Source organism: Nicotiana tomentosiformis, chromosome 2 (genome assembly GCF_000390325.3).
Source record: "Nicotiana tomentosiformis chromosome 2, ASM39032v3, whole genome shotgun sequence".
Classification (NCBI taxonomy): domain Eukaryota; kingdom Viridiplantae; phylum Streptophyta; class Magnoliopsida; order Solanales; family Solanaceae; genus Nicotiana; species Nicotiana tomentosiformis.
In genome coordinates this window covers 148,456,345-148,528,433 of record NC_090813.1, presented here as the reverse complement: position 1 = coordinate 148,528,433, position 72,089 = coordinate 148,456,345, and the positions used below count along the sequence as shown (strand labels likewise).

Genomic DNA, 72,089 nt, shown 5'->3' with positions numbered 1-72,089 from the left:
CGTGAACTAGCTATGATCTCTTAGTGGGAGGTGATTAATTTTATTTATAGAATTTCTTTCGATTACTTCTGACGTGATTAATTAATTCTGCATTTTCAGGTTGGCATTATTGACCCCAAAAAGCCCTCTGGAAGAGCTAAACCAATACAATACCTAAATGCAGCAAAGCTTGCTTGCAAGACCTCAGTGAAAGACATAAAATCAGTATTTCCTAACATCGGTGAGAGAAATGTACCATATATCTGCATGGACTTGGTATACGAGTACGCTTTGCTAGTTAATGGATTTGGTAAGTTAATTCTTAATTAGATCATTAATTAATTATGAAATAACAGTTAATGTTCTTGAAGTTAAAATTCTTAAGTCCATTATTTTAATTCTTTTAACTAAAATTGGCAGGCCTGCATCCCAAACAAGAGATCACAGTGGTGCATGATGTTAAATACAGGAATTACATTGTTGGAGCAGCTTGGCCACTGGGTTGTGCCATTGATGTTGTTTCGTCTTCCTCCTGATCATTGAACATTATATTGTCATCTTGGAATTTTATCAATATCTGACGTTGTAATTCTTAGGAAACTTTGTATGAGGAAGTCATTATTTCGTGTTCGTTAACGAAAAAAATCCATCAAAGGGAAAATGACTTCCTTAACTTATACACGGTAGTCATTTTTCTTACAACAATCCTTACTTAACTTCCTGTTATTTACTGGAACTAACACCTAGACATAATTAAAGCAGTCCACATGGCAATAATATTAAGCACTCCATGGTTTAACAAGAATTGAAATGGGAAACATTACTCCCATTCAGAGACTGCTGAGTGAAACCAGCAAAAGAATTTTGCTGCTTCAGCCATTGCATTGAAGATTGAACCCTACGCTTCACAGGACTTTGGTTCAATGACATGAGCAACACATTATGTGAGGATTAGACACATGTCACAAGCTCGAATCTCTACAGCGAAAAACAATCTAATATTTAAGTGGAGAAGAAAAGAAGATTGAGCCCATTAGCCACCCATTTTCAGACCATGCGCCAGCTGGCCCTCGGAGACGAACTGTTCCTTGATGGGATATTTAAGTTCATAACCTGCTTGCCAGGAACATAACCTTGTGACAATAGCCGTATTACAGTACGCAGGCTGAGGTAAGAGAGGTTTTCAAGAAAGCATTACACGCTACTGAATTGTCAAAATATTAAAAGAAGACGGTGTAAGTGCTTATTTGGTCGGGGAGAATGAACTTCTGAACCCAAGCCTACGCTCGTTTTTTCAGTGAGTTTCAAGCCGATCTGGTATGCTAATTGTATTGGTAAAAAATAAATATTACACGTGAAATTATAAGAGGATGACAGGGCAAGATATGTGGATTACTAAGAAGATGACAACTGGGGTGTCGCATTAAAAGAGTCGCAATTTACAACAGGTTCGAGCAAATCACTCACGAGACGAAAAGGTACGGTTTCCTGAGCCTAAATTATTCAGTGAAGAGACACATGCAGGATGAATCAAGACAGTAAAGAGGAAAGATTCATGAACCTCAAATTAATGTGGAAGAAGAATCAAAACCGTTACAAAATCTTCATGAACAGTTACGGTTGCCAATTATAACGTTTCATTAATGTCATTAATGCTCATAATGATTCTGTCATAAAAGGGAACGAAGAGTTAAAATTACGATTCTGAGCGAAAGAAATACCCACGGTCAGGTATCGTTCAATTACGATTTTTATTTTGTACAGTTAAAATTATACTAACAATTTTAGATGATAGGCAAAAAGCTAGCACACACCAAATGATGATATTAGATCTGAAGGACACACGGAAGCAACATTATTCCCGGTCTAAGGTTGCAACCTTTCTAATAGAAATATAAAGGGTTAAGCAGTCATCATCTAAATTATATATACCTCCGAGTCCCGTATGTTTTTCCTTTTCAGAAAACAGACCACATGGAAGGAATAATCAAGTGCTCGAGATTTCATACTTCAAAGCTCAAATACTTGGGGGACTATATATATATATATATATATAAGGAAGGCAAAGAAGGCTGAAAAAGTCAGAATTCAAGTGAAGTCTATGATCTACCCAACAAATCGAAAGTTAAGAGCAAAATCAAGAGCCAAAAACGCAAGCCTGATTCAAAAACCTATGAAGAATACACTCATGGATGTAAATTCCAAAATCTTACGAATGTTTAGGTTAAAGAAAATATTTAGTCATGGGTTGCAAGATATACCCTTGAATTTTATAAAATCTTTTGTAAAGAAAACAGTTACGAAAGAGTTATAGATGATACTTAAATACGTGTAAAGTATTATACAATTTGAAAGTTTGAATGATACAAAACTTCCTCAAAGTTATTCAAAGAAGCGTGTGTGTTCCTATTTCTTCTTTCGTATGTTTACACCATTATGAAGTTGAGACGTCTTCTTCATTAAGTGTCGTTTATAAAAGGGCCCTCTTTTATAATTCATGCTTGTTCAAGAAGCCACGGAGTATTGAAGCATTATTAAATGCAGAGTAGAACAGAAACTCAAAATAAAATATTATAAGAGTAAAACAAAAATTCAAAATAAAATATTATATAAACCCGGTTAAAACTAAGTGTAAACTTAGTTCAAACCAAAGTATTTGATATTAAACCCCAAAATATATCAGGGGTAAAGCTTGCCAACCATTCCACAAATAAAAAACAAACACAATAAACTTTTCAGACACAAGTTCACTATGGGGCAGATTCTAAAGTAGTACTATCAGCAGCGGGAGAAGTCAAGATGGCATCATCATCAGCAGCAGAAGGTTCGACTTGAGCAGGAGAGATTTGAACACTAACTTCACCAGAAGTAAGTTCTTCACCCCCGGGAATACCGACCTCAGGTGAAGAAAAGTTTTGACTCTGCTGAGTTTTTTCAATGGTTTTCTTAGTTTTTGCAATCTCAACAGTCAAGTCGAAACTATCCTGGTTAGCCTCAATCAAAGTCTCGAGGCGCATGTTCAAGAAAGCCCAGCTTACATCAAGAATTGATTTATCCTCAAGGGCCTCATAATCCCTCTTCCATTGCTCAATTTCGGCCTCCAACTCTGCGTTTTCAGTCAAAGCAGCATCATAAAAAGTTTGTAAAGGGGCGAGTGATCTCTCTAAGATCTGGATCTTGTTAGAAGATGCACGGAGGTCTTCTTGAGCCTGAGTGAGCGTTTGAACAAGCTCCTCGGCATAGACTTTCTTCTGATTAAGCAGTTCTTTTAGACCCCTAATTTTCTCAGTAGCTTTAGAAAGTTGCTCGGCAAATAAAGATTCAAGTAGGTTTTAATCCTTGCCCACTTGACTAAGAGGCTTTTTCAAACGCCAATTCTGCTGCCATCATTTTCACTTGTTGTTCCAAAGCACACTTTTCCTCATCTAAAACTTCTTTTTCTAACTGAAGGCCTTCAAATTATTCTTTCCAGTTGTCCACTTCCGTATGATAGTCGTTGACTAACTGCTCAGTATTGAAAATTCTCTTCATCAGCTCTGTGCCTATCAGGTTGATCTACAAAAGAAAGGGAAGAAGTGATTATCAAACAAAGATAAAGAAATCACATGTAAAATAAAAAGCTAAGGCTTATACCTTTAAAGATGAATGGACAATGTCATTCATCCATGTCAAAGAGCCATGGTTTTCCAATTTAGACTTCTCAATTGGGCCAATCAGCGGTTTTAGCCATACATCAGCTTGGCCAGACTTTTTCAAAAGATTACCATCCTCGGGGACTTTAATGGTAACTTTTTTCAGCATCCTACTGCTACTGGGAGAACCAACTTCAACATGAGAAGTGGTAGCAATAGGGATAGTTGAGAAAGTAAAATTAGCCATGGGAGGAGCAGTGGCAGCAACAACAGGTGCGGGAAACTGAGAACCAATAGGAACAGACACTGGAAAGGAGGCAAGGGGTGCTTCATCAGAAACTAAGCCAAAATCTTCGCTATCAAACCCATGGGAAAACAACTGCTCTGTAGAGTTACGAGGTGCAGCAATCATCTCTTCATCAGAGCTCACCAAAGTGGCACTTTCAGGCTCATTCACAGGAACTGAACTTGGAGGAGGAGTGGCTTCATCATCCGAAATAACACGTCTCTTAGCTCGAGGCTTACGCACTAAAGAGCCCTCCTCTCGTTCCTCTTCACCCTCAGAAACATGAGCTCTCTCTGCTTTTCTCTTTGATGAAGAACTCAAAATCATCTCTTGAGCCATGGACAAAGAAAGTCTTGATAAAGTAATAGACGCAGCACTAACACCCCGTATGGGAAACCCTAGCAGAAGAAGAAGTTAGTAAATCTCCAAATAAATATGAAAGAAAGGTAGAAAGTTAAAGGGGAGCATACCATGAGTTTTAACTTTCCAACCAAACCTATGAGAAAGGTATTTCCAAGACCTTCCTTCCATAGGAGCAACCGACAATAATTTTTCTACCCAAGCACGGAAGTCTGGTATTTCTTCAACAACTTATATGGTTGCTAAAAAGAAAAAAAAAACAGCCACGGGATCGTAAGTTTCTTCTTCCTTCATAAAAGAGAAGAAAGATATCTAAAAAAAAAACTTACATGCAAAGTTTTATTTTTCTGGAAAAGGCATGTTCTCTTCACCCACTAAATCACTTGTGGGAGCAGCAACAAAACGGGCATACCAGCCACGATCTTTATCATCTTCAGGGCTAACCAAAACCCTTTTACTCCTAGCCACGAGAGTAAACACCCCTAAACGAAATAACTTAGGGGAATAAAAATGAAGCAAGTGTTGAAAGGTGAAGGGTAAAGAGGCTGAATTAGCCAGGTATCTTAAACATGCAACAGCTCTCCATACAATAGGATCAATCTGTCCTAAGCAAACGTTAGAGAAACGGCAAAATTCTATGATAGTTGGGTCAATAGGTGGTCTAAAACCTAACGTTAAAGGATATGTGTAAACGAAAGAGTAACCAGCTTGAAACGAAGTAATCCTTTGGTTTGGACCAGGAACTAAAATTGGAAAGTCAAATTTCCAATGGCATTCTCTTCGCACAAGAGAAATCAAACCCTCAGTAATCTGGGAAGGATAAACATCGGCACGATCATGGGAAGTCATAGAAGTAACTTAAATTTCTAATTGATTCACGATCAGTAGAGAAAGAAAATTTTGCAGGAATAATTTCATCAACAGTTGGTTCTTGAATAGGTTCACTCGAATCCCTATTTCTAGCAGAAGATCAATGAGTTGAAGAAGCCCTAGTTCTAGAAGAAGAAGGGGTGGCAACGTTAGTTTGAGAAGTAAAACCACGAATGGATATAGATCCTAAACTACGTAATCTACCGCCTCTTCTACTCCTAACATGAGCAGTTGAAAGAGGAAGTTCATCTACACTTACTACTCTGCGAGGATCGGGGTTTGATGAAGACATGGTTATACAAGAAAATAATGCATGTTAAAGAACAAGAACGATTAAAGAAGAAGAACACCGTAGATTGAAGGTTTTTTTGAAACTAAAAGTGAATGATGCAGCCGTAAGAAAGCCTTAAAACCCGCTGAAGCATCGTAGACCCAATCGACGAAGGCCACGTAGCACATACATTAAATGGAAGTGACATGCGAAGCGATGGTTTTGAAGAATATGCAATGATATATGGGAAACGGCGGTTAATAATTCCCGCCATAAATACGTGCCACTTCCCAAAAAATTCCATTGCAGAATATTCGGCAAGTGGGGGGACTATCTGTATTGGTAAAAAATAAATATTACACGTGAAATTATATGAGGATGACAGGGCAAGATACGTGGATTACTAAGAAGATGACAACTGGAGTGTCGCATTAAAAGAATCGCGAACGAGACGAAAAGGTACGGTTGCCCGAGCCTAAATTATTCAGTGAAGAGACACAGGCAGGATGAATCAAGACAGTAAAGAGGGAAGATTCATGAACCTCAAATTAATGTGAAAGAAGAATCGAAACCGTTACAGAATCTTCATGAACAGTTACGGTTGCCAATTATAACGTTTCATTAATGTCATTAATGCTCATAATAATTCTGTCATAAAAGGGAAGAAACGTTATATTTGTAAATTCCTATATAAAGGAAGGAAATTTTACTTGTGAGGACTTGGAATATAATTATTTTCTTGTGCTTTCTATTGATTACTTTGCCATTTCTGATTCCGATTTCCTTTCTTATATTTGAGAGAATATTAAATTTCTTGATTATCAGTAACCCGAGTACTTCTAAAAATAGGCTTTGACTGAGAATCTAATTCTTTGGTTAAACATTAATTCCACAAAATTCTGTAGCTTAAGAGTTAGAAATGAACCTCTTTTTTCATTTGACTATAAAACTGTAAGCCCCTTATCAAATATGTCATGAATGCTTTCAAGCAGCAAAATCGAAGGAAGCCTGACCTCAACAATCAGTTTCTAAAACAAAATAAGCAAAAGGCTAAAAGCATGAACTCAGACGTGCATCTAGGCCACACCAATATCATCAAAGTGCAGCATAAAGTTGATCACTAGCAAGTTGCAAACAGCAATCCATTTCTTTCAAAAGACAATATGGCAGCTCAAAATCGAAAAGAAGTGGACACCAAAAATCTTGCCGCGGAAAATTACCATCATATCATATGCCCCCTCAGATTTGTCATGATCACATAACAGTAGCAGTTGCAACATAAGCAACATCCAGCTAATGTTTAAGCAAAACTAGTTGCCTTTATCAATTGCACAAGCTAAAGCACCAAAAATGTGATAGAAATTAATTAGATAGTCTCATATATTATACATAGATACAATACATGCATGCACATACACATGCATATATATATATATATATATATATATCAAAGTGCAGCATATATATATATGTATATTCAAATCTGAATACACCTTCATATCTAATGTTTTCGAAAATCAACTCCATAAGGTATTCTCCATTAACAAAACCAAAATTGTGTGCCAATCCAATTGTCTCCTAACCTAGAAGTGAGTACTCGTTATAACAACACCAACTACTACACCTCAACCCCAAGTAAGTCAGGGTCGACTATATGAATCATCACTATTCATGTCCCTGAATTTAAACTCATCTCAATCTAATATTATATAGGACAAAAAGTAAAAAAATAAAAAGCACTAGAAGTTCTTTCTACTGTTTACGACATATAAGCCTGACTAAAAGACTCCTAGCAAGCAAAGGATAAAAATCCAGGTTATCTAGCAAGCAAAGGATACAAATCTGCATTACCTTCTTCTTAACGGCATCTATCCTAAGTTCCTTACATCTAGTTCGATGCAAAAGAAGTTAACTTAATGCTACACATAATGGAATTGGGTGTTTGTTAGAGTTTTTAAGAGGACATCTGAAAATTAACTATTGTATCACCATCAAGAAAGACACTCCATCAGCCCAAAATCTGCGAAGCACAATTGTTATGTCACACTATCCTAAGCACTTTAGGAGTGAAGTCAACTCATATCTTGGCTAGTTTTTATTTGCTCCCACTTATTTAAACACCAATTAAGTCACTTCTGAGTTTGTTTTCCTCACACCTGACTCAATCTTGTTGAATTTAAAACGCACAAGAAAGCTTTCAGAAAGAAAAAAGAAAAAAGGAGACCACAATATTCAATACCTAAAACATATATTCAAGACTTTCAAGGTAAAAGGCTCAAGTGCTTAACGTTCCTATAGTACAATGGGTACAGCATCATACACGGAATTACTACTGCATGCAAAAAGATGAGCATGTAAGCACTGGAACTCACATTAGGAAAACTCTCAATTGCAACTACAAGCAAGAACAAAATATCGGATATGACTCTAATATCCAGAGAAAAGAAAAGATGATTTTTGATACTATAACGGCACTTCAACCATGTTTATTAGTTTCTACAGCAGCAATATAGAGGAATCCAAAAGATAAAGCCTAAACTAAATCATCAGAATTACGTCTAAAGCTTCACAGTTCAATTGCATTACCAAGCACGAATGAGAACACTTCACAAAGTGGAGGATACTCGACAAGTGCAATATCCGTTGCATACCCAGCAACAGGCAATTTCAAATCCCTCAGAACTGTGAATGCCTCGCCCATACGAGTTGTTGGCACTTCTTCAGCTACCGCACAATAAGGAATCCATGTGTCAGGACGATACTGCTCCCCCATTTCAATTCCCTCCTTTTTCATTGCATCAAACAACTGCAAATGGAACTGAAGGAGAGACAAAGTTGGAGTTGGAGCAAGAAACAGAGTATCACTGTCACTAGGGAGGCTTCCAATTGAACCAAAGGACAATGGCAGAGGTTCTTGCTTGGCAGCAAAATTCTTTACAATGTTCTCAAGTTTTAGAGGATCAAAAAGCGAACTGGAGAAGAGAGTTATGTGAGGCCTAGACTCAATCTCAATAAGCTGAGTGCTAATCTGGCGCCGAGCCAATACATTCCATGCCTTCAGGACCTGGTTTTCCAGCGCAGGGTCAAAGTACAACTCAATGGCGTAGCCTTGTGACATTGCCCCTAAATCAAGGTTTAAACAAACAGAAAGTAAACAAAGAACTTACTGATCAGAAAAAAGAAGTAAATCAATCACTCCCTCCATCCAATTTATGTGGCGGTGTTTGACCGAGCATGACGTTTAACAAAGAAAGAAAGAAATCATCTCAGTAAGGGTAAAATGGTAAGTTTAAAGTTAATTGTTCTTAAATAAAGAAAGGTGTTGTTCTTTTTTTTGGACAAACCAAAAAGGAAAAATGTACCACATAAAATGAGACAGAGGGAGTATTTCAAGAACTAATTCGGGTCTACTTTGATTTCTCAGAGACAGTAGTGCCATTAGTTTCTCTTGATTCATAATACAGTCTGGGATCGGCTATATGACTCCTTAATAACTATTACCACTTAGTTTAGGCCATATTCATTCCGAATGGCGCAGAATGGTTATTGAAGATTGGCTAATTACATAAACAGCCCCTTAAACTTGGCATTAATTTTTATTTAGACACTTCAACTAAGACTTGTTCCTATTGGGCACCTTAACTCTATATAAAATGTGTCTATTTAACACATTTTGCTGACATGTAAAAGCACGTGTATGTCACATCTTATAGGCGTGTGAAGAGTGTACCCTGTAAGTTGCTCGACGGAAAATTCAATGTTTTTGCCGGCAAATTAATTTTCAGCTAAACTAATAAAGACTGAACTCTTAATCCTTACGATAATACTTCTGGTGGAAGTTCATGCAGCATATATCAACGAACTAAGGTCCCAATTTCCTTCATGTTCCTTCTATATTTAAAGAGTTTCACTACTTTTTTCAGATTTGGCCGGCGATCACCATAGTCACCACCTCTTCCTCCTTCAGAATCGGCTGCTGCCATCACCGCCACCTCCTCCTCCTTTAAATCCGACCACTAACATCACCACTGACTCCCTCTCCCTTTTTCAGATCCGGCTGGTCACCACCATCTTCTTTAGACATTAGATTCGGCCAATGCCACCACACAATCACCGCCACTTTCTCCTCCTTCAGATCCGACCACCACCACCATTACCTCCTCCTGTTTCTTCAGGTCTGCCTGCCATACTGCAACCACCATCTCCCCTTTTTCTTATTCTAGTTTGGTCATCACCTCCGATCACCATGTCCTTCTGTCTTTCTTATTTCTGGGTCAGATTATTTTTAAAAAAAAATTGGTTGTTTGGTTTGCTGACATGTAACTTTTTTATTGGTCTAGTGTCACCTCAAAGGAAGGTGAAGTTCACGCAGCAATGTTGGTTTGGAGTTGTCAAATTTGTGTTTAATAGACACATTTTATATAGAGTTAAGGTGCCCAATAGGAGAAAGTCTTAGTTGAGGCGTCTAAATGAAAAATAGTGTCAAGTTTAAGGGGCTATCTATGTATTTGGCCTTGAAGATTCGTATAGTTGACACCAACTAGTTTGAGATTGAGTCATAGCTATTGTTGTAAGAAATCAAGAGATCCAATGAAACTATCACCCTAAGATAGTGACAGCAGAATAAAAAATTCACACCAATTATAATCAATGTAGAACACCAAATGCTAAAGCCCACTAATAACAATTGGAATCTCAGTAAAAAAAAAAAATAAGCAAAAAATGAACAGAAAAATCAAAGAGAACCAGCAAAGAATGAAGACACCCAAAAGAGAATTTAATAAATACAGTTTAAAAATTGAATCTTTAAAGATAACAAAAGAATTAGCTAAAAGTAGAACATACCCAGTTGCGATGCGAGCAAGATAAAGGGGGTAGAAGAATTTCAATTTGGGGAAATAGTGAAAAAATGAACTGCCCCAAAACAGAACTGAAACTAAGAGTTAAAGTGGAGGGGAAAGGGTTAGTAAAAACAAAGGGCAGAGATAGAGAAGGGAATGAAGATGGAAATAGATCAAGTTGAGTGAAGAAGCATGTGGATTTTTTGTAAAAGGGCTAAAAATTCGGAAGGAACAGTGGGAATAAAGAGAGAGACGCAAACAAATGATTTTTGAAAAGTGATTTCTTGACAACTAATTTCTTGGCAATACTCCACAATAGGAGACCCAAAAATGGAAAGCGATTGAAATACTGTTCTCATCTCCTAGTATATTCCTAATCTCTAGATAGAAGGTCATAGTGATTTTGTTTTTTTGTCACAGTGCGTACAGCTTGTTTGAACGTTTGTTATGTATTGTATGGTATGATATTGTATATTATTGTATTATATTTTTTGATGTATATAATATTAAGATAAAATATATTATTAGTTTTCGTTTACGATATTATCTACTAATAAAATAAAGAATAAACTTATAATATTATAAAATAATTTAGGTACGAGATAAAATTATTATGTGAAAAGGTAAGTGTAGACAATAAATTACGTCGAGAAAATAAGATCGAGACCGAAAAATATTGCAACAATCGTAGTATTCGATTTCAAGTAATTTGAGTTTACAATCTCTATGAATCCTCTAATTCTTCTTTTCAACAGTAAATAAAAGAGCCTTAGAGCTTAATTTTGAATTTTAATTTATTTTAATCCAAGTGCTTGAGGCCTAATCTTGATCTTGACGTATTTTTAATCCAAAGGCTTGCAGCTTGTTCTTGAATCCTCGCCTTGATCTTTTAATCCTTAGAACACTTGAATGCTTGTAGCTTTTAGAGAAATCTACAGCGTTTGATCCACGAGCTCCCTCTTGCTTCTTGTTATAACTTCTGGTGTCTTTTCTGGGTTATGAAGACCTCTATTTATAGTTGTAGGAGAGAAGAGTTATGATAAGAACAAACTCTTTCCGACCAATCAAATTGAAGTATGACAAGGCCGCATTTGATTGGCCAGAACATATCACTTGCACACGTGGCGCGATTTTATTGACCTTTTAATGTGATTTGGCATGCCTTGTCATTTTGACACGTGGCATGATACTATTGGCTCTTCCGTTTGATTTGGCGCGCAACGTCATTTTACACGTGGCACCAAACTGGGCCTCCGTGAGGATGACATTTTGGGCTTAATGAAGTGGGCTCATCACTTTAGCCCAATTAAATGGGTTAGCCCAATGGATTAAGACTTATTTATTTAATTCATTTATGTTGGACTTATACAATTAATTCAATTATATTAGCCCATATATTTATTTGGACCAATATATCTTGAATTTAAAATATAGTCCAAAATATTTCATGGATTTCATTTTAATAAAATTTATATGCCTACAAATGCCTCCTACTTCAAATCTTGTCGGAATATGAAATCACTTACCCCATGACGAGTTTTGAAGTATAACATACATAAAACACACATATCCTTTATGTGCGTATATAATACACTGGGAATATACATTTGTCCAACAGTAGTGATTAGGCTAGGATAAGTTGAATTCACATGGTTTCATTCATGTGTCCACGTCATTTAGGCTAGGATAAGTTGAATTCACATGGTTTCATTCATGTGTCCACGTCATTCAATTTGCAATTCATTTACATTGCTTTAGACTCAAACATAGTTATATTAGGATCTTTTTCCATGATTTATTATGGAATCTCAGTTTTGAAACTTATTCTGCCAGTGACGACGTAATCCATGTATATTCCATTCCTATTTGAAGATGGACACCGAGTCCGTGTTGAACACAGTTTGTTCCAGCCGCCTTAAGTTGATAATCCCACATCGGGACTTTATTCTCAATTGCTGCCTTGAGAAATCTATATAAAGGGTGCGTACTCTCCAACTTGTGAGCATCAGTTCTAAGTATTTGCAAGCAACTTTTATTTTTGTGGACTCGGAATTATTAACGCGAAGGTAATTTTTTGTGCTTTTTCCTCCCTTTTTTCTTTTACTTTGTTGTCTTCTCTTCTTTTTTTAGTAGTAATTTTGTCGAACTACAAATTACTTTAAAAGTTTGAAACGAAAACCTTTAAAATTTGCGGAGAAGGCTTATAAAAGTTCGCGTGAAGATCCTTAAAAGCTCGTGGTCAAGACCTTTAAAAGTTCGCGGCGAAGACCTTTAAAAGTTCGCGGTGGAGACCTTTAAAAGTTCGTGATAAAGACCTTAAAATTTGTAGCGACTCATGGTCGAGATCTCTAAAAGTTCATAATGAAGACCTTTAAAAGTTCGCGGTAAAGACCTTTAAAAGTTTGTGGTGAAGACCTTTAAAATTTCAATACGAGCACCTTTAAACGTTCGAAACATACGCCTTTTAAAAGTTCGGAACGAAAACCTTAAAAATCCGAATACCTTTAAAAGTTCGAGACGAACACCTTTAGAAGTTCGCAACAAATACTTTTAAAAATTCGAATGCCTTTAAAAGTTCGAGACGAACACCTTTAAAAGTTCGCAGCGAAAACCTTTAAAAAAAGTCCGTCACAAACATCCTTTTTTTTTCTTTTTTCTTGTTTTTTTGTCTGAGGCAATTTTTTTTTTGTTTTTATCCATGCTCTCTTTCAAGATTGTGATTGTTACTCTTCCTTTTTGACTTAGGTACTAACAATTATTTTTTTCTTTTCTTTTTTTATGCAACTTGAACATGGTTTACTTTAGAGACTCAGCATCCTCTTCCTCCACGTCCAAGTATCTTATAATTTCATAGCACAAAGATAGTAAGACGGAGACCAGATTACTAGTTGATACACCACTGACCGGCTTATATGCAACTTCGTGGCCATCCTTGCAAAATCCATTTCGTTTAGTAGATTGGACCTTTGAAAATACCAAACGTAAATTCAAGACATGGACTCTTCGTTCCCATAATCACAAAGTTAAAAATGTGGCAAATTCCCTCCCATGCTTAGGACGACGAATCCTCAAAGGAGAAGTATACTGGAGTGATTCCTTAACTTTTGGTGGCGATTTTCATTATATCCCCGGTTATTGGGAGTGGAGCGAAGATATTCTTAGTAGGAACCATCGAGCATTGAGGGCCACCAATATTTACGATGTTGTCTATGCCTCATTATTTACTTATGATCATTGTACAAGTATCATGCAAGCCTTTTGTGAGGCTTGGTGTCCTCTTACAAATATGTTGCTTACCTCAGTTAGAGATTTATCCATATCCCTGAGAGATTTGTGTACTATTGGGGGTCTGCCTTTAATGGGGTCTCCTTATGAGGAAGTTATTCCAAATACTCGAGAACTTACAGGTGCTTACGACAAGGATAAAATGTTCCTTCCACAAGCCTGTCAGCAATTATTTGATGCATATCACCAACTCCGAGAGGGAAACGCTAAAAATCATAACGTCCCTGTAAGAAGATGGATCGAGTTTTGGAGCAAAAAGGTTTTAAAGTATAAACAACCTCCGGCGAGAAAAGAAAAGAAGTCAGCTCGTCCCAAATCAACACACAACCCTACTGGAGCCATAGGTAAAATGGTCAATTGGTCGGAAGTTGAAGATGCACTATTTGTTAAACTTGGCGTCGAAGTGACAAGAAAGACGAAGTATACTTGGCTATTTTTTTATCATGCTGGTTATGTGTCTTTCTTCTCCCTACAAAAGAAGGCAACTTTATTGGGCCCGAGACTTTCAAGATTGCAGACCTTCTAGCGTGTGGGCAAAGAATTAACCTCGCCGTTCCAGTTTTAGCTAGCATTTACAGGGGATTAAACACAATTTCAAACGGCTCACCACGCGATCCTTCTAGAGTTGGCCTGTTACTTCAAGACTTATTTTTCTCTAACAAATAGGCTGGCTACTCCTCTGATGGCCATATACTCAGGTGAGGGAACAACTAGATACTTTGGGAATGAAGACGCGAGAAAACGTATTCTTGGAGGAGAAAGTGTCGCATGGACTTCCACAATGCCAAGTAATTCTCAACCGTATTATTATCGTGATGATGGCAATGAGCAAGAATCCGAGTCAAATTATTTTATGAGTATTTGCTCGAATTACCTTCCTTTGAGAAATGGATCGACCTTCATCATGGAGCCTTATAGCCCTCATCGCTTCAGTCGTCAATTCAGTTTTTATCAAGTCATCCCCGATTTCTTGGATCAAGAATTTTGTGAGTGCTCTTTAGACAAAGGATTGGAACTTTTACGAATTTGTGTTTTTTCTAAAAGTAGGTCAAAGGCCACATTTTCCCCTATTATGCCCAAGATGAAGAAGTATGTCTCGTCCGATTATAAGTCTTGTTGGGAAAGAGTGCATGGGAACTTCCTTGAAAACCACTTGCAATATTTGGTGAATACCGCTCGGCCAGTTACTGCTACGCCTTTAGAGATCACGCCTCAAGAGCATAACAGGGAGGACAAGCCTCCTACTTTAAAATCCAAAGTGGTTGTATCATTCGAGGTCAGGGGACCTCCATATAAAGAAGTTCAAAAGAAGAAATGACCTGTTCAGGCTTATCAAGCCAATAGGGGTTCCTTTCCATTAGGCACCATTGTTCCTACCTCCAACAAACGTCCGCCCCAAAATGAGAGCGATAGTCATGAAGATCAAAACTTCAAACGAGTGAAGCCATATTCAAACAAACAAGGAGATGCTAATTTGGGTATAGTCGAGATTACTGATAGCATCGGCAATGCTTCAAGGACTTTGACGGCTATCAAAGAGGTAACGATTAAAACTTTCATATTATTTTATAATATCCAAGTAAACTTAACTAACTGTATCTCATTTTCTATGCAGCCAAATGGTGTTCACATTTCAATGGCGTCACACCAAAACAAGCCACAAGGTAGTAGCGAATCTGTGGTGGAGCCAGAATTGAGGAAATCACTTCCAATACCTAAGTCAGACCTAGAGGCGACTTCCATTCCTAGTCTTGGAGCAAAATTGGGGCCTAATTTTCACCAACGATCAGTACCAACGATGTCTATCTTTGATGGAAGAAATATTGTCTTGACTCTTCGCAAGGATTTCATTTTGAATGCATGGGCTAAAATTCATGCCAAACTCAAGGACCTTACCGCAGATAATGCTTCTTCTTTTCAATTCGAGATCCAAGTGATTCTCGAGGAGATGGACGGAAAGCGTGTGGATATTTCTCCTCTAAAAGACCTATCAACGTCTTTCTTTGAGCTTGCCACTTCATATCACCGGGCACGGTCAACTCTTTCTGACAAGTTTGTGGATGTTGAAAATCAGAGTCATTTTTAAACGCCAAGGAACATCTTGATCTTGTCTTGATTGAGAAAGGGAAGAAGGTCGAAAAATTGTCTGCCACCAGTCAGTCTCTCAAAGAGGCCAAGGAGAAGGTGAAACAGTTAAGAGCTCTTCGAGGTATTGCCAATAAAGAGGTTAAAGAGATTGAATCTAGAGTCCCATCTACTGAAGAGGAGTATCGTAGATATTCTGATGTTTCCTTGGCAACTGCTGATGACTTGGCCGACGTGGAGATGAAGAAACAACACTTAGAGGTAACCCTTAAAGACTTGGTCAATTACAATTTGTGTTTAGATTAGTCTATACAAAGTATTTTATTTGCCTCCTTTTTTTTTTGCATTTGATTAACTAGTAGTTATTCTTAGAAATGAAAACTCTATCCATTTTACTTTATATCACGTTTTTTCATCAATGTCCCCTTTTTTCCTTTGCGGTTTAATATCAATAGTTCTTTACTTATCATGATGTATTGATGTCCCCATGATAGAACTTGGTTTTCTTTTAAACTTCGTTGGCGTTCATGTCTCGAAGTTCTTTGTATTTGGAGGTACATCCTCCCTTTTCTTTGAGAATAATATTGTTCATCATCTTTGTAACTTTTGTGGTAGGAGATATATATCTCAATGTGAGAATGTCAAAAATATGAGCCATTTGATTTTTTAAAAATTAAACTTTAAAATCTAAGACATATCCAAAATTCGGAATCAAACACCTTCAGAATCGCCGCAGGTAATATTTTGAAACCAACTTTAGATTCCACCACGTTAAAAATTTCAGATTTGCACAGTGTTACCAAAAAATTCATATCTTGGCATAGAAACGTTGAAATTATGAACCGTTTGATTTATTGAAAACTTGACTTCAAAATCTAAAAATTTCCAAAACGTGGGATTTAATACCTTAAGTATAGTTTCATATAATATTTCGAAGTCAACTTAAAATTCCGACACGCTGATGATTTCAAACTTGCGCGACTTTACCAAAACTCTTATATCTTGATGTAAAAACGTTAAAATCACAAACCGTTTGATTTCTTGAAAACAACACTTCAAAATATAATCCAAAATGTAGGATTTAATACCTTAAGGATAGTTTCAGATAATGTTTCGAAGTCAACATTAGATTTTGATATACCGACAGTTTCGAATTGGCGCGACTTCGCCAAAACTTTTATGTTTTGGTATGGAAGCCTCGGAATCACAAGGCGTTTTTCTTGCTATAAATATAAATTCAAGATCTCCATTCTCAAAAATATATTGGGTTCAAGACTCACCGAATTTGAAACGTTGTGCCAAGTAACCTTCCTTCTTATACTTGTATTCCCTTTTGATGCCTCTCTTCTCTTCCCTTTTTTCTTAGGGTAGAGAGCGGATATGAAGACCAACAAACTTGAAGGTCATATGAACATGAAGACATAGCGAATCCCCAGACTTCAATGCAAATACTTTGTAGCCTCCTAAAAGACTAAAATCATTCCATTGAAGATACCAATTTACCACAGAGGCTTGCCCCCTTTAAATCAAATGAGATCCAAAGTTTAACAGAAAAATGGTATCTCAGCTCGATTTTCAAGTGCTGATTGAATGGATTACATTCCATCGTACTTCATTTGGACAACGATTGGGGGATTATGTATCTTTTGAACTTATGCGACTGAACTCAGAATGAAAGTCTAAGCTGCCTACGTACCTCTATGGAGAGGATCAAGTCATACCGTAGTTCAGAATGGGTGGATTTTTTTTTATGTCCTAACTTTTGCCTAGGCCGCCTCTTTCGAGGTTTTCAACCTAGAGGATTTTTTTTTATGTCCTAACTTTTGCCTAGGCCGACTCTTTCGAGGTTTTCAACCTAGCAGACTCTTTTTTTTGTGTCCTAACTTTTGCCTAGGCCGCCTCTTTCGAGGTTTTCAACCTAGCAGACTCTTTTTTTTTGTGGGCCGTACACAGTTTAGACTCATGCGGGCCAAAAGTGTAGGAACATGCAGTTGCAACTTCAAGGATAATACTTCTTTAAAAACTTGCCATTGATAGGGCTGATTCTCATGCCATCTGCATCAACCAGCTTATAAGCCCCACTTGAGTAAGCTTCTTGTACGATATATGGCCCATCCCATTTTGAAGTGAACTTCCCTACAGGTTTATGAGAAGTAATAATGGGTCTTCGTATGGCATGGACTTAATCTCCTACCTGAAAGGATCTCGGGCGAACTCTTTTATTAAAGGCGCGAGACAATCGAGCTTGATAACATTCAAGACTCTGTTGAGCTTCCAACCTCTTCTCATCAAGAGCCTCCAACTCTGCTAATCGAAGTCGAGCATTTTCTTCATCAGTGATCCCTTATTGAATATCCAATCGTAATGAAGGTATTTGACGCTCGAGTGGCAAGATGGCTTCGGCTCCATAAACGAGTGAATAAGGAGTCGCTTGTGTTGACGTGCGGTGAGTCATCCTATATGCCCATAGAGCTTCTTCCATATGGTCATTCCAATCTCGTTTGAATTTGGAGACGAGTTTCTTTAACAAGTTGCATAAAGTTTTGTTGAATGCCTCAGCTAGACCATTGGCAGCAGCATTGTACATCCAAGAGTTATGTTGTTTGAAGCCAAAGAGATCACAAATCTTGTTCATCTGCCTATTATCGAATGGCTTTTCATTATCCGTTATTATGTAACTAGGAATGCCAAAGCGATAAATTATCTTTACTCGGATGAAACTTGCAACATTTTTCTTCTTTACCTCCTTAAGAGCAGCAGCTTCAACCCATTTTGAGAAGTAGTCAGTTGCAGCCAAGATGTATAGGTTCCCACCAGAGGACTTTAGCAGTGGTCCAACAACATCCAATCCCCAAGCGTCAAACGGCCAGGATGCTACAGTCGGGTGCAACACTTCAGGAGGTTGATGAATAAAATTCACATGGAATTGACAAGCCTTGCATCTTCGAGCGTAGTCCAAGCAATCTTTTACCATCGTTGGCCAATAATATCCCATCCTTTTTATATGAAAGTGGAGCTTTGCTCCGTACTGGTGTGACCCACATACCCCAGAATGTGCCTCTTTCAAAGCTTGGAGTGCTTCTTCTTCCCTTAAGCATCGCAAGAGTACTCCCTCGAATGACCTTCTGTATAGAGTATCTTTCTAGTAAAGGAAGCGAGGTACACGACGACGGATTTTAGTCCTTCTCCTCGGATTTTTTGGAAGTATCCCATAGCATAAGTAGTCGATAATGGGTTATCGCCATTCTTCTTTCTCAACTTTAAAAATAGCGACAAGATGCTTGAGTTCATTTTCTTCACCTTCAGCCTTATTTGGCGGCGGTACTACCCATTTTTGGCAGACAGTAACTTGCGCTTGATCAGGCAGGGTTAACGGCGAAGCTAGGGTAGCTAAAGCATCAACCTTCTTATTTTCTTTCCTTGGCACATGCTGAATAGTCACATCACCGAGCCACCCCATTAATTTTTTAGCGTAATCATGATATGGGCATAGTTCAGGCTTCTTGACCTCGTAACTATCTAGAAGCTGATTGACCACTAACTGAGAGTCACCAAAGACTTGAAATTGCAACCGCTTCATTTCGACAGCCATTTCGAGCCCAAGTATTAGGCTTGATACTCAGCAACATTGTTAGAGCAGAGTCGCGTCAACATAAAAGAGTAGGGCAGAACTTCACCTTGAGAAGTGACAAATACTACACCAGCACCAACTCCTCCGCGATGTGCATCACTATCAAAGTACATCTTCCATGGAGGCTGAACTTCAATAACCATTGCGTCCTCATCAGGTAGTTCATCAGTTAGATCCCAATCATCAGGTATAAGGTGATCTGCCAAAAATTTCGCTAACGCTTGTCCTTTTATAGCCTTTTGAGGGATGTACACGATTTCAAATTGTTGAAACTGGAGGTACCACCTTGCTAGTCGATCACTAAGGACACGTTTTGACATCACGAACTTGGTGGGATTTGCTTTATAAACAAGACGAACAACATGAGCTTAAAAGTAGTGCTTCAACTTTTGAATTGAGAAAACTAGCGCCAAACACAACTTTTCAATTGGCGAATAATTCAGCTCGTTTGGTATCATCATCCTGCTCAAGTAGTAAAGAGAATTTTTTTTCCCTCACTATTTTCTTGGGCCAACAACTCTCCAACAAACCTTTCTTGTGCTGAAATATATAGTATCGGCGGTTTTCCAAGTATAGGGGCTGCTAAAACCGGAGGTTTCATCAAGTAGGATTTAATGCTCTCAAAGGCATTACTACACGCTTGGTCCCATTTGAAAGGGACACCTTTCTTCATAAGGCGACTGAATGGTTGTCACCTCCCAGCTAGGTTTGAGATGAATCTCCTAAGGTACGCTAACTTTCCTTGCAGACTTTTCAATTCGTGAATATCCCGAGGCTCAGGCATTTTCAAGATTGCATCTACTTTATCTTGATCAATTTCAATCCCTCGATGTCGAATAATAAAACCAAGGAACTTTTCGGAAGTAACTCCAAAGGCGCATTTCAATGGATTCATCCTAAGTTGGTACCTCCGAAGCAACTCAAACGCCATTCTTAAGTCTTTTAAATGGTCGCCCTTCTCTCTTGATTTTACCATTAAGTCGTCAACATAGCATTCGACATTCTTGTGGAGAAGATCGTCAAAAATATGATGCATAGTCCTTTGGAAAGTAGCATCAGCTTTCTTCAAGATAAAAGGCATTACCTTGTAGCAATAAATACCCTTTGGGGTGCGGAATGCAGTAAGCTCTTCATCTTTTGGTGCCATGCGAATTTTGTTATAGCCCGACGAACCGTCCATGAAAGATATTGCCTCGTAACCAGTAGTAGCATCAATCATTAGCTCTGGAATAGGGAGCGAAAATTCATCTTTGGGACACGCTTTGTTGAGATCCGTGAAGTCAACGTATACTCGAATCTGGCCATTCTTCTTCCTTACATGGACAATACTTGAAACCCATGTTGGGTATTTAACTTTCCGAATAAATTAAGCTTCAATGAGTTTGTTTACTTCTGTTTCGATCAGGGGAACCAAGTCCGGCCTAAAGCGCCTTTGAGCTTTCTTAACAGGACGAGCGTCATTCTTGACTGCAAGGTGATGAACTGATACTTTAGGGTCCAAGCCAGGCATTTCTTTGTAACTCCAAGCAAAGACATCCCTAAACTCCTTGAGTAACTCAATATAAGTGCTTTCTTCATTAACTTCTAGTAAAGCACTTAGGTAGGTGGGTCTTAGTTCTTCATCAGTGCCAAGGTTAACTTCTTTTAAGGCATCAATCATTGCCTTCACCCCTGCTTCAAGTTCTGGCAGAGCATCTTTTGCATCTTCATATTCTTGAGGGTCCCCATCGTTTAAGGATATGTGATAACATGGTGAAACATCCTCCAATTCTGCATTATCCTCCATTGAAGGTGGAACACCATTCTCGTCTTGTACAGTAACATGATACGAAGAACCCACACTTTCTTCATCTTTGTCACGTTCCTTAGTGTAGACGATAATATATGGCTTTACTTTCAGTACTTCTTTACATGAAACCACAAGTTTTGTTTGTCGCCTCATTCTAGAAGGAACCAAACTTTGGAAATCCTTAGAGATCTTCTGAATTTTGGGCGAAGCGGGTGTTCTTATGCTTTGAAAAATTCTCTGGAACTTATTCCCCTTCTTTAATGGACCTAATCTCTCAAACACGGAAGTCCTCACAGTTGATTTTCCAAGTCGATCAAAGATAGAAGGCTTGTTAGAAGCGACAGATTCATCTTCTACAGTGATATAATTGATGCTCGCCCTTCTTATGGAGATGCGCACTGGTGAAAGTTACTTGTATCCCAAACCTTCATGTGGTTGTCTCGTCGCAGCTTCTGATGGTAGCTTCCCTAACTTTGACGGCTCATTGGGATTGTATCCAGCTTTTGCAAATAGCCTGTAAGCGTTAGGATCAAAAACTTCATCTGTTCGCTTTGTAGGGAGTGCCACATTCTGCAAACGATTTTGGGCCACAAACCTTGCAAGCGGCATTGAGGATGACTTTACTGCCTCAATTCGACCGGAAGAGTTAACCCCTTTAGCATGTTAGTTTGGAGATTAGATGATTCACCTTCATCTTTTTTCTTTTTAGGGACGTATTGGAGCGGAGGAGTTACTTTCTTGCTGTGAGACAATGTTCCCTTTATGAGACTTATTTGGGTTGGGTTGTACCTTCTCAGCAACAGCTTTGGTTTTGTCAGCAACCACCTCAGCTCTCTTAGCCGTGGACTCATCATCCTTGTCATTCATGACATTATCGACTTTTAGCTCCTTCACAATGCGGTCCTTCAAGTAGAACTTTGCATCGGCGAAGTGTGACTCAGTCTCGGTGAATGGCTCATCATCATCAATTATCTTCTTCTCGACTTCACTTTCGTAGTATCTCAAACATTGATGGTAGGTAGATGGAACCACTTTATTCTTATGTATCCAAGGCCTTCCAAGCAAGACGTTGTATGAAGTCTTTGCATCGATCACATACAGCCATGCACTTGATTGCATATCTTCAATGATGATTTCCAGCCTGATCGCGCCTATGGATCTTTGACCCCCTTTGGTTGAATCCTTGAATCATCACACGACTTTCTAAGAGTTCATTCATAGAAATACCAAGTTCTTTCACAGTGCGAATTGGCAAAATGTTCACTAAGGATCCTCCATCAACCAAAATTCGATTTACCCTTTCATCACGCATATATCCAACCAGGTACAATGGGCGGTTATGAAGAGTGTCACCTAGCAGAAGATCGTCATTTATGAACGTGACTTTTTCCTCACAAGTATTAACTTCTTGAGGAGTGTACTCGATGATTTTTTTCCGAAGATGTTGCCAATGGTAGGTCATCACTCTTTTCTTTCCCTTCGTCAGCATGGAAACAAGAGGCATCGATACCCCCATGAAAACTCTTCATGCGGAACCAACTTGGTAAAAACTCCTCCAAGGTCACTGGATTTCGTGGCTTTTGGGAGTGGTGCACCTCCACTTTTGCTTTCTTTAAGTGCTTAACCGGATTCTATCTCCTTGGTCTTTTTACCATCATTTTCCTTGTTGGTTGTTTTACTGATTCTTTTTGTGGGCTCCTTCTATGGTGCCTACGACGAGTCACCAACGTCCAACCTTTATCATCATTTGGTTGAATGACTTCATCTTTGTTGTTCTCCAGTAATTCTTCATCTTTACTTTCTTTAAAACCACACAATTCATCCGGACTGAATGAGCCAAAGGTGATAGATACTTAGTTTGCGCTTTCTTTCTCATCTTCAAGCACGATCTTCTTTTCGCGAGCCAAGTCCATAACTTTGTCCTTGAAGACAAAGCACTTCTCCATAGGGTGGCTTACAAGTCGATGGTATTTGCAGTAATTTGGGTCATTTGTTTTCCTAGCTTCATTTGGTCGCTTCATCTCCGGAAGCTTAATGATATTTAACTAGAGGAGTTCTTCAAAAATAGCTGGCACATCAGAATCCAGAAGTGGGTACTCTTTCTCTTGCATTTCTTTTAAAGTCAACTTTCCACTTGGCTTATCTTGAAAAGAAGTGGATTTCATACTCTGCTTCTTGCTCACCTTCGTCGTGAACTTTACAGGTGATGTGTTGACATTTATAGCTTCTTTGCTTTCAGGCTTGGGTACGAACTTGCCCCACTTCCTGACTTCTTGCTTGTCGTTCCCCTTGCGAGGTTCATAGATGGGTAGCCTTTCATTTCCAGCAGAGGCTATGCTCAATTCCATGTCATGGGAACGAGTTGCAAGTCTTCAAATGTGCTGGGATTGATACTTTGCAAGATGTAGCGCAATCCCTAATGCATGACTTGAATGTACATCTCTATGCCTGAGGCTTCACTAAGCATGCCTTTGTAGTTGAGGCTTGCATTCCTCCAACGATTGATAAAGTCGATAACTGGTTCACCCTTTCGTTGACGAGTATTTGTAAGTTCTATCATACTCACAGTATGTCTCGTGCTATAAAAGCGATTGAGGAATTCTTGCTCAAGTTGATCCCAGCTATCAACAGATCTATCCTCGAGGTCCGTATACCAATCAAAAGCATTTCCTTTTAATGAGCGGACAAACTGCTTGACGAGGTAATCTCCATAAGTCCCAGCATTGTTGCATGTCTCAACGAAGTATGCCACATGTTGCTTTGGATTTCCTTTGCCATCAAACTGTTGAAATTTGGAGGTTGATAGCCATCACACATCTTCAACATATCGATCCTTGAAGTGTACGACTTTGCGTAGGTAAAGGAGGACCTGGAAGCGACTTCATATTTATTTTTTATAGTCCCTTCAATTAACTCCTTTAGTTGATTGATTGGAATCATCCCTTCCGAAGAGACTGGAATTTCCTTAGTAGATGCAACTTGTCGTGGGGGAGGATCAATCTCTTGAACTTCTAGGAGTTTGTCAGGTGCATGGGTGGATTCTTCTTCCATCAAGATTCCCACCCTATCTGTTAGCTTGTCGATTCTAGCATCTTGATTTTGCATGCACTTGGTCAAGCCAGCGATTACTTCCGTCAAGTTTGCCAACTGCTCCTCCACAGATGAAGTGTTTGTCACCATGGCTTGCATGATTGTCGTGGACAATGGAGAGTAGCATGGATTTTCACACAAATTGATCCTTGATTGGCTCACGCTATGTGGTGTAAGTAGGGAGGATCCATCACTTGAAGCATCATCATCTTCCTTCACAGCTGAGTGCTTGGATCCGGAGAGGTCAAGCAGAGCAAGAGTTTTCTTGATCTTTTCAGCAACATCGCTTCCTCCTTCGGGTGAGTTTGTGAAAGATCTTGCTCCTTTTGAGGATGAAGATCCAAAAACAGGGGTTGATGCGGATGGTGCTTGGGGTGCTTGTTGTCGATTCTAGCATCTTGATTTTGCATGCACTTGGTCAAGCCAGCGATTGCTTCCGTCAAGTTTGCCAACTGCTCCTCCACAGATGAAGTGTTTGTCACCATGGCTTGCATGATTGTCGTGGACAATGGAGAGTAGCATGGATTTTCACACAAATTGATCCTTGATTGGCTCACGCTATGTGGTGTAAGTAGGGAGGATCCATCACTTGAAGCATCATCATCTTCCTTCACAGCAGAGTGCTTGGATCCGGAGAGGTCAAGCAGAGCAAGAGTTTTCTTGATCTTTTCAGCAACATCGCTTCCTCCTTCGGGTGAGTTTGTGAAAGATCTTGCTCCTTTTGAGGATGAAGATCCAAAAATAGGGGTTGATGCGGATGGCACTTGGAGTGCTTGTTGTCCTAACGAGCTTGCTTTGCTCCTCGTAACTGGTCTAAAACTTCCAAAAGTAATATCGAGGATGCTTTTCACATCAGCATAGAACCTGGAATTAGCAGCCTTGGTGGAAGTTGAACTGGAGTTAATTTTCTTTGAAGCCATTTCAATGTTCTTGAACTTTGGTGATTGAAAAGTTGAGATGAGAGGTAGAGATTGTCCCACTGGACGTGCCAGAATTTGTAGACAATAAATTGCGTCGAGAAAATAAGATCAAGACCGAAAAATATTGCAACAATCATAGTATTCGATTTCAAGTAATTTGAGTGTACAATCTCTATAAATCCTTTGATTCTTCTTTTCAACAGTAAATAAAAGAGCCTTTGAGCTTAATCTTGAATTTTAATTTATTTTAATCCAAGTGCTCTAGGCCTAATCTTGATCTTGACGTATTTTTAATCCAAGGGCTTGCAGCTTGTTCTTGAATCTTCGTCTTGATCTTTTAATCCTTAGAACACTTGAATGTTTGTAGCTTTTAGAGAAATCTGCAGCGTTTGATCCACGAGCTCCCTATTGCTTCTTGTTATAACATCTGGTGTCTTTTCTGGGTTATGAAGACCCCTATTTATAGTTGTAGGAGGGAAGAGTTATGATAAGAACAAACTCTTTCCGACCAATCAAATTGAAGTGTGACAAGGCCACATTTGATTGGCCAGAACATGTCACTTGCACACGTGGCGCGATTTCATTGACCTTTTAATGTGATTTGGCATGCCTTGTCATTTTGACACGTGGATGATACTATTGGCTCTTCCGTTTGATTTGGCGCGCCACGTCATTTGACACGTGGCACCAAATTGGGGCTCCGGGATGATGATATTTTGGGCTTAATGAAGTGGGCTCATCACTTTAGCCCAATTAAATGGGCTAGCCCAATGGATTAAGACTTATTTATTTAATCCATTTATATTGGACTTATACAATTAATTCAATTATATTAGCACATATGTTTATTTGGACCAATATATCTTGAATTTAAAATATAGTCCAAATTATTTCATGGATTTAATTTTAATAAAATTTATATGCTTACAGTAAGATAAATGATAAAATAGTATTATTTAAAAATAAGGAAGGGCGATATGAGAGAAAAATAAGGTAACGACGCGACCACACCAAATCTGTCGATACATAAAGTGGCACTTTACGTCTTTATGTAACGATAAATTTAACAATACGATAATAAAAATATAAGTAACAATCAAAATAAATATTGTATTTAAAGTAATAATACGATACAATACAATGGGTAACAACCATCCAAACAAGCTACTATTTAGATGGTTGTTACATATTGTATTGTGTCGTATTGTTACTTTAAATATAATATTTATTTTAATTGTTACTTCAATTTTATTGTATCGTATAGTTAAATTCATCTTTACATAACGATAAAAAGTGTCACTTCATGTAACGACGAATTTGGTATGGTCGCGTCATTACCTTGCTCTTTTCTCTCATCTTACCCTTCCTTATTATTAATTAATTATATTTTTATCCTTTACGCAACCTTTTTATACAATAATTCTACCTTATACCCTGCTTCTTTTTTTTATAATATTATAAATTTATTTTTCATATTACTGATGCATGACATTATAAAATGATGACAAATAATATAATCTATTCAAATATTATATTTATTATAATAATACAGTACAAATATAGTATAATATAATATGATACATTTATGAATGCACGTGGAACGATCATCCAAACAAACTAATGTATGCATTACTTTTTGTAATGCCTCTACTCTTATCTGTCACATGCTCACAGCAAACTTTTAAAAAGGTGGTTTAGCAGCTAGGTGAAAAGAATAAGAGAAAAAAGAATATTCTAAAAAAGGAAAAGAAAAAAAAAAGATGAGAAGGCATCACCGGCGGCGATCATCGACGCCGTCAGTGGACTTCGGAGAAGACGAGGAAGACGACGAGGAAGAAGAAACATCATCGGAAGCACGAATGAAGTGCGTGTCATGTAAAGAAGATTACAGCTCACGTGACGCGGGCACGTGCAGGGAGTGTTACGAGGAAGCTAGCGAGACAGAGGAAGAGCTGAAGCGTGAGATCGAAGACCTTAAATCCAAAGTCAACTTCCTCCGTTTCTGGGCCCCACCTGACCCTCTCCACCACCTCCACCACCAACGGTCTTCTTCCACTAATACCGTACCCTTCTGCTCCGACGTCGTTTTGGTCGCTTCTCATGATGATGAAAATGGAAAGTCTACCCCTCACCCTGTTCCCGTTCCTGCAAATCGCGCTGTTCTGGTCAGTACCCATTTGATTATTCCATGTATTTTTAACGGTTTTGCATAACAAATTGTGTTATCAAGATTAATTCATTTCATACTTGATGTATTTCTAATGGGTGTGCGGTTGATTGAACCAAATGTGTTATCAATAAATAGATAGGATACCGGTAGATTGATGGTCAGTGCAAAAGTAGTCTAACTGTAGATATAGAGGACTGATATAGTCGACCCGAATTAATTTTGGGGTTGAGGTGGAGTTGATTGTTATATATTGGATATTAATGGATGAGGAATTGTAATACAAGTATCTCTTTCATTAGGAAATATCAGATGGAATCATAGAGGAGGGCTTGGTAGGCAGGGGCGGATGTAGCAGTGTTGTGAAGAGCGTGAAGCGAGGAAAAGCGACATGCCCCTTTTCGCTTAAAGCGAGAAGCGAGAAGCAAAACGCTCGCTTTTTTGATATTTTAAAAAAAATATTAAAATAAGAAAGAACTACTGAAACGAAAAAATAAGAACAACTAAGAAGAAGGTCATTAAAAGAACAATTACATAGCACATAAGAAAGGCAATAAGAACTAAGAATAAAGGATATGAAAATAAGAAGGGCAGTATAAGTATAACTGAAACGAAAAAATTGGGCAGCATTTCAAACGAAAAAACAGTGCAAGAAAATGAAGAAGAAGAGGAGGAGAAGAATGAGAAAGAAGAACTGAAGGGAAAAAAAAAATTCGCCAGCATTTCGCTGCTATTTGGACGCTGAAACAGTGAAAGAAAAAGAAAAAGAAGAAGAAGGAGGAGGAGGAAGAAGAAATCACATACCTGGACCAAACTTGATGATCTTGAAATTGAAAAGTGTAGAAAACTTGAACCCTAGGTCGCTTCTTTCTTTCTCTGTTGCTGCTGGTCGATGATATTTTAAAAAAAGAACAGCTTTTTTAATTAAATAGGTTGGCAGCCCTGTAATACAGAGAAGCGCTCGCTTCTTACGCATCGCTTCGCACCTGCGCTTCTCGCTTTTTAATGGAAAGCGAGCGCTTTTTTAAACCTGCTACGCTTCAGCTAACATAAGCGTTCGATGGCTCGCCTCGCTTCGCTTCTCGCTTTAAGCGAGTAAAGCGAGAAGCGCTCGCTTTTCACAACACTGGGATGTAGGGTTCAACTTATTCTCTAGATAAGTACAAATAATTGATCTCGAATCCAGTAAATCAAATAAGTTATGGTAAAATCTCGATCTCGAAGTGATAACTTCAGATCCTGGATCTGCCTCCGTTGGTAGGTTGATGACCAGTGCAAAAGTAGTCTAACTATGAACATGAGAAATGATTAGATGGAATCATCAGTTTCAAGCACTTTCTGAAGGAAAAAGGAAGTGTCCGAGCCACTACAGTGTATTTTACAACTGTTGCAACTAGAATAGCACTCTTATTGTATATCAAGTGCTTTTGAAAGAAAATAAATTGCTGGGAGTTTTAAGTTAGACCTTTTCGCTCTATTTATTGGAGTATGAATAGTGAGCTTGGTCGCCACTATTATGAGTGGATGGGAGGCAGAAGTTGTTTGGAGTTATTTTCTGTTAGGCATTTTTGTTTGAACATGCTCAAAATCTGCAACAACGCTAATGCATTGGCTGTATGAGTTGAGCGAGTAAGTCTGAAGAAATTGATATGATGACTTATTGTTTTATTGCTAAAAGGCCAGAACATTGGAAAAGCTGCAGTTGATGGACTAAGTTTATGTGCTCTCCTGCAGAGTTGTCAAAGGTGAAAGCATAGAAAAGCACCAAGAATTGCTGGGGTATTATGCGCAAACTAGAAATAGAAGCATGGGCTTTACCGAATGAAGGCACTAGTGCCATGAAAAATATCAAAAATTATTATTCATGATATTTTGTTAACAATTAATCTCACTTTGCAAGTATGCTGCTATCCTCTTAAGACATAGTATAACGAAGATGAGAAGCATGCCTTAGTGCCTTGGTATCTGCACTAAAAGCTACCTAAGCGAGGCAAAGCTTCCAACCTGAGCTTCACCTTTAAAGCTTAGGCACACTTCAAGAAAGCCTTCAACAACATGCTCTCCTGCTAGGCAGCCTAGAAATTTTCAAACTCACTCCATATTTGATATTCTTCCGGAAAATTTAATAGCTGATCTACAATGTAAGTCATGTCATACAGTGTCATCTAGAGTCCTGCTGGTAATTTTCTACTTTTTAATAATTGTTCTAGTAGCATACCAGCATCGATTCGCTGTAGCATATTGAAGAATGTAAAATTAAACTGATTCCTAAGAAAGAGGGAAAGTAAATGCTTGTTGCTTGAACTTGTATAAAAAGAAGAACACCTGATGTTTTACAGCATCTGGTGTAATTTTTTCCAGTCTATATCTTATACTCCCTCTGTTCCAATTTATGTGAACCTGTTCGACTGGGCACAAAGTTTAAGAAAAAATGAAGACTTTTTGAGTTTGTGGTCCTAAACAAGTCAAAAAGGGGTCCAGAGTATTTGTGTGGTTATAAAAGCTTCTCATTAAGGGTAGAGTTGGAAGTCTAAGCTAAATTGTTTCCAAATTCTTTTTGGAACGGACCAAAAAGGAAATAGGTTCACATAAATTGGAACGGAGGGAGTGCTTAATAGCTAAAACATATGCCACATTAGACAATTTGCAAATTGCCAAAAGCTTATTCACATGTTAGGGACTCATTTTGCCTGATCATGTTGCTACTCTTCCGCCCCTGGAGTCTTCATCTTCCGCTGAATCATCATGACAGAGCTCCTGAAAGTTTGTGAACAGTAGCATATCAAAGCTTACATTTATTAATCAGTATTTCATGATCATTTTGTTATGGTTCTCTCCAAGACACGAAAATTAAGTTTCCCCTATCGTTGTTTCTTTCATTCTTTTCCGCTTAGATATGCTCTGAGCATCTGAGAAACATACTGAATTTAGTGTCCTCTTTCTTTATATCTGTTTTATACGATTTCTTTACTGTTTTAATTGTTATTTTTCACTGAAGTGATTTGGTGCCAATCTATTCGAAATAGTTCTTTATAGTTTTTGCACCTAACCTTTTCAAAATTTTGATATTCCACGCAGGCCAGTCGTTCCCCAGTGTTCAGAGCTATGCTTGAAAATGAGATGGAAGAAAGCCTTAGCGGCACAATTAAAATTAGTGACGTGTCATATGATGCACTTCGTGCTTTTGTGACCTATTTATACACTGCCGACGCGTGCCTAGATGAGCTTATGGCTTGTGACCTTCTCGTTCTGGCAGAAAAATACCAAGTGAAGCATCTGAAGACGTATTGTGAGAAGTTTCTGATTTCCAAATTAAACTGGGAGAACTCACTTCCTAACTATGCCTTTGCTCACCAACACAATGCAAAGAACTTGCTTGATGCAGCCCTGTCATTGATCATGGAAAATATGGACAAGCTGAGCAAGCGAGAAGAATACAAAGAACTTGTGGAGAAAGATCCCAGGCTTGTTGTAGAAATCTATGAAGCTTACCTTTCCAAACAGGTGAACACTGCTGTGCATAAAGATCCAGTTGCTAAAGCATAGCATAGCCCATGTTCATATTAACTTCGGTACTACGAGGATTCTCTAATTTTAGTGGTTAAGATTATAGTCCCCTGAATGGTGAACGTAATTTGAATGTTCATTAATGCATGGATGTATTTTGTTACTGAAGAATTTGCCTTTTAACTTTTAGTTTCTGATGTTTATCTTTTAAGTTTCTAAGCTGATATTCTGTTGAACATTAAGTTTGATTAATGCTTAGTCATGTTAAGTAACATATATGACACAATGGCTAAAAAACTCGAAACAGGGCTACTGCACAGCTGAGAAAATTTATGTCTTTCATTTCATGAAGCTTTTGAAGTACAGAAACATAGTGAAATGTTTTCCTTCTCTTAATGACTTGGAAGTGGGATAGCAAACTCAAGGAATTCTTCATCACATTCAAGGGCAGACCTATGTTGAGCATCTAAAATTACTCGTGCCTCAACACCACCATTGATCTTGATCTTGTCACCAACTAAGAAGAATGAATTCTTTGATGGATCAGGTGCTGAACTCATCCTTATATGTCTTCCCAATCCAAACTCTGTGCTTGAAAGTGGAAAATTGATTAAATTGCTGCAGACATAAGTATCAAATTCCTCATTGGAAAATGGTGCTTCCCCTTTTTCAATACATTCAAGAATTGTCAGCACTAACTCATTTTGCCTAACGTGGTCTCTCTTGAACAGCAGTTCAACTTCATTTCTGAGTTCACATACTAATCTTGGTAATTGCATTTCTCCCTTATTACTTGCTGTTGTGAAAAATATAGAGATAATATTTCCAACGGAGTTACGTGGCAAGCGCGGGTTAAGGAAATAACGAAGATCCACAAATTGAACCAACTTACATGGCCTAAAGGAAGTACTAGTAGATTTTACCCTTGCAGCACACTTGAAAATAAGTGCACTCAAAAGCTCAGCACGAGTTGGATTCTGCACTCTTGATCCACCTTCAACTTAAGCTTTAAGTGCATGTATTTTGGAGTTTGGAAAGAAGAATTTTCTCAGCACACGTTCTTCTAGTTTTTATTCAATCAATGGTGCAACCAAAGGACTACCTTTCATTATTTTTGATGATGGGAAGATAGATTCTCCCATAAAACGTGGAGAAGGAACAAAACTTGGTTCACGAGTAGTTTTACCCCAATCACTTAAAAATTTCACCATTGAACTCTCATCAGTATTCACTAAGCTTGTGTGACAGGCATATACACCTTTAGCTATTCCCACCACAATCAAATTGGTTCAAGTGAACCACTAGTAAACTACCATTATAGGAATTTGCAAAAGGCAATCCTTTAGAGAAAACTGCCACTTCTGCAATCCTTTAGAGAAAAATTATTTTCTACTTTCTAACCAAACACTAGAAAATATTTTTAGGAAAAAATTTTCACCCACCAACCAAACAAGGGAAAATAAGTGATAAAACCACTCATTTTCCAGTAAAACATTTCCCTTCGTACCAAACACACCCTTAATCTTCAAGCAAATGGATAATATGAGGCTAGAGTTCTTGATAGAGAATTCTGTAGTGGATGAGCTATTTGATTAGGTTCAATGTCATTTGAAATTTCAGCATTAACCTCTTTATGCTTGGGATAGAAGAAGGACAAAGGCATGTACATGTGACCATAAGCTTGTTCAATAAAAGAGAGTTTGTGATGTCTAACAGCAGAAGGTGTTGGACAGATAGGCTTGATAGTAAACTTTTTAGTACCTAACGCAAGTGGCAGTGATGGTAAAGCCATGATGATTGAGAAACAGTACTACGTTTAGTTTATGCAAAACTCTTGCTTTTCAATTAGCCTTTCATCAAGTGTCACTTCTATATATAGTTGTATTGGGTAAAATATGTTACGATACGTGGCCGTCCGAGAAAGGGACACGTGGAATCCAAGACGGGGATGACTGATGACTGAAGACGGAAGACAACTGTTTCGTTTGTCACCAACAAGAATAATGCTCATAAAGATGTGATAAATGCTCTTTTCCCGGTAGCATTAAATAGGGAATATTCATGGCATTAAGAGCAGTTACCCGTTACAAGATATTTGAGATTTATGTTCACCGTTACATCTTCACCAATGCTCCTCATAATTGACATTAAAGAAGGGCACGACCCTAGGACCTTCTTCATAGGTATAAATAGTGAACTCAGGTGTCATTGGAAAGGGGATGACTATTCTAGCAAACATATACTATATTTTACATAAAACTCAATCCAATCTTAGATTCTGATTTCTCGATTCTTTTTATTTTTGTGCCTGAAAACCTTGTTCCCGGAATTGCTGCTTCTGCTGTTTCGTCCATATCTTAAGGCTAAGTGTTGCATAATTCTTCAATTATTTATTTATTTCAGGATCAAATTAATTCACTTATCTAAAAACCACGTATAAATTCAACTGTACCGTTTTACGGGTGAACAGTTTGGCGCCCACCGTGGGGCCTAGATAGTCGTATAATTAAATTGATCTTTGCCTTTTTTATTAACGTGTTTTGATCATTTTTATCTTAGGAAAAGTCATAAGAAATGGCAGATAACACTGTTAACGACATGCACAACACCGAGATTCGAGGGGTTCAGCCTCATTTCGAGGACTCAATCAGCAACACCCATAATGAAGGGAATGACGCTACACCAGTGCATGACAGGCAGTACCCTCGACATGTTCGGGGGACCACTCCCGATGACGCTGATGAGGAGCATGTCGTCGACGCGGTAAGGGTCTTGCAAGAGCAATAAGCGATCATTCTAGGCCACCTCACGCGACAGGATAAAGTTATGACGGAGTTGAAGCAAGCGTTGTCGGGAGCTTCAAATAATGCATACAGACGAGATCTGATCCCTCACGGGATTCACACGGATCAAACAACAAGGAGGGTCGACAACAACACTCCTAGGGGTGAAATTGGCTCCGATGGGGCAGGAGGGAACGAGTCCGGCCTCAACAACGAGAATGATTCTTTCAAGAATGAACTTTTACGGTTCACGAGGGAAGTAAACTCCCGCATGGGCCAGATCCCGGGCGCGCCACCAGTGCTGAAAGGCCGGACTTGAAAAAGTATACTCAATTATCGTACAAGCCAAGTGCGGCACCACAGTTTTTCCCTAAGTGGTTCAAAATGCCTGAAATTCCAAAGTATGACGGAACTTCAGACCCCCATGAGCATATTACCACCTACACAACAACGATAAAGGGAAATGATTTATCTTCTCACGAAATTGAATCTGTGCTGCTGATGAAATTTGGGGAAACCCTCACGATGGGGGCCTTGACGTAGTATTCGCTGTTACCCGAGCATTCCATAGATTCCTTTGAAATGCTTGCGGATTTTTTCATCAAGGCTCATGCTGGGGCAAGGAAAGTACACGCCCGAAAGGACGACATATTCAGGATAGCGCAAGGAGAGTCTGAGTTTCTACGAGAGTTCGTTACCTGATTACAGAAGGAGAGAGTGTTCCTCCCGACTGTCCCCGATGAATGGGCGGCTGAGGCGTTCACCAAAGGATTGAATCCAAGAAGTTCAGACACTTCCCGAAAATTGAAAGAGAGCCTACTCGAGTTTCAAGCAACGGCCTGGGCGGACGTCCACAACCGATACGAATCAAAAATAAGGACCGAAGATGATCAGGTTGGTTTTCCATCGTCGACAAAAGGACGAGAAAAGAATAAGGAAAAATCAAATGATGATTATGACGCGGACAGTTAGACTTCTAGGGGCCGGTTTTTGCCTTACGAACGAACCGAAGGCCACAATAGAGGTTTTCGGACAGCGGATAGGTTCGCGATCGACAGGAGGACTGATCGCGATCAGAATAATCGATCACTGCAAGATAAAGAAGTGACAGGGTCACGGGATCCTTATTACCCCAAATTATTAGAATACAACTTTAATGTTAGTATAGTAGAATTAGTATTTGCCATGAGAAACATCAAAGAAGCGCAGTTCCCGAGACCGATGAGATCTGATTCTAACCAGAGGGATCTTAATTTATGGTGTGAATACCACGGTACGAATGGCCACCGAACAGGGGACTATCGACATCTCCGGGAAGAAGTGGCAACGTTACTAAAGAATGGTCACCTCAAAGAATTCTTGAGTTACCTAGCTAAGAACAACTATGGGCGTAATCGAGACAACGCGGAACCCTTGAAAGAAGGAGAAGATTCTCCGCGTCAAACAATCAACATGATCTTCGGAGGGAACGAGATTAACGGGATCACCTTTTCAGCAACAAAGAAGACGAAAGTATCAATAACGCATAGAAAAAGGCTCCAATCACTTTTACAGAGGAGGACGCAGACAAATTGCTACTATCACACAACAACGCACTGGTAATTTCTTTAAATGTGCTAGATTTTAAGATTAAACGTGCTCTAGTGGATCCAGGGAGTTCAGCTAATATCATACAATGGAGAGTGTTGGAGCAAGCTAAACTCACCGGAAGCATTATTTCGGCCACAAAGCTCCTCGCCGGATTCAACTTTGCAAGTGTGACAACTCGGGGAGAAATTTTATTACTCATAAACGCTAAAGGAGTAATGAAAACAACTCTTTACGAAGTGGTAGATGGTAATATGGGATACAATATCATTCTGGGAAGGCCATGGTTGCACAAGATGAAAGCTGTACCATCAACATACCATCAATTGCTGAAGTTTCCAACACCCTAGGGAATTAAGCAGATAAGGGGTGACCAACCGGCGACAAGGAAGATGAATGCAATTTCGGTCTCCAGTAGCAAAGGAAAGGAACACGTGGCATAGCAATTACAGGGCCCGACACCTACTCCTGAACTAGATGAAGTTAGCAGGCGAAGGTAATCAGGTGCCGAGATATTTCAAAGTTCCAGAAGAGATCGATGCTATGAAGTCCACAGCGGAAGAGCTGGAGCAAGTGGCATTTTTCGTGGAATTCTTAAAAAGGAAATTCCACCTGGGTACAGGACTGCACCCGGAACTCAGGTCCGACTTCATTAAATTCCTTAAATCTAACGCCGATTGTTTTGCATGGTCGCATGAGGACATGACAGGTATCCCGATGGAGGTAGTCGTACACAAGTTAAGCTTGGCTAGCTAATGTAGAGGTAACCCCCTTACTTAATATCGGTTCAATCCAAGAGGTAAGATATCCAGACTGGCTAGCTAATGTAGTAGTAGTTCCTAAAAATAAAAATAAGTTTCGCATATGCGTAGATTATAAAGATCTTAATAAGGAGTGCCCGAAAGACATGTTCCCACTGCCAAACATCGATCAAATGATTGATGCCATGACCGGGCACGAGTTAATGAGTTTCCTCGATGCTTATTCCGGGTACAACCAAATTAAGATGAATTCGAAAGATCAGGAGAAAACTTCGTTTATAACAAATTTCGGTATATATTGTTACAATATGATGTCATTCGGGTTAAAAAACGCCGAAGCCACTTATCAACGGCTAGTGAACAAGATGTTTAAAAATCAAATAGGAAAAACTATGGAAGTTTATATAGATGATATGCTCGTTAAGTCTTCAAATGCAGGTGATCATCTTAAACATCTGCAAGAGACTTTCGACATCCTAAGAAAGCATAGTACGAAGCTTAATCCCGAGAAATGCGCGTTCAGGGTCAGCTCAGGTAAGGTTTTTGAATTTCTGGTATCACAAAGGGGGATCAAAGTAAACCCCGATAAGATAAAGGCCATAGAGGATATCCCGGACCAATTGACAAGCATGAAAGAAGTCCAAAGGCTTACAAGGAGACTGGCAGCTTTGAGTAGATTCATTTCCCGATCTTCTGAAAAGTGTCATCGTTTCTTCACACTGCTCAAGAAGAAAAATAATTTTGAATGGACCCCAGAATGCCAGCAGGCTTTGAGGGATTTAAAGAAGTACTTGTGAAGCCCTCCATTGCTTTCAAAACCAAAAGAAGGGGAAACGTTGCTGGTTTACCTCGTGATTTTAGAAGTTGCGGTAAGTGCGATTTTAGTTCGAGAAGACGAAGGTACGCAATCTCCCATTTATTATGTTAGTAAAATTTTAACGAGAATAGAAACTCGTTACCCACATTTGGAAAAACTAGCCTTAGCTCTCGTAGTCGCCCATCGAAAACTGAGGCCCTATTTCCAATGCCACCCGATAACCGTGGTGTCTACTTTCCCTTTGTGGAACATCCTCCATAAACCCAAGCTCTCGGGTAGATTGGCCAAATGGGTCGTCGAAATGAGTGAGTTCTACATAGAATACAAGTCGAGGACTGCGATTAAGTCACAAGTCTTGGCTGACTTCGTGGCCTATTTCAGTTCGGGATTATTGCCTCAGGCTACCAAGGAAGCAATGATGATGTCGGAATCGACATCAGGGGTTTGGACCTTATTTACGGATGGAGCTTCCAACGTAAAAAGGCCCAGACTTAGTATACTCTTAATGAAGCCTTCGGGGGAAACCCTGAGGCAAGCCATCAGGATGGTCCATTTAACTAACAATGAAGCAGAGTATGAAGCTTTGATTGCAGGACTCGAGTTAGCCCGGTGAATTGACTCCGAGGTCATCGAAATCAAATGTGACTCACAACTGGTGGTAAATAAGGTCTACGGGATCTTCGAGACCAAAGAGGAGCGCATGCAACAATACGTGGTAAAGGTTCAAGCTCTGCTGGCTGATAAATGGGGATTTTGACTACTTATTAGCGCCCTTTAGCTTTCGTTTTAGTCCAAAGGCGCTTAATTGTGTTCTCGAAAACTGATGAAATGTGCTTAATTGCAGGAATATTGGAAGATGAGCTCCCAAGATGAAATCCAACTCAAGAAGGAGTAATCTGAACGCAAGGACAAAAATAGGCACAAAAGCTTAGAAGTGCGGGCTGCAGGTTGTGAAGAAATTGCCATCAGAGAAATGTGCAAAGTGCGGCCGCAGAAGCTAGGTTAGAGCAAAAATTCAGAGAACTTGCATCTCAAGTCCAACAAAAGTGCGGATCACACAATTATTGTGCAACCGCATAAGAAGAGCTACGCGGTCGCACTTATAATTGTGCGGACCGCAGAAGAGCAAGGTGTGGCCGCACTTACAATTGTGTGGACCGCATAAAGAGAGCAGTTCGGCCGCAGATCAGAATTATGCGGCCGCAAATTTCCAATCCTATCGAGCTGAAGAAAAGTGCGGATCACACATGGAATTGTATGGCCGCAGAACCTCCGAAAGGGCATTTTTGTCTGAAAATTTCAGCCCTGTATAAATATAAGAGTTTCACATTTTTAGGTCAACGTTTGACATCAGCTGCTATAGTAGACGTTTTTTTTTTACTCTTTTTAGTAGTTTTAGCTATTTTGAGCTTTTTGAACCTAAAGATTATCAATTTAATTAGCAATATGGGTTTAATTATCATTTCTTCTCCTATTTCTTCTAGTTTAAGCATGAGTAGCTAGATTTTTACTAGGGTTGTGACCCAACCCTAGTGTGTAAATTTAATGGGTGTTTGATTTATTTTTTATTTATGGTTGGGTGTTTATTATTTAGCCTTGTTCTTACTTTTATTTGAAGAATTAATGGTTGCAAACATTAGTTCATGCCTATTTGACTTAGTCTCTACTTGACAAAGAGACACTTAGTCTAGGAAAACATGGCTAACAAGAAATTGGGTCAATCAAAGATTGATAAGCCCAATTAAAGGGTTAAACATAAAGATAGTAAAACTCGACTTGAGCTTTTATTCAACCGTTTTGTTCAATACCCATTTGGATTTGAGAAAACCAAATTGGGCAAAATCTTTCCCAAATTTCAAACTCCAAAACACTAATTAGAAGATGTAATTAACAGTAGATTCATGAGAATTAATCAAAAATGAGTCAAGAATCCTTACCCCAATAATTCCTTTCAACAACCGTCGAAATGTCACATCAAGCCGAGCTCCCAAAATTCCCAAATGAAAAAGGAAGCAAAACCCTCGAATATCCCCTTTTCTGCCAAGTTAAATCATATCTGCGGGCCCCTTTGTCGCATCTGCGATGCCGCACCTGCGGAAAAACCATCGCATGTGCGGTCCAAGCTTAAGTCCAAGGGTTCCGCTTCTGCGAATAAGAGCTCGCATCAGCGAGCCCGCTTTTGCGAAGAAACGACCGCATCTGCGGTCAAGCCTTAGGTTGTTTCCCCAAGTTCTGCTTCTGCGAAGGAAGCCTCTGCATCCGCGAGTCCACTTCTACGACCAAGTGATCGCATCTGCGATCCCATCTCGGCTAAACAAAATCCTCTTCTGCGACCATTGGCTCGCATTTGCGAGCCCACACCTGTGACCAATCCCCCCGCAGGTGCGAAGACACCAGAACCAGCCCAACACTTCAGCAAATCACTAAGTCCAAAAATGATCCGATTTCCATCCGATTACACCCAGGGCCCCCGAGACCTGTCTGAATATACCAACAAGTTTCAAAACACGTAACATACCTACTCGAGGCCAAAAACCACATCAAACATCATGAATTCAATGAATCACAACCCAAATTCATGCCTATGAACTTTCGAATTCCGAAACCCACGCCGATTCATATCAAAATAACTCTGATTGATACTAAATTTTGCACACAAGTCATAAACGACATTACGAACCTATTCAAATTTTTGGAATCGGGATCCGACCTCGATATCAATAAAGTCAACTCCCGGTCAAATTATCCCAAATTCCTCCAATTTCCAACTTTTCGCCAAAGAATGCCGAAACGACCTACGGACCTCCAAATCAACATCCGGACATGCTCCTACGACCAAAATCACCCCTATAGAGCTATTGGAACCATCAAAACTTCATTTCGGAGTCATCTTCACACAAGTCAAACTACGGTCAACCCCTATAACTTAAACTTTTAACTTAGGGACTATGTGTCCCATATCACTCTGAAACTCTCCCGAAACCAAAACCAAACACCCCGGTGAGTCATGAACTACAATATAACATAGAGGAGGCAATAAATTGGGGATCGAGGCTAATACACTCAAAACGACTGGCAGAGTCATTACATCCTCCCCCTCTTAAAATAAACATTCATCCTCGAATGAGTATAGAGACATACCTGAAGTGGTAAAACGATGAGGATAATGGCTACGCATATCATGCTCGGTCTCCCAAGTCACCTCCTCGACTGGCTGACCCCTCTACGGAACCTTCACTGAAGCAATATTCTTTGACATAAACTTTCGAACCTTCCTATCCAAAATGGCCACCGGCTCCTCAACATAAGACAAATCCTTGTCCAACTGGACTGAGCTAAAATCTAACACATGAGACAGATCGCCGTGATACTTTCAGAGCATAGAAATATAGAACATTGGATGAACTGCAGCTAGACTAGGTGGTAGTGCAAGTCTGTAGGCCACCTCCCCAATCCTCTCAAGAATCTCAAAAGCTCCGATATACCTAGGGCTCAGCTTGCCCTTCTTCCCGAACCTCATAACACCCTTCATGGTTGAAACTCGGAGCAAGACCCGCTCCCCAACCATGAATGCAACGTCGCGAACCTTTCGATCTACATAGCTCTTCTGTATGGATTGGGCTATACAAAGTCGATCCTGAATCAGTTTAACCATTTCCAAAGCATCCTAAACCAAGTCTGTACCCAATAGCCTAGCCTCACCCGGCTTAAACCATTCCACTGTAGACTGGCACCGCCTACCATACAAAGCCTCATACGGGGCCATATGAATGCTCTCATGATAATTGTTATTGTAGGCAAACTCCGCAAGCGGCAAGAACTGATCCCAAGAACCCCCAAACTCCATCACACACGCACAAAACATATCCTCCAATATATGGATAGTGCGCTCGGACTGTCCGTCTGCTCGAGGGTGAAATGCTGTGCTCAACTCAACCCGAGTACCTAACTCCTGCTGTACGGCCCTCCAGAACTGCGATGTAAACTGTGTATCCCGATCAGAGATGATGGATACCGGCGCGCCATGAAGCTTGACGATCTCGCGAATATAAACCTGAGCCACCTTCTTTGAAGAATAAATAGTAACCACTGGAATGAAATAAGCTCACTTGGTCAACCTATCCACAATCACCCAAACTGCATCAAACTTTTTCTGAGTTCGTGGGAGCCCAACAACAAAATCTATAGTAATTCGCTCCCATTTCCACTCTAGGATCTCTAACCTCTGAAGCAATTCACCAGGCCGCTGATGCTCATACTTCACTTGCTGACAGTTTAGGCACCGGGCTACATATTTCACTATGTCCTTCTTCATTCGCCTCCACAAATAGTGCTATCTCAAGTCCTGATACATCTTGGTGGCACCCGGATGAATGGAGTACCGTGAACTGTGAGCCTTCTGGAGAATCAACTCACGCAAGCCATCTACATTGGGCACACATAGCCTGCCCTGCATCCTTAATACACCGTCATCCCCAATAGTGACCACCTTGGCATCATCATGCTGAACCGTATCCTTGAGGACAATAAGATGGGGGTCGTCATACTGACGCTCTCTAATACGATCATAAAGAGAAGATCGAGAAACCACACAAGCCAAAACTCGGCTCGGCTCAGAAACATCCAACCTAACAAACTGGTTGGCCAAGGCCTGAACATCCAAGGCTAATGGCCTCTCTGCTACCGGTAGATATGCGAAGCTGTCCAAACTCTCCGCCTCGCGACTCAAGGCACCGGCCACTACATTGGCCCTCCCGCGATGATATAAAATGCTTATATTATAATCCTTAAGCAACCCTAACCACCTCCGCTACCGCAAGTTAAGTTCCTTTTGTTTGAATAGATGCTGTAGACTCTGGTGGTTGATATAGACCTCACAAGGGACACCGTACAAATAGTGTCGCCATATCTTCAAGGCATGAATAATAGATGCTAACTCGAGGTCGTGGACAAGATAGTTCTTCTCATGCACCTTCAGCTGTCTAGACGCGTACGCAATCACCCTACCATCCTGCATCAACACCGCACCGAGACCAATACGTAACACATCACAACACACAGTATAAGACCCCGAACTTGAAGGCAACACCAACATTGGGGCTGTGATCAAAGCTGTCTTGAGCTATTGAAAAAACTCCTCACACTCCTTTGTCTACCTGAACGGAGCACCCTTCTAGGTCAGTCTGGTCATAAGTACCGCAATGGACGTGAATCCCTCTATAAATCGACGATAATACCGTGCCAAACCAAGAAAACTCCGAATCTCCATAGCTGAAGACGGTCTGGGCCAACTCTACACTGCTTCAATCTTCTTTGAATCTACCTTGATCCCCTTACTCGACACTACATGACCCAAACATGCCACCGAATCAAGCCAGAATTCACACTTTGAAATTTTTGCATATAACTTCTTTTCTCTCAAGGTTTGAAGCACGGTCCTCAATTGATGCTCATGATCCTCTCGGCTCCGGGTGTACACCAGAATGTCATCAATAAACATAATGATGAATGAGTCAAGATAGGGCTGAAATACACTGTTCATCAAGTGCATGAATGTTCTTTTGGCGTTGGTTAGCCCAAAATACATCACAAGGAACTCGTAATGACCATATCTAGTCCTGAAGGCAATCTTCAGGATATCTGGCTCCTGAATCTTCAACTAATGAAAGCCTGAGCGCAAGTCAATCTCAGAGAACACTTTGGCACCCTGTAGCTGATCAAATAGGTCATCAATATGTGGCAATGTATACCTATTCTTCACTGTAACCTTGTTCAACTGATGATAATCAATACACATACGCATATAACCATCCCTTTTCTTTACAAATAAGACTAGAGCACCTCAAGGCGACACACTGGGCCGAATGAAGCCCTTATTAAGTAACTCTTGCAACTGTTCCTTTAACTCTTTCAACTCTGTTGGGACCATACGATAAGGTGGAATAGAAATGAGCTGAGTGCCGATAACAAATCAATGCCAAAATCGGCATCCCTGTCGGGCGACATGCCTAGAAGATCTACCGAAAATACATCTGGAAAATCTCTTACTACCGGAACTGACTCCACGGTAGGAGTATCAATATTGACATCCCTCACGAAAGCTAGATAAGGATTACACCCCTTCTCAACCATACGCTCAGCCTTTAGAAATGAGATAACCCTGCCAGGAACATAATCTAAAGTACCTCTCCACTCTATCCATGGTAAGCCTGGCATAGCCAGCGTCATGGTCTTGGCATGACAATCGAGAATAGCATGATAGGGAGACAACCACTCAGTGCCCAAAATAATTTCAAAATCTACCATACTGAGCAACATGACCGATACACACGGTCAACAATAATAAAATCTCCCACAGGTGTGGACACATAGACAGGAGAACTCAAAGAATCACGGGATACAGCCAAATATGGAGCAAAATAAGACGACACATAGGAATAAGTTGAGCCTAGATAAAATAAGACTGTTGCATCTCTATGACAGACCGTAATAATACTTGTGATGATTAAGTCAGATGCAACTGCCTCCGTCCTAGCAGGAAGAGCATAATATCTGGCCTGGCCTCCCCCTTTAGGGCGACCTCTACCTGCTCGACCTCCACCTCTAGTTAGCTATGCAGGTGGAGTGGCAACTGGTGAGACGACCATGGACTAAGAAACCCGAGGACCCTATGGAACACGCGGAGCCTGAGTAGTCGTTGGAGGTGCACTCCTCCTAAGTCTGGGGCAATTCCTCACCATATGACGAGTGTCACCAAAATAAGCTCTCAGAGGACATGGCTACTGTGGCTAGCTCGGGCCTGATCGGCTGGACTGACCATTGAAAGCACCCTGTGCAGGAGGTGCACTAGACAATGGTGGTGCATAATAGGGAGCCTGAGGCCTAGGAGTAGGCGAAATACCGCTGGAGGTTGGAAGTGCTGAATGGACAGGGCGACTCACATAGCCCCTACTATGACGAGATGCAACTGGGGCACGGGTACCACTATATATGCTAGAATCTCAAGGCCTCCATCTCCTCTCTCTCCCGAGTCCATATACCCTTCAATCTCCTAGCGATACCCACTACCTGCCAGTATACGATGTCCATCTCCAACTCTTGGGCCATGCTAAATCTAATACCGAGGTTGAGCCTCTCGATAAATTGACAGACTCGCTCTCTAATAGCAGCAACCAAGGCTGGTGCATACCTAGACAAATCACTGAACCGGACCGCATACTCCAACACGGTCATAGATCCCTGGCGCAACTGTTCAAACTCTGTGCGCCATGCATCTCTGAGACTCTGGGGAACAAACTCCCTCAAGAACATATTTGAGAAATGAATCCAAGTGAGTGAAGCTGCCTCAGCCGGACTACCCAACTCATATGCTCGACACCACTGATAAGCCGCTCCCTTAAGCTGGAACGTAGTGAACGCAACTCCACTAAACTCCACAATACCCATAGTACAGAGGATACGGTGTCACTCCTCAAGAAAACCCTAGGCATCCTTTAAAGCCAAGCTGCTGAAAGTAGTAGGGTGGTACTTCTTGTACCTCTCGAGCCTGAGCTGCTCCCCCTTAGAAACTGCTGCCCTAACCTCGGGCTGAATTGGGGCGACCGACTGCACTGGTATGACCTCTGGGACCTAGTCAACCTGGACCCGCTTCTCTGGGGTACGGGCGGCGGGAGTCTGTGCTCCTCCCCTGGCCTGAGATGTGGGAGGAGCAAGTGGGATCAACCCTGCCTAAGCTAAAGCGCCGAACATGCGCAGAAACTGGGGGAGAGTGTCCTGGAGTGTTGGTGCCTGCCCTCCAACTGGAATTACTGGTGGCTCCTCTGTAGCAGCTCGTGCAGGTGCTCTGGCTGCACTACATGGACGTCCTTGACCTCTACCCCGACCCTGGCCTCTCGCGGCTCTAGCAGGGGGCGCGGGTGTCTGGTCATCTGATCCGACTGTGCGTGTCCTCACCATCTGTGAGAGAATAGAAAGACAGAAGTTTAGAATTCCAAAGTCAACAATTTTGCACGATAAGCAATCAAAGAAGTGAAGCTCTTCCTAACAGTTCTATAGCCTCCCGAAGATAAGTATAGATGTCTCCGTACTGATCCGCGAGACTCTACTAAACCTGCTTGTGACTCATAACACCTCCGTACAAACCAACTTGTCACGACCCCAATTTCTCCTCCATAGGATATTGTGACGGCACCTAGTCTCTAGACTAGGTAAGCCTAAACAACATGCGAAAATAGTAAATAAAAGCTTAGAATTTCAAAACTCCAATAATATCGTATATAAAACTATAAACCCAATAAGCTCTAGGTATAGTATCGAACAATCCTATACATCACTGTCTATAAAAAAAATGTAAAGAAACAAGGAAGGACAGGGTAGAAGGGGACTCCGAGGCTTGCGGATGCGGGCAAGTGTACCATGAAGTCTCGAAATGAAGCAACTCAACGCGCTAATACCGGGACTAATAAGATGTACCTGGATCTTCACAAAATATGTGCAGAAGCGTAGTATGAGTATACCACAACGGTACCCAGTAAGTGTCACGCCTAACCTCAGTAGAGTAGTGACGAGGTCGGGTCAAGGTCCTACTGGGGATAATAAGAAATAAGACAGAAGATAGAATGATATAATGATAATGACAAAGGAAGTGAAACAATAAAGAATTTACTGAAAGTTAACAACACGAAATCAAGGCAATCAATGCGACACAAAAGTAAGACAAGGATTTTAAATGTTAAGGAAAACAACAACCAAACAAATACTGCAAATAGAGAAAAGATCAACAGGGGCACTCCCAAGGTACCGCCTCGTAGTCCCAAATCATAAAAGTAAATCATAGTCTTTTCTTATATCACCGCGGGGGCCTTTACATTTAGTTTTGAAAATCATTTTTCCCCCGAAATAGCACCCCGCATTTTAGCCCACCTTATCACACCGCATGGCTTCTAGTAGTTCCCCTACTAGCCACGCGTATCAAGCCCACTTTATCTCACCGCTTGCGTTTCAACACCCAAACCTTATACCACTACATGCGTATCAATAGTAACAACGACACAGCAAAGACCTCGTGCATATGGTAACTGCAGCACGACAGAAACCTCGTGCAAATAATCAAACAATCCTCTCAACAATAACACAAGTGTCAAAACATAACAACTTAATAAAATGATGTTTCACAAGTTACACTTTGCTTCAATAAAATCACGACCTTTGCAACTCAACACCAAACTCAACAACAAGATATTTCAAGGATAGCAAATTTCAAGTAAAGAATCTCACAATTAAAAAATAATGAATACAGAATTAAGAAAGCAAGTAATTAAATTAAACATGTAGTACAAGTTGCAAAAACGAGATAAGACAAGTAGATATGTGAAATTAGACTAAACATGGTGACTATAACATGCTAAAGTAACTCAATTAAAGCATGAAAAGGAAACTACGTAGCTAAAACCGGAATCTCAATATTTAGCCCGTGTACATACTCGTCACCTTGTGTACACGGCCTCCACATATCACAATTATAACAACAATACCAAATCCTAAGGGAAATTTTTCTCACACAAGGTTAGACAAGTCACTTACCTCAAACCACGCTAAATTAATCAACTAGAATGCCTTTCCCTCGATTTTCTGACTCTAAACAACTCGAATCCAGCCAAAATAATTTCATACTATAAATATAACTATAGGAAACTAATTTAAATAATGAAATTATGATCTTAGCGAATAATTGAAAAAAATCGCCCCAAAAAGCTGACCCAGGTCCGCGTCTCGGAACTCGACCAAAAATATAGAATCCAAACACCCATTCGATATCGAGTCCAACCATACAAGAATTATCTAAATCCGATCTCATTTCGCTTTTCAAAACCCAAAGATTTAGCCTAATGAGTTTCTACCATTTTTCCCAAATCAAACTCCAAAACACTAATTAGAAGATGTAATTAACAGTAGATTCATGAGAATTAATCAAAAATGAGTTAAGAATCCTTACCCCAACAATTCCTTTGAACAACCCTCGAAATTTCGCCTCAAGATGAGCTCCCAAAATCCCAAAATGAAAAATGAAGCAAAACCCTCGACAATCCCCTTTTCTGCCCAGTTAAACCGCATCTGCGGGCCCCTTTGTTGCATCCGCGATACCGTATCTGCTGAAACACCATCGCAAGTGCGGTCCAAGCTTAAGTCCAGAGGTTCCGCTTCTGCGGATAAGAGCTCGCATCAGTGAGCCCGCTTCTGCAGAGAAACGACTGTATCTGCGGTCAAGCCTTAGATTGTTTCCCCAAGTTCCGCTTCTGCGAAGGAAGCCTCCGCATCCGCGCGTCTGCTTCTACGGATAAGTGATCGCACCTGCGATCCTAGATGGGCTAGACAAAATCCGCTTCTGCGACCATTGGCTCGCATTTGCGAGCCCGCACCTGCGGCCAATCCCTCAGCAAATGCGAAGACACCAGAACCAGCCCAACACTTCAGCAAATCACTAAGTCCAAAAATGATTCGATTTCCATCGGATTCACACCCGGGGCCACCGGGACCCCGTCCGAATATACCAACAAGTTTCAAAATACGTAACGGACCTACTCGAGGTCAAAAATCACATCAAACAACATAAATTCAACGAATCACAACCCATATTCAAGCCTATGAACTATGAACTTCCGAATTCCGAAACCCACGCCGATTCATACCAAAACAACTCCGATTGACACTAAATCTTGCACACAAGTCATAAACGATATTACAGACCTATTCAAACTTTCGGAATTGGTATCCGACTCCGATATCATTAAATCCCGGTCAAACTTTTCTAAATTCCTCCAATTTCCAACTTTTTGCCAAACAACGCCGAAATAACCTACGGACCTCCAAATCTACATCCGGACACGCTCGTACGACCAAAATCACCTTACGGAGTTATTAAAACCGTCAAAAACTCCATTCCGAAGTTATCTTCACACAAGTCAAACTACGGTCAACTCCTACGACTTAAACTTCCAACTTAGGGACTATGTGTCCCATATCACTCTAAAACTCTCCCGAAACCAAAACCAAACACCACGGCGAGTCATGAACTACAATATAATACGGATGAGGCAATAAAAAGGGTATCGAGGCTAATACACTCAAATCGGGTTGTTACAATTAAGAACACCATAATTTAACGCTAATCATGGCATACCAATATGTAGTATACCAAGAATATTTGGTATATTATTAAACATTCTCAAATAAAGTATACCATGATTCTATAGTAATCATGATATACCAAGAATATTAAAAATAATATTTAACATACTCAAACAAACTATACCACGATTCGATAGTAATTATCGTAAGCCAACAATAGTATACTAAGAATATTGGGAATATCATGATTGTTGAATCATGGTATACCAATGTATAATATACCAAGAATATTGGGAATACTATTTAATATACTCAATAAAGTATATCATGATTCAACAATAATCATGGTATATTACACATTAAACTAAAAATATTTGAATACCACTTAGTATGCACAAAATAATCGTATACTACAATTCAAAAGTAATCATGGTATACGATGTAGTATACCACAATTTAACAAATTAATATATTCAAATAAAGTATATCATGATTACCAAAATATTTAGAGTACCAGTTAATATATTCAAATAAAGTATACCTTGATTAAATAGTAATTATGGTATACTACACATTATATCACGAATATTGAGAATACTATTTTACATATTCAAATAAAGTATACGATGGATCACAGACGATATAGCAGCACATCTGAGCCTGTTCCTTGTCATAACTGCTGTGATTTTACTTTATTGAGCCAAGGGTCTTCTGCAAACAAGCTCTCTACCTTCACAAGATAGGGGTAAGGTCTATATACATACTACCTTCCCAGACCCAGTCCATCGCATTTCGCACCCCTAATGTGTATCCTTTTTTGTGATTTGCGCCATGTCCTATTTTTTTTTTTTACGATTTCAACCCTAACCTCTTTATTCCCTTGCAAAACAATAAAATCACCATTTATATAAATTTTTCATGAGGGCAAAATAGGAAATACAAATAAAAAAGAAAATAAAAGAGTGTCATATTATAAAATAAATAAAGAGAAATTAAACAAAAAGGAGTTGGTTTGGTTAGCAAAGCAAACGATCAGTCAATAGTCGTACTAATATTCTCTTTGCTTCATCACCTAGAGCATATCAACAAGCTCAAGACCAAAGCAAAAATCAGTCACAATTATCTTCTCTTTCCTTCACCTCGCCTAAAATGGACAAGCTCAATGAATCAGTCATCTTCTCATGGGTTTAGCCCGCAGCTCCGAAGCCGGGAAATCTCAGATAAAGGACCAAGATGTGTTTCCAGGTCTCATTAACAGAAATGGTGTTAAGATTTATGCATCTCGTCGATTTTTATAAGCGTTATCTTCCAAAACGCCCCATATTTTCTCTGATTTCACCTTGTTAAAGCCTTCGCCATTTACTTCTTCACTTCGTTCCTGGTGGATCCCTTTCGGAGGTCAGTTTTTCTATATTCAGCTAGTTCCTCTTTTTTACTGTCTATTCTTTTGCAAGAAAACGTTTTTGGGGTAGTCATTAGAGAATCTCTGTTTTGTGTTGAAAGATAAATATAGCCCAGTATTATGAGATTGATGCTAGTATATTTCGAAATGTAAATGTATATGTATATGAGCTCGTGCGTAATGTACTTTTTGCTAATCGCTATTACTTACTATAGCACTATTCTTTTTTGCTGTAAATTCTTGTGTAATGATCTTGTTCCTCTTCGATTGAGATGAAAATAAGCTTCGAAGAGTAAAAATACTAAAATTAAATTGTAAAGGTAAATGACAAACTTGACATTGAGAATCTCTTCGGGGTTAACCAGTTGGTTTGGAGGGCGGCCATCCATACGGATGACCTGGGATCGAATCCCCCTCAATACCTTCTGGGTTGAGCCTGTCGCACATGGCTTACCTAGTGCGATTTACCTCCCCTGTGTGGTTTGCAGGCTATTACACAGGGAGGTTTACCCAGTGCGCACCAAGTGTAGCGGCTGCTGGTTTCCCTCTTATATAAAAAAAAAATGATAGGGAAATATCCATTAAACAGCAAAAGAAGTCGTGATGAAATTAAAATTTGTTCTTGCTGACAATTTCATATGCTAATTGCTTCTATTTTCTTCCACATCAAAGCTCTTTTTCTTGGACTTCTCTGTAGCACTTGTATTTTGAAGGGTTTGTAAGCTAATACAATTTTTTCCATTCTACATATACTTATCAACATTTATCACAATGCCGCCAACTTGAGCTCGCGCAGGCCTATGAGATGAATCATCCTCCATTGGCCTTCTTAGCTGTGAAAAAAAATAAAGAACACAAATGTATTAACTGTCTCTCAAAGTACTAAATCACCTATATTTAATGTTCCATACTTACATTAAGTTTGGAAGGTTCATTTATATGTCTAGTCCAATAAGTGGACTCAAAATTGATTTGCTTACTTGGGTGGGATTGACTTGTAGCATTTTGGCACCAATCTTGAGTTGTTTGAGTAGCTTGAGTAGCATTTTGGCACCAAAATCACTACTCTTCTTGCAAGTTGTTTTGTTGTGACCAGTTTGCAAGCACTTGCTACATCTCCCTAACTTCCCTTTCTTACTCAATTTGGTAACATCATGCATTTCACTTGTTGCAGATTGTTTTTTCTTTTTCTCTCTTCTTAGTTTTTTCATCTCAATTGCTTTTCTCTTCGAGGCTTCAATTTCATCGGGCTCTTTTCTTCTATTTTTGTTCAACTTTTCTTCGGCTCATAGTTAGGAGGGTTCAGTAGGTTCCCACATATCAGGTCCATCCATTGGAGCAATTACTGGCTCATAAATCCTCATTTGAGTAGTCTTCTTGTAACAATCATGTATGAAATTTTCTGGATTCTCTCGTATATGGAATATGCAGCTTATTGCATGTGAGTATGGGATTCCTGTAAGGTCCCATTCCTTGCATGAACAGGTTCTTTCTATCAAGTCAACACTAAATTGTTCACCATACATGGCCTTTACTTGAAATAAAAATTTTCCAGCCCAAGTAGGAATTGATGTAGCTGAGTCTTCCTTCACTTTTTCTACTAGTTTTCGGATTCGAGGGCATAAATTTCCTGTTATAGTAAAATATTGTTAGGATCATGTTAAATATTTTGTGCTTCAGAGAAGTTACAACAACAATATTACCTTGGTATTTGAGCAGGTCTTCCCTCTTTTGGTTCAGTTTCTTCATCAGGTATATTCTAATTCCTTCAAGTAGTCCAAGTATAGGTTTCTCCCTTGCCCTTAAAATGGGTTTTGTCCCATTGAATGCCTCACAAAGATTATTCAAAAGCATGTCACACTTTGTTGTTGTTCTAAAATGTGACTTGCTCCAGAATTTGGGTGGTTTATCGTTGAACCAATTTCTAGCTTCTTTGTCCTCCTTTTCCAGCATATCCATCTCATATCTATACTTACATAAGTTTCCCTTGCAGCTTTCCAAACTCTTGTCTTCAACGATAAACCTTTGTGCTCTTTCTTGAAATTATTATACAAATGTCTTACACAATGCCTATATTCAACTTGGGGAACTGTCTCAAAAACAGCTCCCTCCAAACCCTACAAAAGTGAGGAGAATAGTAAACATGGCTAATTTTGATAATTGAAAGCAACTAGAATTTGATATTATATGTGGATAAAAAATCTTACCTTTTGTTTGTCTTTAATGAGACATAAGTTATCATGATTTCTAATTTGCAAGTCATCCACCAACAAATTTAAAAACCACTTCCAGTTATGCTTATCTTCAATATCAACTACTGCGTAGGCTATAGAAAATATACCATTATCAATATCTATCCCAATTGCTGTCAAAAGTTGACCTCCATATGGTCCTTTAAGAAAGCAACCGTCCATCCCAATGAGTGGCCTACACCCTGCCATCCAACCTCTTCTGCAGGGCTCAAGACATATGTAAATTCTTTCAAAAACAGGTCTGCCATCCTCTTCATGAGGTGTTGTTTCTAACAATACAGTTGATCCTGGATTCTTTCTCTTGAGTTCTGCACAGTAGTCCTCTAATTTTGCATATTGTTCTTTGTAGTGACCTTCTATCATCTCCTTTGCTATTGTCTTTGCTCTATACACTTGGCTCACTGAAACTTCAACATTCATCTCTTCATGTATTTTGTCCATGAAATCTCCTACTGATACTACATCTGGATGTATTCTCAAATAATTCAGGATTCTTTTGGCAATCATTCGAGATTTCACATTTTTGTTGACATAAACAAACAAGCAATGATCAGAATGTTTCCCAACTATAGTTTTTATCGTGATTGTGGGGTCATCTGGTGCCTTTATAGATGCATATATGCGCCATGGACATTGATCACAATATTTTGCAAAATTTTTATCAGATTCATTCTTTTTGAAGGAAATTGTCTTGTTATTTTTAATAGAATAAGCTCAGTGCAGCTCTAAGTTCTATTGCATCAATGAATGTCATTCCCAACCTAAATGTTGGATTATCCATGTCCGTTTCTGCCCTAAATGCAACATTTTCAACCTTTCTAACCTTTTCATCATCATCGCTATTAATACTGCACATGTCATCTGAATCATACTTAGGAGAGATGTTATCATTCTCAGATTCTGTACTTGAGTCCTCCAGTAGTAACCCGGCAAAATTGGCACTCTTAGCTTTCTCCATCACTTTATCTTTCTTTTTTTCCTTCCCCTCTTTCCTCCCCTTTACACTAACTTCGCCATTTCCTACTAGATTTTTCTTTTTATTCTCTCTTCCTTTCATTCCCTTTCAGCTTCATTGCTGCCTTATCTTTTCTAGTGCTATCCCAAATTCCAAGCCATTCACTGTCTGAAATCTATCTCCAAACCATTCGACTCTTCTTCACTTTCATTTATATGATATTCATCACCTTCAAAATGCTCCAATTCTTGGTAAACATCACTATTTTTATCCCCACCATAATTTGCTCTTTCCATTCGAAGTCATCTAAGTTAATACTTATCTCCGCAGACTTGGAAATATGATTATATGCACCATCCTTCAATGCCTTCAAGTCTATTTGCACCCCATTATCCTCACAAATATAATTAGCATTGGGGCTCACTTGGTTTTGTATTTTTGATACATTACCAGCATGTCTAATGTATACTTCAGCAACTCTATTAGCTGGAAGTGTTTTTACCATTAGATCACAATCAGCATTAGTAAAGCATTGAATATAACCATTACGAGTATCTGTCATAGGTAGTTTGAAGTGCCAACCAAGAATGCTGTTGTATCCTAATCTCGTTGTTCCAATCCATTCCAAGGTTTGCAATGACCATTTATGTGGATCACACTTATCAATAAAATCTATCTTGCCTCCCAAATAAATCCTCTCTGGTACATCTAAGAATTCACCTCCATGGTGAATCTTCAATGTAGAAAGCTCATTATTCATACCTGTGACAATGCAATGTTTAAAATTATTTTGGCTGCTCAATTTCTAGATTAGATTAAAAAATATACACATTGAAGAACTACTTTTGGTATCAGAATATTCAATAAAAGTAAACAACTACGGCCAACCAAAAAGCTAAATTGACACAAGGTTACATCCCTTGTTTTTAGTAAAACTGAGTAGCATAATTCCACTAAATGTCAAGTCTTGAACAAGGATATTGTTTTTCTGCAGAATGCACTTGTTGAGGCACATGAGGGATCACGTAGCAGAGTTGGCAAAGAAAGATACAGGAATGATATTTGATGCCTTGAGGATTGCTGTTTAATTTGTTCCAAAGAGGGGATATTATTTATTCACGGTTCAGATTAGCCTATTTTTCATTATGCTTTATTGAATTGGAGAGAAGCATTTGTAGCTTTTCAATAAGGCCTGCTTTATCCAAAGTAGAGTAAGAACTTAAATGAATTGATCTTTCTTTATTGATTTACATGATAGTATTCAGAGTTGTTTGAAATTTTGATAGATTTGCAAACCTTTCTTTCTGGTGCATTGTTGTAGTGAGTTGAGTTTTGTGATTTATTTAAAAAAAAAAGAAAAGCAATAGCAGCTAGAGGATGGGACAAGAACATGTTAATGATGGATTGCATCTTACGCATTGCAAACAATAAGCTTTTGGCAATTCAATACTCATTGACGAATTAAAGAGCATACGAATGGAATTTGTTTACTCTGAACTTGTTTCCTTTCAACTTCTCCTTCTTCAATCGACTTTTCCGTTTCTCCTTGCTCTTATCCATTGATGATATACTTGATGTGCTATTTGTTCTCGGTAAAATTGACGTTGCCTTTAGCACGTTTTATGCTTGGAGAGCTTAACCTAGAGCCCGTTTGGATTAGCTGTGCTGAAAAGCAAGTGCGAAACTGATTTAATAAATAAGCATCTCTCACTATACAATGGTGATGGCGGGAAGAGTTTCGCTAGGATTAACGTCCTACCCTAAACAAATAACTTAAAAGGAAAAAAAAGACATATTATTTGTATTTCTTATTTTGCCCTCATGAAAAATTTATATAAATGGTGGTTTTATTGTTTTGCAAGGGAATAAAGAGGTTAGAGTTGAAATCGTAATAAAAAATAGGACAAGGTGCAAATCACAAAAAAAGATACACATTAGGGGTGCAAAATACGACGGACTCCCCTAGACCCCACTTGTGGGAATACATTGGGTATGTTTTTGTTGTTGTTATTGTTGTTGTTATAAATAAAGTATATGATGGAGATTTATTAAATAAAAGTATATTGATATATTAATAATTATTTTTTTTTGTGTGGGGGCAGGGTATTAATACATTATTATATTTAGTCAATATATTTATAAATTTAAGATATTACTGCTATTTTACATGAAAAGTAAAGAAGTGAATAGAAAAAAAAAACAAATGCTTCAAAAAGTATGCCAATTCTTTTCTATTTTAAAGACCATCCTAATACAAATAATGAGAAAAGCAATTTTGACACAACGTTAAGCTTGACACAAAGAAGGAAAAAACAATTATGACAAAAAATAATTCTTTCTTTTTTTTAAACTATCACTGACTATTTTGCTTGCTAGTTGAGCCAAGCCAGCTATGAAGCTATTGTAGCTAGTGTACCGGCAAAATATTAAGCTTTTGGCGTAAGGAGTAAAGCTGGTAATTTGTAGTTTGGGAGCAGACGCAGGTAATTGATTTTTGCGGATAGGGCATTTATGTCCTTAACAAGTAATCTAACTACTCTAGTTCATTATCAAATAAAGTGATACTTGTGTCAAAGATGTTAGCACATAGGCCTGCTACGATATAGCCCTGAACTCCTACTTAGCTCTTAGGTGTGCTTGTTGCCCTAATAGGCGTCTTCATACTTTTCAAGAAATACCTTTTTAGAATAAGTCAATTTTTGGTATTTGATTGTCAAAATATACTTGTGAATAATTTTTTTTAGATTTGGTGGTCAAAATTTATCTATGGAAGTGTTGGATATTGGGTTTGGGATGCTCATATAGACTGACCCAACCCGTTTTAAAGAAATATGATTAAAGAAAGTTATCTAGAGAAGGTTTAACTCCTAAACATAAAACTACCGTACGTTGCAAAGAAAGTGGGAGCGTGGGATCAGTATGGGATCAGTTTATCGATAGTTTTTCTCTGACAACTTAACTTTTCTATATATTCAAGGCTCTCCGTCAACAGAGATTTCACTAAGTACAATTCTCCCTAAAAAGAAAGAAACATACCAAAAGAAAGAAGAAAGCATCTATTTGTGAAACAATATTTTATTTCCAAGAGAGACGAGTCGGACTTGATCAATTGATCGAAGCAGGTTATGCAAAATATCCGCTACTGTTAACAGGTACACAAATTCGATGTCCCTGTTACTCGATATTAATCATCAATGGTATCAGAGCCTTTGTTGTGTGTTCTATTGTTTTGAATTCACAGTTAAAAAATATTGCTATAAAGTTCTTTATCAATTCGTTTATTGAAAATTTGCCGCTGTTAGAATACGAAAAAAATTAAGTATGCATTTGACATCTGTTAAGTACTATTGTTTGGATCAAGCCATATCAAATTTGGATCAAGCCATATCAAATTTGATTTTGACATAATAAAAATTGGAACTTAGAAACAAAAAGTTTCTGCAAAGTTCAATTTCTTCTGGAATACGTGGCTTTACACTGGCCAAGAGTTTTTGAAGGAATAGACATATAATGTAATTGTACATCTTGTGTCCAATGATCACCCTAAAGTGCTTCCAATTCCCATAGATAAAAGACAAAAATTTTCAATGGATTGAGGTTATTTACGTTAACTTCATTCTTCTCCTGTTGGGGATTTTATTATACAATTATATTGAAGTCTTCATGTACATATGGCACTTGAAACTGGAAAAGTGAGTTTCTATCTAATAGGAACCTTAGAATTAATTAAAAGGGAACTACAAAATATGGGTATTTTGACTACTTGCAAGTGAGATTTTTTTTCCAGTTTTAATTTGTAATTGGATGCAGACTACAAAAAAAGAATATAGTAGTATTCTTTACAGAAAATTCTACATAATTGTTTCTGTAACAATTCTTACACTTAGTTAAAAATGCTTTATCTTTGTGTGTTTTCACTTGCATGGCCATTAGTGGCTAAGACCATGTATTTGTATATCTAGTGAATTGTTCTACCAGAAAACTCATCGTTTCTTATGAGAAGCAACTTAGTCAAGTCTTAATCATTTATACTGATACTTACTGGTCCTAAAAGACTATGACCATATGTTCCTCTCTATCGCTGGCTGTGGACTAACACAGTCTTCATTTTCACTAAGTCAAGTCTTTATCACACTTATTTGTTCATGACATTGTGTGATTGCTAGAGATTTGGCCTTTATAAAACTCACTGTCTACTTAATATAGAAAATTAGTTTAGCTTCCTTACATTAATATACTTCTACAAGTTATTTTGACATATGTTGTCACATTGAATGATTGTGGCCATGCTTGTGGTTTCCTTGGTCCCATTTCAGACATGATTGAATATGCACAAACTCGAATTACTCCAAGTGGGAGTTCTCGAAGTCGAGAAAGGGGATAACGTAGAAGGATGCATCGTCGCAGAAATTATTTCTATAATGATTCAGACTCAGAGCCTGAAGTCATAAGGACTGTCCAAAGAGTGAGGCAAAATGAGTTAAGGGATCGAAGGGATGAACGAAGGGAATGAGAAAATAAATTTAGGGAGTTTAAGGAATTTAAAAAGGGCCTTGATGCTTCCATTCCTAAACATGTACACCTTTTCCAATTAAAAGATGTAACGACCCGACCAATCGTTTCGAGTTTTAGCATTCTGTTCAGCGGTTCGAGGTCTTGAGTGGCTTCATATTGTGTATTATGACTTGCATGTGTTATCGGTTTCGATTTTTGAGTGTTCCGAGATTTGATTTGAAAGAATATTTTTTTTTATTTTAGAAGCTTAAGTTGGAAATATTGACCGAGATTTGAGTTTTGGGAGAACGACCCCGGAACGGTATTTTGATTGCCTTGATGACTCTCGAGAAGATTCTAGTGGATTCAAGGTTCATATGTGGCATTTGAGAATTTTTTCGGATTTGTATATGGCTAAGATATGAGATTTGCATTGGACGATGTTGGTATTCGCGGTATTTCGGTAACAATAAGGATTCTATATTTCAGTATCAGAGAGAATAAGGAAATGACTTTAGATTCACATAAGGTCTCTTCAAAGTAGGTAACTCGGATGCAGTATTTTGGGTGCTTATGAGGGAATACAGTAGTATGTGGGCTTCAAGTCGACGTGGTTTCATGCTAGAATCTCTTGTGGTGAGCTTTGGTTAAAGATCATAGTGTACGAGCAAGGAAAAGTGTTAACTTTAAGGTAATTCGGAAAGAACTCGGAGAAATAGATCAACTTGGTAGTGGTTTAGATTGGCATGGTATTGGAAATGATCGGTTCTTTTGGTTCTTATGATGTGATGAGGCTTTACGGGTATTTTGTGACAATACCCTTGGGTTTGGCGACTGGCGTGTCCTAGTTGAGTTAGAGGGATTCAACACTGATGGTTTGGTTATGTGCTAATGGATTTCGAGGAGTTCTCGATGATTCTTACCACGACTTGAGATAGATATTTTCTGTCGGTATGAGGAGTATGTGGCATATTATGATTTTCTCCTGGATGAGATAAAGAGGAAGGTTTCTAGTAATTGAGTATGTATTATGCTTGTAACTCAGAGTTGATAATGGGGTTCTCATGTTTCCATATGATGGCATGATAGGTACAGTGTGTCGGGTGGGATTGAGATTTGCATGTACAAGGTAGCGGCTCAATTTTGGAGGGAAGGTCATGAATTTTAGACAGTATGGACGGTCTCAGATATTTAGATAAATATTATTACTAGTTGGTATTACTTGAGGAGTGTGCACATTTCAGAAAGCGCAATGTGTTCTGACTTCAGATGCTTCATTGGTATTGCGGTACTCGCCTGGTTGATCGACCGCTGTTATTCAGATTTTGCTATGTGGCGCGAGAGAATTATAGAAATATTTCTCGTTGGATGATTGTGTATGATAGATGTGTTAGTCATTCGATTGGTGGAGTTGGTATCGACTATGGTGATTCATGTGTTCTATGGATTTGGAGACTGGGAGTTCTCAGAAGCAGATTGTTTTGTGGTTGCGGACTGTGAAGATGTGGCCAAAATTAGCCAGATAGTAGTATGTGTTATGGTTAGGTCATTGTGGACTTTTGGAGGGTTATTTATCCATTTGGGTATGACTGGAGTTGATTTGGGTTTCCATTGGTAGGCCCAATGAGGATGTGCATTCTACACCTGGTCGAATTTGTTGACTCAACACTGTTAGTGATGAGGGGGTGTCATTCAGTTAGAGTTGAGCTTGTTCGTGTTTTGATATGTTCTATGTGTTAATCTTCTATGCTCCAATGGGTTGTGATATGTTGGTTATATGCACACATGATGCGGCTCTGTTTGGGCCTTGTAGCGGAATTCGAGCGAGATGGCTCTTGGGGTGCTAAATAGTTGATTACGCCTTGGTTATGGTCTTTTCGGATTGTGGTATATTGTGTTATTCGCTTCTCCATGGTTATGGTCATGCACTTCGTGTACTTGATATCGAATGGCGTGTGGTTGTTGATTCTGAGCATTGTGGCTGGCGGTATTTCATACGAACCGATGTTTGGATGGGGTCACGCATTGCAACGGGGTTAATGTTGGGATATGATCCTTTGTGATAGATTTGTGTGTCTTGGTTCTTCTATGTGTGATGGGTTCATAGCATTGCATTTGTGGTGGTACTTGTTGAGCTTACGAGACGGTTTTCTCATTTGAGTCATTTTTCATGTTTGAGTACATTTGAATTGCTGTTTATTGGTGCACGTATTGCATGGTTTGAGGCTTTAGGTTGTATTGGTGTGGTATGTCAGTAGAATAGCTGTGTTTGTTGAGATGAGGTCATTGGACCTAGAATGGGTGCTATCGGATTTGATTATGGTATGTTTAACAGAATAATGTCGGAAGTCGGCTTAGAATCTGGCTGTGGTTCTTGTCAGACGAGAGAGAGAGAGCTCAATGAATTGTTGATCTGATGAGTGGTTATGAGTTTATGCGTGTTTCATTCATCATTGGCAGGGTACGAAGGTTTGGAATAAGGTTTTAGTTGATATGAGGTTTGTTACTGGTACCAGGTTTATTTTTGGGAAGTTTTTGTGGTCAGATGTTATTGCTGTGAGCATCTGAGTTATGTGGTATATCATGTGATTACATCTTGGGATATGGTTATGGCTTGGTACAACTTGTTCAGACTTATGAATTGTATGGATGTGAGAATTGGGTCTTATAATGAATTCCAGATGTTGGAAATTGAGTTCCAAAGTTTATGGACTAAAGTTGAAAGAAGAATCTTCGGTTATGTTGAGTTGACGGACTTATGTGGATTAGGGTGACGTGGGATCACCCCCGGGTGTGTGCATGTTAAGGTTACACAATGATTTGATGGCTTTGGAACGACTTTTGGCACGTTCGAGGACGAACGCATGTTTAAGTGGGGGAGAATGTAATGACCCGACAGGTCGTTTGAGCATTTGTATTCTGTTCAGTTGTTTGAAGTCTTGAGTAGCTTTATATGATGTATTATGACTTGCGTGAATCGTCGGTTTTGGTTTTCAGGTGATTCGGGGTTAATTTGAAAGAATGATTCTCAACTAGGAAGATTTAAGTTAGAAGAGTTGACCAAGTTTGACTTTTGTTTATTTGATCTCTAATAGGAGTTTTGATGGTTCTGTTAGGCCCGGATAGTGATTTTGAACTTGGGCGTATGCCTGGATTTGCATTTGGATATTTCTAGAAGGTTTCAACACTAATTGGCGAAAGTTGAAAATTTGAAGGTTTGGAATGTTCATATGTATGTCCGGAAGTTGACCTTGATGATATTGGATTTGGATTGTGGCTCTGAGAATTGTAATAGCTTCGCTATGTCATTTGGGTCTTATGTGCAAAATTTGAAGTCATTTCGAGTTGATTTGATGAGGTTCGACATGAGTTTTTGAAGTTGAAAGTCCAAAAGTTCTTCAAGCTTGATTTGGGGTGTGATTCGATGTTGTTATGTGTAATTTGAGGCCTCGAGTAGGTCCATATTTTGTTTTGAGACTTGTTGGTATATTCAGAAGGGGTCCCGAGGTTCTCGGGTGAGTTTCGGACGTGGTTCAGATCGTTTTGGATCATTTTGGCAATGCTGGTTTGGCAAGGACCTGGTGTGACCGTATCTGTGGAGCCTTGGAAGCAGGTGCAGAGCCGCAGAAGAGAAAATTGTAGCTGGGGGCAGGAGTCCACAAATGCGGAGATTTAATCGTATCTGGGAAGGCGCAGATGCGGTTGTTTTGGCATAGAAGCGTGACGGGCGCAGATGCAGAGCATTTCCTCGCACCTGCGATGTCGCAGAAGCGAAGTACATTCCGTAGGTGCGAGAGGTCTGGGATCTGTGATTCGCCATAGAAGCGGAGGTTCTGTCGCAAAAGCTCGACCGCAGAAGTGTAGTTATTACTGTAGAATCGGTAGATGTTGAGTTGGGTCGTTTTCGCAGAAGCAAAGGTAGGGGCCGCACATGCGATTCCACAAAAGCGAGAATTTTATTGCAGGTGCGACTTACCTAGGCAGACTCACTATGTATCGAGGTTTTTGTTCCTTTTTATCACAATTTGAGATTTGGAGCTCGATTTTAGGCAATTTTGGAGTGGATTATCACTACATGGATTAGGGTAAGTATTTTTGACTCGGTTTTGATTATATTCCGTGAATCTATCTTTGATTTTGGCATTTGGATTATGAATTTTAAAGAAAAATTAGGGTTTTTTGTCTAAACGTTCTTAAAGTAAAATTTTGAGTTTTGAACATCGATTCAGAATCACATTTGAGTGAAATTAGTATGGTTGGACTCGTAATTGAATGAGTTGTCGGAATTTGTAAGTTTTGTCCGGTGCCGAGGTGCATGTCCGGGTTTGACATTTTTGTTGACTTTGAGAAATTGATTAAAGATTCGACTTTTATCGTTTGGGTTTGTTTCCTTGAGCGTTATTTGATGATTTTGAGTTGCTTTTGGCTAGCTTCGAGCCGTTTGAGGGTTGATTTCCTCTGATGGCGTTTCTAGAGTGTTGATTGGCTAGCTCAATATTGAATTTGGCTTGTTCGAGGTAAGTAACATTTCTAAACTTAGAATTGAGTGTAATTATCCCTAAGAATCATGTTATTTGTGATGTGTTAGGGTGACACATATGCTAGGTGACAGGTGTGTTGGTATGCACCGGGGAAATCATGATCCGGGTTGACTTTTGGATTATGTTGCTTCGTGTCTTGTTTTATCTGTATTTTTCCTACTTGTTAGATTAACTGAACTAGGATTCATGCTAGAAATTATATTTAGGCTATGTGTCTAGTTGATTGAAACTATTTCCGTGGATGTGGGTTATCTGATTTAATTATAATTATACACTCAATCATGATCATCATTTGCATATCATATCTCAATCTTTGTTCATCATTCATCGTTACATTGCATGTTATCATTGCATACCATATGTGGAGTTGTTGGGCCGAGTGGTATGAGATTGTGAGCCCTTGAGACTTAGAGGTTGACGAAAGAGGTGGGCCTTAGATCCGTGTTGAGAGTGTTGTTGTGGATCGGGCTGCACGTCGCACCAGGCCATATTTGCTTTATTACTATCATTATTATTGCGGATCGGGCTGCACACCGCAGCAGGCCTTATTGGCTTATTTGTTATTATGGATCGGGTTACATGCTGCAGCAGGCCTTATAGGCTTTTGATTAGTGCTTCAACAAGATCCGCCCCTCCGGAGTCTGACATACCCGCAGTGAACGCAGGCACATTGATATATATACACGTGCTTTGGTGAGGGGCTTATGATCTAGGCACCCGTACATTGTTGAGTGATTGTGTGTGTGTGTGTGTGATGAAGTGGGCATTTGAAACAAAAATCTGGAGTATGATGAGGGTGAGAGTACCAGGTAATATCATCGTGAAATCAATCATTTGACATGCATACTTGGCATGTAGTCATAGGGATGCATTTTTCCTCATGTTAGATGGTACTGTGACATTTATGATTTGACTTATATATTTGACATGTAGGCATTGAGATGCATATTCTTTATGCTAGACGGTATATGATAGTTGATGACTTGACATGTATATTAATATGTAGGTATAAAGATATCTTTTCCTCATGCTAATTGATAAACAAAAATTCTTATCTTGTGTTGTGGATTGAGAATACTGTTCTTTTGATAAACACATGTTTACTTGATTTTTAGTGGTAATATATGGACTTGACTATTATACCTAGAAAGCATGTCTACTTTTCCATAGCTGTGAACGAATTGAGCATAATATCCGAGTTGTTACTTTTATTGCCTTCATTATATTAGTACGAGTTGTTATTGGCTATTGCTGTTGGACTCTGACCGTTTTTCCGACCTTGTCACTGCTTTCAACCTAAGGTTAGGTTTGTTACTTATTAAGTACATGAGGTCGGTTGTACTCATACTACATTTCTTCACCTTGCGTGCAGATTTTTGAGTTGATGTTGCTGTGTATGGCGGGAGCTGACATTGAAGATATACCTGCGTTTCGGTTATAACTGCCTCTTGTTCTTGGTATCTTTAGATTTGTAAATCTGTTTATGTATGTTTCAAACAGATGATGTATTCATTTCGTACCAGCTTTGTAAATTCTAAGTCTTAGAAGCTCATGACTTGTACTACTAATCCTTGAAATTTAGTATAGAAAGTTCAGTTATTTTATTTATTGACTCTTGTTATCCTAATTGAGTTGTATTGACTCTCATTTGGCTTACCTAGCATGTTGGGTTAGGTGCAATCACGACTGGTTAAATTTTGGGTCGTGACAGTGCCTCTTTTAGCGTATATGTGCAAGAGCTAGTATTCAGTTGGTATATGTATGTCCTAGCAAACATGTAAATTGTTATTATGTATTTTATTTTATTGAAATTTAATTTTTATTATTTGTCTCACCAGTTACATAAATTATTTATTATTTTGTTTTGTAACAGGTTGATACTTGAAATGAAGAGCATACTAAGAAGTGATTTTAATATTAATTAAAATATTTAGATATCGATGATGAATGGAAACGTAATGACCTTTCGATTCTATACTAAATGTATAATTATTATTATAATTAATTTGCTTGAGTGTGTAATCACATGCATAAATTGGATGAAGTATATGTTGATGAGTTAAACTTGTAATATTGTCTCTTGATGGTAGGCTATAATCTCATGTTTTAGTCGATTATTACATTCTAATTTACTGCACTTTAGTTGAGTTTGAGCTTTAATCGTTGGTGGTTTGCACTAATTGTGTGTTTTATGCCTTGTAAGAGTGATTCCGAGCTATGTAGATGTTATGAAATGAATTCAAGTGATTTGGAGCTTTGAAGTCTGAGTAAAAGCCCAAGTAATTAAGCCGGGATCGTGTTCGGGATCAACGGATGAGAGTTAAGAACGAACGAAAAATCGAGCAGGCATACTGCACAGTGTCCAGTAAAATGCACATAACGTTTCTCTCGAAACTCCGTTTGGGCTCCACAATATTTAGTTGGAAAGCTAATTCAAAGGACGATAACTTTTATGTTTTACATGTTTTCAAATTCCCAACAAAATAGGGTGAAACGTGCGTGGCAAGTGCGCGGCCGCGCACTGACCGCGCATATAGGGCAGAACAGTGTGAAGAGTGCGCGGCCAAGTGCGTGGGCACACTTCCAGGTGCGTGGCCGCGCACGTCCAACTCCAAAAAAGTGTCCTATTTTGTGTAGGATAAGGTATATTTGTCTTGGTCCGACACTACTTGGTATATATACATGGAAAAACGGTATTTTGAGGACTCTTGACATAATTTAGACCTAAGGAAGCTAAGGAGAAGAGGGAGAAGCAAGAGCACCAGGATTTCACCATTCATCCTCACTCAAGACAAGGGTTTGGTAGATTTGGTGTATTGATGCTTGTTTTCAGATAATTAACTCTAGTTTATGTATTGAATCGTTTTGGATGTTTTAACTGTTGCATCTACATTCAGTTGTTAATGTAATCGAGAGAGGCATAACTTGTGACATCCTTGCATTATATTTTGTTGGTTGAAGTCATTCATTCTTCTTAGTAATCGAAAGAGGCTAGTTGAATTGTTGATTAAACCTAGTTAGGAGGATAATCGAGAGAGGTTCTCCTAAAGACTAATCTACTACGAATTCTTGCATATCTTCACGTGCTTAAAATTGGTTCATCTTGTGAGTTTGAAATTTAATCGAGAGAGGAGTTTCCACTAAACAATTGAATTAATAATCAAGTGAATTCGAGAGACTCACTTGAACATTAGAAGTGAATTAACTAGAGTTAGATCCCAAACATTTGTCTTATATCTATCCTATCAACCCTATTTTCTCCCAATTCATATCTTCCTTTGTTTAATACTTTTTTTGATTGTCATTAGCCAATAGTTTAGACTCTTAGTTAATTTTAGTTTTAAATCACATAAATCGCAACTGTTGATCATCTTGGATAGCAATCTAGCTACAAACTACGATAATAACTGTTTAACTCCAATCCCTGTGGATACGATATTATAATTACTATATTCGACTAGCGAGCATATTTAAGTATGTATTTCACGCTCGTCAAATTTTGGTGTCGTTGCCGGGGACTGGCAATCAATAGTGTTTGAAATAGTTTGTAGTGCTAAATCAGGAATTAGGTTTTAGTTTTTTTTCCTTTTCTTTCTTTTTCCTTTTTTTATTTTATTTTCTTTATTAGTTAACTTCTTTTCAAGATTTGTTTTGTAGTTCCTAATAAGTTGGAGAAGATACTATAGATATTGAACTCTAAATGTTGTGAAGATGGAGTGCAACCAACCTAAGAAAATGGTTGAAGAGTTAGCAACTGAATATTATCAGCGGCCTGCTATGTGTTTTGAATGCGGTGGAAATAATCTATGAGTTGACTGTCAAGCAGGTATGTATTCCTTCTATGGTTCGTATTTTGAACGGTCTCACTCTGTTTCTAGTCCGTACAGGTATGAGGATTCATATGGGCACAATCTTGACTCTGGTTGGGATGAATACCCTTATTATAGTGAAAGCGAAGTGAGACAACCACTTCAAGGGGAGAATGGTAGTTTGGAAGAGCTTGTGTATAAGTTCATAAATAAGCCGGTAGAGAGATTTACAAAAGATGATGAAGCCATTAACAACCTAACAACGCAACTGAGTAAAATAATAAGTACACTTTCAGAAAGCTCATTGCGTTGTAATGGGGAATATATGGAGGAGATACCTTGCGAGAATGAGCCTACTCAAGAGGATGAGCGCCTACAGAGGGAGATTTTGCACGGTACAAGAAGACTCTAATTCAACTAAGATGATCGAGAATAAGGCTGCGGTTGAGTGTGAAGCAACCGATGGAGGTACAAGAGTTCAAACCTCCATCCACCTTTCCATATTTGTAACCTTTAATAGAAGAGAATGAGAAACGAATGGAAGATACATGGATTGATCCTGTGAAAGAATGCAGAAACAAGTTAAGGATCATCATGAACGAATAATTCACCACTTAAGATGAGGACAAGAAAGAAAGAAAAGAGCGGGTGTTGCAGGTATCCTTAGAAGAATTGGGCTTAATGAGCTCCATAAAGAATCCCAAGGAGCGAAAATAAGGAATGAACTCAGAATTAGGGGTGGAGTTCATAAGTTCTCGGAAAAGAAGAAAGTTCAGGGAAGTTTCCTCTACCTTATGCTTTTTAATTGTATGTCATGGGGACATGCCACAACTTAAAGTGTGGGGTAGGGGATATTTGTATGTATGCTTTAGTTTTGTTTTTGTTACTTGAAGTAGTTAGAAATAGAAAAAAAAATTGAAAACAAACAATAAAAATTTCAAAATATTCGATTGTTCCTGACAATGGATATCATCGACAGGTTTCTTGAGGGATTAAGGTCGAAAGAAAAAGACAAAAAGATTTTCTTTTATAGTTAGTGTATTAATTTCCCCTTGGTTTTTCTTTGTGCCGCGGTTCTTTTCCAAGGGTTTTGTTTGAACCGACTGCAGTTAGTTTTTAATTTTTGTAGTAGTAGAAAACCTTGTGCTGGGAATTGAATTGGAAGCAATATCTCTTGACTTTATTATGTTTTTAGAGTAGTGAATACTGTAGTTGTGAGGCTTAGGCTCGGTTTTGAATCCTAAATAAGTGCCTTAAATTGTATGATTTTAACTTTGCTTAACTGCTTTGACTAGAGTGTCTTGATAGTCCGATCTTGAGTGAGTTATGTGCCATGTGGGTGTGAGGTTTTGTATTATTTTGTGCATTGCATTTGATGTCTAGAATATGCCCCGTGTGTTTGCAAAGCAAAATAGTAGTTTAGTTAGTCTTGGAAGTGATATAGGCGTTTCTTTGTTAAGCCAGATATACGTGTTGTACCCACCTAATTGTTATGTATCTTAGTTAACCCCTTTGAGCCTATAATCCCGTTTCTTTATTAACCATATTACAAGCCTTACCCAATTGTTTGAATTGACAATCTATTTGAACCATTTACCTCTCGTGAGCACATAAAATTGTTATGAACTTTGTAAATGTTGAAGTGTGGGGTGGTTGGTTTGGCTGTTGAGTGGAATAATTGAAATAAGGATAAATATGCACTTTTTCTTTTGAAAAAGTAAGAGCCACTTGAATTGAACAAGAAAAGAAAAAAATAGTTGTATTGTTGTGAACGAGATTCATTGATAAGTGGTAACTCTTGATGTAATGGTGCTTAAATAATTTGGGGAGTTAACATGTTGATGTCAAGGTGGAGTATGGTTGACATAAGTGTGGGGCTTTGAATGTTGAAGTGTATGTATTAAAGTGCTTAGGGAGGTGTAGTCACTCTTATATCTAAATGTATCATACCCGTCCCACAACCTACATTACAACCAGTTAAAAGTCCTACTTGATCCTTTACTGAATGAGCTCAATTGGTAGAGTAGTACACTACGGGCAAGCCTATGGTTCATATTTTGGGGCATATGAATATTATTTCTGAGAGTGAGCAAATTCTTTCTGTCTTGAGTTCTTAATTGTAATTAAATTCTATGGTGTGTGAAACTACTCTCTTTTGTTGTGTGAGGGCACATGATTCATGAAGGAAAGGTAATGTCGTTGACCTCTGTGTTAGAGTAAGTGTGTGAGTTGTTAATAATGCATGGTTCTTGTGAGTCAATTCTTGAGGTGAAGATGTTACACTATTGTGCTTAGTCTATTTTAAATATTCTTAGTGTGATGAGTTAGGAGAGTTGCTTAGTAAGGTTGTGTCTATATAAAGTGTGGTTTGATTGCTCGAGGACGAGCAATGGTTTAAGTGTGGAGTGTTGATGGTAGGCTATAATCTCATGTTTTAGTCGATTATTGCATTCCAATTTACTGCACTTTAGTTAAGTTTGAGCTTTAATCGCTAGTGTTTTGCACTAATTGTGTATTTTATGCCTTGTAGGAGTGATTCCGAGCTATGTAGGTGTTATGGAATGAATTCAAGTAATTTGGAGCTTTGACATATTAGTAAAATCTCAAGTAATTAAGCTGAGATCGTGTTTGAGGATCAATGGATGATAGTTAAGAACGAACAAAGAATCGAGCAGGCATACTGTAGAGTGTCCAGTATAATGCACATAACGTTTTTCTCGGAACTCCGTTTGGGCTTCACAATATATTGTTGGAAAGTTAATTCAAAGGGCTAACAACTTCATGCTTTACGTTGTTTCAAATTTCCAATAGAACAGGGTGAAAGGTGCACGGCAAGTGCGTGACCGCGCACTGACCGTGCATATGGGGCAGAACAGTGTGAAAAGTGAGCGGCCAAGTGCGCAGGCACACTTCCTGGTGCACTGCCGCGCACGTCCAACTCCGAAATAGTGTCATATTTCGCGTAGGATAAGGTATATTTGTTTGGGCCCGACCCTACTTGGTATATATACATGAAAAAATGGTATTTTGAGGACTTTTGACATAATTTAGACCTAAGGAAGCTAAGAAGAAGAGGGAGAAGCAAAAGCACAAGGATTTCACCATTCATCCTCACTCAAGACAAGGGTTTGCATGTTTTATGTTTTCCTTTGACTTAAACTTAATTGTGATGAATTACTCCATGTCTATGGAGTAGTTCTCTTTAGGATTTGATGGATTTGGTGTATTGATGCTTGTTTGTGGATAACTAACTCTTGTTTATGTATTGAATCATTTTGGATGTTTTAACTGTTGCATCTATATTCACTTGTTAATGTAATCGAGAGAGGCATAACTTGTAACATCTTCGCATTATATTTTGTTGGTTGAAGTTATTCATTCTTCTTAATAATCGAAAGAGGCTAGTTGAAAGATTGATTTAACCTAGTTAGGAGGATAATCGAGAGAGGTTCTCCTAAAGACCAATCCACTATGAATTCTTGCATATCTTCACGTGCTTAAAATTGATTCATCTTGTGAGTTTGAAACTTAATCGAGAGAGGAGTTTCCACTAAACAATAGAATTAATAATCAAGTGAATTCGAGATACACACTTGAACATTAGAAGTGAATTAACTAGAGTTAGATCCCTAACATTTGTCTTACATCTATCCTATCATCCCTATTTTCTCCCAATTGATATCTTCCTTTTCTTAATACTTGCTTTGATTGTCATTAGCCAATAGTTTAGACTATTAGTTTATTTTAATTTTAATTCACACAATTCTAAATTGTTGATAATCTTGAATAACAATAAAGCTGTAAACTATGAAAACACTGTTTAACTCCAATCCCTGCGGATACGATATGTTCTATACTATATTCGTTTAGAGAGCATAATTTTGTGTTGTGTTTTTTGCTGGTCAAATTTTGGCACCGTTTGGGGATATTTATATGTATGTTTTAGTTTTCTTTTTGTTAGTTATAGTAGTTGAAATCGAAAAGAAAATTGAAAAAAACAATAAAAAATTCAAAATATTCGATTGTTCCTGACGATGGATATCATCTACAGGTTTCTTGAGGGATTAAGGTCGAAAAAAAAGACAAAGATTTTCTTTTGTAGTTAGTATATTAATTCCCCCATGGTTTTTCTTTGTGCCGCGCTTATTTTTAAAGGGTTTTGTTTGAACCGGCTGTAGTTAGTTTTTAAATTTTGTAGTAGTAGAAAACCTTGTGCTAGGAATTGAATTGGAAGCAATATCTCTTGACATTATTATGTTTTGAGAGTAGTGAGTACTGTAGTTGTGTCGCTTAGGCTCGATTTTGACTCCTAAATAAATGCCTTAAGTTGTATGATTTTAACTTTGCTTAACTGCTTTGACTAGAGTGTCTTGATAGTCCGATCTTGAGTGAGTTATGTGCCATGTGGGTGTGAGGTTTTGTATTATTCTGTGCATTGCATTTGATATCTAGAACTTGCCCCGTGTGTTTGCAAAGAAAAATAGTAGTTTAGTTAGTCTTGGAAGTGATATAGGCATTTTTTGTTGGGCCAGATATATGTGTTGTACCCACCTAATTGTTATGTATCTTAGTTAACCCCTTTGAGCCTATAATCCTGTTTCTTTGGTAACCATATTACAAGCCTTACCCAATTATTTGAATTGACAATCTATTTGGACCATTTACCTCTCGTGAGCACTTGAAATTGTTATAGACTTTGTAAAAGTTGAAGTGTGGGGTGGTTGGTTTGGCTGTTGAGTGGAACAATTGAAATAAGGATAAAGATGCACTTTGTTTTTTGAAAAAGTAAGAGCCACCTAAATTGAGCAAGAAAGGAAAAAAAAGTTGTATTGTTGTGAACGAGATTCATTGACCAATGGTAACTCTTGATGTAAAGGTGCTTAAATAATTTGGGGAGTTATTGCATATTGATGCCAAGGTGGAGTATGGTTTGACATAAGTGTGGGGCTTTGAATGTTAAAGTGTATGTATTAAAGTTCTTAGGGAGGTGTAGTCACTCTTATATCTAAATTTATCATACCCGTCCCGCAACCTACATTAAAACCAGTTAAAAGTCCTACTTGATCCTTGACTAAATGAGATCAATTGGTAGAGTAGTACACTACGGGAAAGCCTATGGTTCATCTTTTGTGGCATATGAATATTATTTCTGAGAGTGTGCAAATTCTTTCTGTCTTGAGTTCTTAATTGTAATTAAATTCTATAGTGTGTGGAACTACTCTCTTTTGTTATGTGAGGGCACATGATTCATGAAGGAAAGGTAATGTCGTTGACCACTATGTTAGAGTAAGTGTGTGAGTTGTGAATAATGCATGGTATTTGTGAGTCAATTCTTGAGGTGAAGATGTTACACTATTGTGCTTTGTCTATTTTTAATATTCTTGCTGTGATGAGTTAGGAGAGTTGCTTAGTAAGTTTGTGTCTATATAAAGTGTGGTTTGATTGCTCGAGGACGAGCAATGGTTTAAGTGTGGGGTATTGATGGTAGGCTATAATCTCATGTTTTAGTCGATTATTACATTCTAATTTACTGCACTTTAGTTGAGTTTGAGCTTTAATCGCTATTATTTTTCACTAATTGTGTGTTTTATACCTTGTAAGAGTGATTACGAGCTATGTACATGTTATGGAATGAATTCAAGTGATTTGGAGTTTTGAAGTCTGAGTGAAAGCCCAAGTAATTAAGTCGAGATCCTGTTCGAGGATCACCGGATAATAGTTAAGAACGAACGAAGAATCGAGCAGGCATACTGCGTAGTGTCCATTAAAATACACATAACGTTTCACTCGAAACTCCGTTTGGGCTCCACAATATATTGTTATAAAGCTAATTCAAAGGACGAACACCTTCGTGTTTTACGTTGTTTCAAATTTCCAACAGAACAGGGTGAAAAGTGTGCGGCAAGTGCATGGCCGTGCACTGACCGCGCATATGGGGCAAAACAGTGTGAAAAGTGAGTGGCCAAGTGCGCGGGCACACTTCCATGTGCACGGACACACACGCCCAACTCCGAAAAAGTGTCCTATTTCACGTATGATAAGGTATATTTGTTTGGGCCCGACCCTACTTGGTATATATACATGGAAAAATGGTATTTTGAGGACTTTTGACATAATTTAGACCTAAGGAAGCTAAGGAGAAGAGGGAGAAGCAAAAGCACAAGGATTTCTCCATTCATCCTTACTTAAGACAAGATTTTGGATGTTTTATGTTTTCCTTTGACTTAAACTTAATTGTGATGAATTACTCCATGTCTATGGAGAAGTTCTCTTTAGTGTTTGATGGATTTGGTGTATTGATGCTTGTTTGTGGATAATTAACTCTAGTTTATGTATTGAATCATTTTTGATGTTTTAACTGTTGCATCTATATTCACTTGTTAATGTAATCGAGAGAAGCATAACTTGTAACAACTTTGCATTATATTTTGTTGGTTGAAGTTATTCATTTTTCTTAGTAATCGAAAGAGGCTAGTTAAATTGTTGATTTAACCTAGTTAGGAGGATAATCGAGAGAGATTCTCCTAAAGACCAATCTACTACGAATTCTTGCATATCTTCACTGCTTATTGATTCATCTCGTGAGTTTGAAACGCTCCAAATCAGTTGAATTCATTCCGTAACATCTACATAGCTCGAAATCACTCCTACAAGGCATAAAACACACAATTAGTGCAAAACATTAGCGATTAAAGCTCAAACTCAACTAAAGAGCAGTAAATTGGAATGCAATAATCGACTAAAACATGAGATTATAGCCTACCATCAACAACCCACACTTAAACCATTGCTCGTCCTCGAGCAATCAAACCACACTTTATATAGACACAACCTTACTAAGCAACTCC

The 72,089-nt window shown here is 38.8% G+C and overlaps 5 protein-coding genes and 2 long non-coding RNA genes across 8 annotated transcripts in view; 3 read left to right on the top strand and 4 right to left on the bottom strand.

Annotated features, from left to right (window-relative positions):
* LOC104108290 (apyrase-like) overlaps positions 1-695 on the top strand; it is a 4,209-nt gene extending 3,514 nt beyond the window's left edge. Inside the window, exons 8-9 of the mRNA XM_009617288.4 lie at positions 100-289; positions 400-695. Coding sequence (XP_009615583.1) covers positions 100-289; positions 400-515 — 306 coding nt within the window. The 3' untranslated portion in view covers positions 516-695. The remainder of the gene's footprint in view (positions 1-99; positions 290-399) is intronic.
* A 7,136-nt stretch (positions 696-7,831) lies between these two features.
* LOC104108288 (uncharacterized) lies at positions 7,832-10,652 on the bottom strand. Of its 2 annotated transcripts, none has more exons than XM_009617287.4 (2): positions 10,244-10,652; positions 7,832-8,521 (listed from the first exon to the last, which is right to left on the bottom strand). In XM_009617287.4, exon 2 carries the CDS (start codon positions 8,514-8,516, stop codon positions 7,965-7,967), a length of 552 nt encoding a protein of 183 aa, XP_009615582.1. In that variant the 5' UTR covers positions 8,517-8,521; positions 10,244-10,652; the 3' UTR covers positions 7,832-7,964. The 2 variants fall into 2 exon arrangements, with proteins under 2 accessions (XP_009615582.1, XP_018630372.1); XM_018774856.3 differs by lacking the exon at positions 10,244-10,652 and adding an exon at positions 9,218-10,215.
* A 15,993-nt stretch (positions 10,653-26,645) lies between these two features.
* On the top strand, positions 26,646-30,985 carry LOC104108287 (BTB/POZ domain-containing protein At4g08455). The gene is made up of 2 exons (XM_009617286.4): positions 26,646-27,204; positions 30,285-30,985. The coding sequence occupies exons 1-2, from the start codon at positions 26,800-26,802 to the stop codon at positions 30,750-30,752; spliced, it is 873 nt and encodes a 290-aa protein (XP_009615581.1). The 5' UTR covers positions 26,646-26,799; the 3' UTR covers positions 30,753-30,985.
* Positions 30,986-31,105: 120 nt separating this feature from the next.
* Positions 31,106-32,505, bottom strand: LOC138905837 (acyltransferase Pun1-like). The gene is made up of 2 exons (XM_070194354.1): positions 32,341-32,505; positions 31,106-31,690 (listed from the first exon to the last, which is right to left on the bottom strand). The coding sequence occupies exons 1-2, from the start codon at positions 32,503-32,505 to the stop codon at positions 31,106-31,108; spliced, it is 750 nt and encodes a 249-aa protein (XP_070050455.1).
* An 11,149-nt stretch (positions 32,506-43,654) lies between these two features.
* On the bottom strand, positions 43,655-44,107 carry LOC138905836 (uncharacterized). Its single transcript, XM_070194353.1, has one exon. The coding sequence runs from the start codon at positions 44,105-44,107 to the stop codon at positions 43,655-43,657; it is 453 nt and encodes a 150-aa protein (XP_070050454.1).
* Positions 44,108-48,636: 4,529 nt separating this feature from the next.
* Positions 48,637-53,674, top strand: LOC138906722 (uncharacterized). Its single transcript, XR_011414319.1, has 2 exons — positions 48,637-49,186; positions 53,392-53,674. It is a non-coding gene; the product is annotated as an uncharacterized lncRNA (long non-coding RNA).
* On the bottom strand, positions 50,711-54,343 carry LOC117279634 (uncharacterized). The gene is made up of 3 exons (XR_011414320.1): positions 54,171-54,343; positions 50,894-51,222; positions 50,711-50,820 (listed from the first exon to the last, which is right to left on the bottom strand). It is a non-coding gene; the product is annotated as an uncharacterized lncRNA (long non-coding RNA).
* Positions 54,344-72,089: the final 17,746 nt, after the last annotated feature.

What these genes read in the sequence shown, in the direction of transcription:
- LOC104108288 (XM_018774856.3), bottom strand. Translation starts at nt 9,242, where the DNA reads ATGAACTTCCACCAGAAGTATTATC. An exon ending in CTTCCACCAGAAGTATTATC is followed by an intron (nt 8,522 to 9,217) that starts GTAAGGATTAAG and finishes ACCTTGATTTAG; the next exon opens with GGGCAATGTCACAAGGCTAC.
- LOC104108287 (XM_009617286.4), top strand. Translation starts at nt 26,800, where the DNA reads ATGAGAAGGCATCACCGGCGGCGATCATCGACGCCGTCAGTGGACTTC. An exon ending in CTGCAAATCGCGCTGTTCTG is followed by an intron (nt 27,205 to 30,284) that starts GTCAGTACCCAT and finishes TATTCCACGCAG; the next exon opens with GCCAGTCGTTCCCCAGTGTT.
- LOC138905837 (XM_070194354.1), bottom strand. Translation starts at nt 32,505, where the DNA reads ATGGCTTTACCATCACTGCCACTTGCGTTAGGTACTAAAAAGTTTACT. An exon ending in TCTATCCCAAGCATAAAGAG is followed by an intron (nt 31,691 to 32,340) that starts GTTAATGCTGAA and finishes TCAAGAGTGCAG; the next exon opens with AATCCAACTCGTGCTGAGCT.
- LOC138905836 (XM_070194353.1), bottom strand. Translation starts at nt 44,107, where the DNA reads ATGGGTATTGTGGAGTTTAGTGGAGTTGCGTTCACTACGTTCCAGCTT.